We start from the raw sequence: 72,089 nt of genomic DNA, 5'->3' as shown, positions 1-72,089 counted from the left end.
ACTCTCTGGATGAGAACACCTTTAAGGGAAGCTTTATTTGTGCTCAGAATTCAATTGATTCGGAATCGGAAAATACGAGTTTGGATTCTGTTCCTCTGGAAAGAACATTGAGTTCGAGGAAATTGGGTAGGGAGGTTTCTTCTAAGTACATGGCAGCGTGTGGCAGAAGAGGAGAAGCTTCCGATTCAGACCCTCTGTCTTTTGATGATTCATGGATGATGAAGAAGAATATCACCCAGAAAGCGGTGAAGAAGGCTAATTCGCTTATTGGGTACATGAGTTCCAAGTCTCAGTGGGCATTGTCTCCAGGGAGATCAGGATCACCGCCTTTGTCTTTGGAAAGCAAGGATAAGCCATTGTCGTTTTCGAGCTTGAAGCCTCCACACAAGCGAGTGGAGAAGATTCTGAGCATGGGTTTTGATCTCTTCAGGACTAAGAAATCTTTTTCTACGAGTGAGGTGATTCATCAGTTGCGCCTGCTTCATAACCGGTTGATCCAATGGCGGTTCACAAATGCTAGAGCTCACACTGTCAATCACTCCATGTCTCTTCAGGCTCAGGTATTGCTCACACTATTCAATTTTGTATAGTTTGCCACTCATATATAGAACATAGATCTGTCAGAGATGGTTGATTCAGTTCACTTTGGAGAAACTGACTTTATTTACCACTTCATTAAACAACTTTCGAAAAAATAAAATGGAGTTTCATAGTCACAGTGAGTTTTAAAAGTTTTAACAGATCAATCAAAATCATCCTTACAATAATGTAAACTGATTTAAGATAGCTATTATGAATGTAAATTTACACTTTGCTATATATGGCTATATCTGATTAAACAACATTATTTGTTCTATATTTAGCTTAAACAATTATCATTCTTTGGATAATGATTTAAAATTTTGTGTGTTATGGAATGGTTTTATATTGAATATCTAACGAGGTTAATGTTTTCGTGAATTGTTATCCATACATTTAGAGCAATTTGATAAACGTTTGGGATGGTTTGACCAAGTTGCGGCATTCGGTGATGCAAAAGAAGATACAGGTTGAGAGAGAAAAACTCAAGATGAAGCTAAATTTTGTATTGCATTCTCAGGTGAGTGTAGTGATTTATATCAAAGATGAATATTGAATTGATTAAAAGATATTGTAATTGAGATATTAGTATTATTTTTAGTCATTTGTGTATTATGGGTTGGTAGATGAAGTTGTTGGAAACGTGGGGATGCATGGAGAGACAACATTTAGCTGCAATTACCACAATGAGAGAGTGTTTGCATTATGTTGTATGCAAAGTTCCTCTCTTGGAAGGGGCAAAGGTAAGTTCAAATGTTATTTTTTACTATGAAAAGATATGATACTATTTATTGTATTTTTTCTTTTACTTCACTGTATTTAAATTCATACATAATCAATACAGATCATATTATTCAATACTTTTTTTTCTATCCTTATTTACAGGTGGATATACCATTAGTATCCATTGCTCAGCGTTATGCATCTGATCTAACAGATTCCATTGTGTCAGTGTTATCTAGTTTTTCACCTTTGGTATGTTTGGTAACGTTAAACTACGATTGATATTATCTAGTGAAAACTTAGAATTGAAATTGAAGTTGAGATTTCTTCATAATCAGGCTTATAAAACATCGGAGTTGATATCAAAGTTAGCAAGAATTGTTGCGGAAGAGAAATTGCTCTTACAAGAATTTAATGATGTGTTCCATGACATATGTGTTCTTGAGGTAACTAAATTTCTAATTTTTTCATGAAATTTATCTTTTTGATGGAACAAATAAGAAGAAAAAGAAGTTCTATTTCATTGGGATTCTATCATATCATAGAAGATATGTGTTTTAGTTAATTTTGTAGCAAACTAGAAAACTTGTGTTTATTTATTACTTAGGCATAAGATATTTTACTGACTTATTTATTGATTGATCTTGACCATGTGTTGACAGCTTAAAGAAAGGAGCCTAGTCTGCAGTCTCATTCAACTTGAATGTTAAAAAAGAAATATATGAAAGCTGCAATTAGTGTCAAAAGATGACTTGGTAGGTATTGAAGTACATAGTTGATCAGGAAAATTAACAAATGTAAAAACTACAAATAAAATTCAATGGTAACAAACTAAGGAGTATTGTATATAGAGGCTGTTAACATAGAATTAGCATTTGTTCGTACAATGATTCTACCTCCATAATTAGATTATTTTTTGGCTGAGCATGCAGGATTAGTTTCTATTTAGCTATAATAAATTTGTCAGTGAAAGTTTGAACTTCGTTATGCAATTTACTGGTATTTTTTTTTTCTCAATCAGATTAGAGGAAAAATATAATCATTTGTGTACAATGCTTGCATAGGAAATTGCTCATTTTACTTGAAATGTAGGCTACACTAGTCTTCAGTTAGAACTGAATACTACTACGAAATCTTATGCTAAAGTTTTATGAAAATAATAATGTTTAACTAATTCAATTCTTTACCCTTTGAAAATATTTTATTTAATATTTAATATTTTTAATATTCATTTTTATTTACTATGTAATATTACTAGTAATTACGATAATTATTCATTAGTATATAGATGTTACTTTTAGTATGTATTTATTTACACCATTTTTATATTTGAATACATATATAATTAACGTAAATCACACGATTTAATATATATTTTAATCCTCCAATCTTAAAAATTAAATTTAAGTATATTTTTTGATCCATGAAAATATTACGATTTAGTCATTTTTTAATCTTCATGGAAGCTCTATTAGTTTATACTGAAAAGAAAAACCTTAAAATATAATGCGTAATAAAATCTTGGAAGAAAGAAAAACCTTAAAATAGTTTCGGAATAGATTTTTAATTAACGTTGATTTAATCATAATTTAATCATAATTATATTTTATCTTTAAATGGATCAATATTAAAATTAATATATTAATTAATAACCAATCGATTTGTTTTGATGGCAGTTGAGATTCACCATTAATATGCTTAATTTTTATTTTATACGGATGTCCGTTGTTACTTCGTTCAACAACTATTTCTCAAGCTAATCACGTCAAGCAAATAATTTGATGTGACTACCTGATAAATACAAGGTTGAACAGACAATAATTTACGAAAAAAAAACAACTCAAACCATACAAGTCTTTAATAAAAAAGTATTTTGGAATACCAAAGATTATAGATTCAATCTAATATTTTATAAGTAATATCGATGAAAAAACTACTTCATAGTTTATTTCCACTTCATCTGAGTTAGAATGAATAGCAATTAACTTTGTTCTTTTAAATAGGTATATATCCCTCCATTTTTTTAAATTTTCTTCTTTTAGTTTTCTAAATTAAAAAATACATTTTTAGGTCTTTAATTTCAAGAAAATAATCAATTTGAAAGATTAAAAAAAAGTAGTTTTAAATTAGAGAGACTAAAATGATTTTAAATGGGATGGTTTAAGATAAAACCGACCTAAATTAAAAAGACACTTTTACTAAAAAAATATAAAATATAAATAAATTTTCATGTCATTATTTTAGATAGATATTTAATTGATGATGCGGAAGTTGTTAATGGTTTCAATAAAAGTATAACAAAAAGGAACATTTTCTATAATTTAGAAATTAAACAGATAATTTTTAATTTGGGAACTAAATAAAAAAGTTACATGTTTATGATATGGAATTATATATTTTAGTCTTCCAAACAGTAAATTAGTACAAGTAACACAATTACATGTTTTATAAAATGAAATTAATAATAAATGGTATATAATTTATAGGTTTATATAATTCTTAAGTGTATATTTTATTTAGCTTAAAAACATCTTAGATTAAATTTAAAAAAAAAGTGTAGAAGATCGATTTTTTAAAAAAAGTATTAATCCAACTAAGCTTTTTGCAATAGTTTGTTTTCTGTATTATATCATTTTCCTATGTTTCAATTGGTTTCTTTATGTTTTTTTAGTTTTAACAAGCTTTGAGATAATTTGAAATAACAGATTATGAAAGATCAAGAAGAACTCTTGAGAGGACCACTCAATTATCGCAAGAGAACCTAAGAAGGGAAGAATTGAAACAATTGATTTTCTCTAATGACATATTTTAGTTGCAACCTTCAATAACACTAATAAAATATAATACGACTATCCTAATAATAATTTAATAACTATGTACAAAAGAATAATAAACAACTTTTAAATTCATTTGATATAAAATATAATAAGGATTAAATGATAATAAAAATGTAAATTTTTATATATTTTTTTTAAAAAAATAATAAGTAAAAAAGATAGTATAATGGAAAAAATTTAAGTGTGAGAAAACATCAATATTTTTTACAAGATGGTATAAAAAATATAAAAAAGAACTATAATGAATGATGGTGAGAGTTAAAGGTGAGATTTTTTTAAAATTAAGAATTTCCGTCACTCTTGGGCGATCACAAAGATAACGAAAGGCTGAGAAAGAGTGAACAAACCATCCATCATCAGAATCAGAACATGCTTTTGTTTTCTCTATTCGCATGAAACATAGGAGTTGCAGGGAGTTAAGAAGCAACGTCAATGGCTTCGAAGAAGACGATGAAATGAAGAAACTTGATTCTGATACTGCTCCTAAAAGACTCACCTTGAACGAAAATAAAACACCCATCAAAGAAACTTTCGTTATTCTAAGAATTGAATTGACACAGAATCAGATACCACATTCTCTGGCAAGAACATGGATTTCGAGAGAAGAGGGTACGAAGGTTTTTTCTAAATACATGGGAACAAAAGGGGAAGATTCTCACGATTCATGGGTGTCGAAGACGCACAAAGCGGTGAAGAAAGCTAACAATTCTGTCATTGGGTACGTGAGTTCCAAGTCTCACTGGGCATTGTCTCATGGCCACATTAGCCTGAGATCACCTCAACCCAAAAGTGTGGAGAAGATTGTGAGCAAGGGCATTGATCTCTTCAGACACAAGAAACCTTTAAATATTGAGTTGGTTCATCAACTACGTTTGCTTGATAATCGTTTCATCCAATGGCGGTTTGCAAATGCAAGAGCTTGTGCTGTGAATCACACCATTTTCCTTCAAGTTTGGGTAATGATCATACTTTCGAAAAAAGATAAGCTATTATTCCTTCAGATTTGAGCCTAACCAAAATCCGCTACTGATATGAAATCATATGACATGTAAGATCGTTGTGAGTGGTTTTATATTTCATTTCCAATGAGATTAACAATTTTTTTTGAATTGTTTTGTGTTCAGGGAAATTTCATATGTGCTTTGAATACTCAAGCCAAACTGCGATATTCAATGGTACTAACGAGGATAGAAATTGAGAGAGAGAAGCTTGAGATGAAACTGGATGGTATAATGCAATCTCAAGTGAGTTTATAGTGTATGTGTATCTCATTTAGTTATGATTGAATTGGCATTATGCCATTGTTGTTGTTTTAGAGATTCAATTCTCTCATCGTTGGTGTGTGATATGTGTTGGTAGATGAAGCTATTGAAAACATGGAGAAGTATGAAAAGGCAATATGTAGCTGCAATCACCTTATTGCAAGAATGTTTGTATTCTGTTGCATGCAGAGTTCATCTTTTGGAAGGTGCTCAGGTGAGTCCAGTTAAAGACATTCAAGTCCTACCTTAGTATAAAAAAATTTGCATTTATAGAATTTGTATTATGCTGTTGTTTACAGGTGGATTTGAAATTAGCATCAGTTTCTCAGAAGCGTGCATTGAAGCTAACAGATTCCATGAACTCTTCATTATCAGCTTTTTTACCCTTGGTATGTTTGATAACAGTGTATTAATATTAGTCTTGTTATTATCTGGTGAGGACTTAAAATTAAAAATAGAGTTAAAATTTGTTGATGATCAGGCTGACGAGATTGCTGGATTGCTATCAGAATTAGCAGAAGTTGTTGTACAGGAGAAGTTTCTCTTACAGGAATTCAATGATATGTTCCATACCATGTGTCTCCTTCAGGTAACTAAATGTTCTTTTAGCTATTCCTTTAATGATGTTTTTATTACCTTATCAATTTATTTTGACATAATATATATTTTTACATTTTTTTTATTGATTTTCATTATGGGTTGACAGCTTGAAGAAAGCAGCCTGAGGTGCAGTCTTATTCAACTTAATTCTTGAAAAGGAAAATGTTAAAGCTGCAAATATTATGAGAGAAGAATTGAAAGGTATTGACGTAAATACTCGATAGCAAAATTAAGAAATACCTAATTTCTACATGTAAACTATAAACTGCAAACAAAATTGAATGGGAAAGAAGCCCTTGTATATAAAGTATGCTAAAACAGCATCATCTGTTCATAGAATCTCTTATGTTATACATCATGTCATAATATTTTATTAGATTATTTTTTTTTTCTAAATTTTAATGTAAAATTCAAATTTGTCTTTATTTTAAATTTTGATATAATTTAATTTTTAAATTAAAAAATGAATAAATATAGTTTTTTAAAATTAATTGTGTTAAATTTTTTTATGTTATAGCATTTGACACTTTTAACTCAAATATTAATTTAAAATACAGTTTAACAAATAAAAAATAATAATATTTGTATTTGTAAAGAAAAATAGAAACTAAAAAATATGTAAAAGTGTATATAAAAATTTGTTGAATGTGAAAATAATAGTACCGCATCTATACCCTCCCAAGAATTAAACATTTCAACCATCATATTCATATGCACAGAGCTACTTTTCACTTGTATAAAGGCTCGTGAAATTTAAAAACATCGTTGGTTTGATACTTACGTTGTTTTGTATCCTGCTTTTATTATGTAACATCATGTGTATCGATTTTTAATATTCTAACAAAAGGGAAAGACAGATAAACTCTTGACACACCTATTTGATATGATTTTTATATTAAAACAATAAAAAATAATACGTCAAATAAGTATAGAAATATGTCAAAGTTTATTTTATTTTTTAAAATACAATTACTTTAAATTGAACTGTTATTAAAAGTAGCTTGTTTCAGTTTAATTCTTTATTAGGAGTGTGATGAAATAAATAATTAAACAACTAAACCACCTTATAAAATCAGTTCACGAATCGTGAATTTAAACTTCTTTTTTTTTCAAAAAAAAAACAATTTTAAGTAATCATTCAAAAAAAATTTCTATATAAATAAATTTTTTATAAGAATTATCATTAGTTTGATAGGTTATTTAAAGAAAGATACTAGAAAAATTTGAGATCAATAAGTTATAAAAACATATTTATGTATTTATGTGATATGTTAATAAACAACGTTCAATATAAATTGTTAAGGGAATAAATTTTTGAATTTTTTATTTATATATTACTTTATCTTTACCTGATTTGTTATCTAATATGTAACTTTCAGTTCATCGTGATTTCCTTACATAATTTTAATACTAAAACTTGATAGGAACTCATTATTAAGTTTTAAAATCCCAAGAACAACTTTTATATGGAAAATATTTTTGAATAATTAAAACAAGATAATTTTTGTAACGTTATGTATATGCTAAAATATATTCTTAATTGTCTCAATTTTTACGTTATGATAATTATAAAATTTTATTCACTTTTTAATTTGACAAAACTATATTATCTTCGGAATTAAAAGCTAATAAATAAAGGATAATTTTTTTTTAAAGAGTAAAAGCAATGGTGTTTTATCACAAGAAGATTACAAAAAAGAACCCAAAGTCAAATTTCCACAATTTATTGAAGTAAGAAGCATACAATGAGTTGCAGTATTTTTTTTTTTTCATCTCCACCCCATCTTCTTCTTTCACATCTTCAACATTGGTCTTTCTTCCATGGTCCTCATACGTGTGAAATGAAAGAATTAACCCTTAAGTAATGACTAAGTGAATGATAAAATAGTAATTGGAATATAATTATTATTATTAAGGGTGAGATGAAATTAATTTTTTATCTTGTACAAAGGTTATTATATAAACTTATTTATAATCAATTTTATTATGATATAAATCATATAATATTGTTGTAATATATTAATATTTTATAATTTCCTTGATGATTTAGTATTTGAAGAATATATATTAGAGATAAAAAATTATATTGTTAACATTTTCTCTTAAAAAAAATAATTATTTAAATATATAAATATAGCAATTAATTGTATTGGTTGAGTTATAGCATAATTAACTAAATATTTTAGATATAAATAGGTGGAAAATCACTATCATAATTCTAAATATATGAAATATTATTAATGGAAAAATGTTTTTCTAGGATTTGGCTTGATATGTGTTTAATGTGCTCTTTGGTTAACCAAATCAATCTCAACGTGAATTCTTGTAATAGGACTACCAAACAATTTGTTTTTTAATTTAGATCAGAGTGTTTTAATTAAATATTTCATAATTATCACAAAGTTTATATGCAAACCATTTATGTTCTCAATCATACAAATATGTCTAATTCATTTAATTGTCTTTTCACGCGAATGTCATGCATTTTTCTCAATAATTAGATTTGTTTAGAAAGTTTTAAATAATCTTGAAATTTTAATTTCACAAGTCAGAATTTGTTTTCTATGATATGAACGAAAGTGTTGAAGATAAGGTGGATTAAAGCATAAAGTATTTGAGAAACTAAAAACGTAAAAATTCTTGAGGAGCCAAATAAATTAGAAATGTAAGTGCAGTAAATGTAAAGGCAACAATATAGATTATAATGATAAAATAAGAACTCTAAACGAAATCAATAAAAACACTTACCATAATCATTATTATTGGAGTTGTTATCATCCTATTCGTGCTGTTCTTAAAGTATTTGTGTTGTAAATATAATTTGTCACCTCTTTTTTAACATAAATGATAAGGTATCAAAATGAATGAATCCTACTCACCATTAGTTCAAGCTGACTTACTTTTTTGTAATTAAAATTTTTGTAACTCAACTTGATTTACCACAAGTTGGTGGATTGGCTCACTTATGAAGGTTTTATTTTACAATTTATTTTATATATTTATTGTAATACAATAAAAATATATTGACTCGATTCTCTTTTATAGTAGTAGAATAAACTGGTTTACCTATTTCTTCAAATATTATTATAAAAATAGTAGTTGTGTTAGAAGAAAAGAAAGGATGAAAATTGTGTATCTTATTCCATAATAAGGAGAGAGTACACTTGATATATATAACTGTTTAAAACAATATAAAAACGGGATATAAATATAAAAACAAAATATAAATATATGAACATAAATGCACATATATGAAAGGAAAATAAATTAAATCCAATATCCCCCTCAAGCTGCAACATATATATCCTTAATGCTCAGCTTGGACAACAAAGATTGAAATTGTACTGGATGCAAAGCTTTAGTATGAATGTCTGCAAGTTGGGCTGAAGTAGAAATGGACAGGAGCTTAATTAAACCAGCTTGAACTTTATCCCTTATGAGATGACAATCAATTTCAATATGCTTTGTCCTTTCATGCATGGCTGGATTCTGTGCAATTTGTATAGCAGATTGATTGTCACAAAACAGAGGAACTGGTTGTGGTAGAGGTTGTTTCAAATCATGGAGCAAATACAAAAGCCATTGAATTTCACATGTTGTGGAAGCTAAGGCTCTATATTCTGCTTCGGTTGATGATCTAGATATAGTACCTTGCTTCTTGGATTTCCAGCTGATTAAGGATGCACCATAGAACACATTAAAACCAATCACAGACCTTCTAGTGTCAGGGCAAGAAGCCCAATTAGAATCACTAAAAGCTTTGAGAGCATGCTCTGTGTTGGAGGGAAATAATAACCCTTGTCTTGGATTGTTCTTGATATATCTCAGGATTCTTATTGCTGCTGCATAGTGTTCTTCCAAAGGATTGGAAAGAAATTGACTGAGAGTACTAACAACAAAACATAAATCTGGTCTCGTGTTGGTTAGATATAATAATCTGCCAAGAAGTCTTCTATAGGCATGCAAATCTGAATAGAGTTTCCCTTCTGTCTTCGAAAATTTTGTGACTGGTTGTATGGGAGTAGAAACAAGTTGACATCCCAACAATCCTGCATCTTCTAATAACTCTAGAGCATACTTCCTTTGTGACAAATTAATGCCCTGTTGAGATCTTGCAATTTCTAAGCCCAGAAAATACTTGAGTTGGCCTAGGTCTTTAATCTTGAACTTTGCATTCAATAGAGCCTTCACAGTTTGGATTTCCTGGATGTCATCACCTGCCAAGACTATATCATCTACATAAACAAGTAAGATGGTGATATGAGCAGAATCACTTTTGACAAAAAGTGAATAATCTGATTTTGATTGTATGTAACCCAAAGAAAGTAAAGTAGTTGTCAACTTGTAATTCCATTGTCTAGAGGCCTGCTTGAGTCCATATAAAGACTTCAGCAACTTGCAAACTTGCCCTAGTTTTTCTGTTTTGTAGTCAAGAGGAAGAGACATGTATACTTCTTCATCTAGATCCCCATGTAAAAAAGCATTATTTACATCTAGTTGATGTAAATACCAATGTTTAGATGCTGCTAAAGCCAGAACCAATCTTACTGTTGTGAATTTGACAACAGGTGAAAAAGTCTCAAAGTAATCTAAACATTGTTGCTGTGTGTAGCCTTTGGCTACTAACCTTGCCTTGTATCGTTCAATACTTCCATCAGCATGCCTCTTTATTTTGTATACCCATTTACATCTGATAAGTTGCTTTCCATAAGGTAGATCAGTCAAAACCCAAGTTTTGGTATTTTCTAAAGCTGCAATTTTTTGATCCATGGCATTTCTCCAACAATCATGTTTGATGGCTTGGTTATAGGTTTTAGGTTCACTAACTTGGGAAAGATTAAGGACATATGATTTATGAAGAGATGATAATGCATCATATGAGAGATATGAAGAGATAGGATATAAGGTACTTGTGGATGACTAAGTGGCGGAAGAAGTAGATAATATGTTGCAATGATAGTCCTGCAAATAAGATGGTTTATGTTTTGGCCTGGTTGATTTCCTTTGTGGAGTAGCAGTGTCAGGTTCAACAGAAACATGTTGAGAAGGAGGAGATGTAGGTGGTAAAGAGGGTTGATCAGTAATTTCTGAGAAAAGAGGTGATGGGGAGGAAATGATTTTGGTGATAGAATCCAAGGAATTTTGTGTATCAATAGGTGAGTGCTTGTCACTAGTAAGAAAAGGAAATATGTTTTCATAAAATACTACATTCCTTGATAAAAAAATTTCCCTTGAGTTGAAATCTAACAAAAGGTAGCCTTTCACTCCGGTTTTAAAACCAAGTAAAACACATTTTCTTGCACGAGGTTGAAATTTTGTTCTATGAGCTTGAAGAGTTGAAGCATAGCAAAGTGAGCCAAAAACTCGTAAGTAAGTAATGTCAGGTTTAACATTGTGTAACAGTTGAGATGGAGAAAAATATGCCAAAACTTTGGAAGGTAAAAGATTAATGAGTTGCACAGCATAACGAACAACAAAAGACCAGAAAATTATGGGCAAATGGGATTGAAACATTAAAGATCTAGCAACATTGAGAATGTGTTGATGTTTTCTCTCAACAACTCCATTTTGTTGAGGTGTTTCAACACAAGATAATTGATGTTGTATCCCTTTTTGTCTATAAAAATCTGTCATTGCAAACTCATTACCATTATCTGATCTAATAACTTTTACATCAATGCCAAATTGTGTTTTGATATAAGAAATAAAACCAATAAGTTGTGATCTTGTATCTGACTTACTTGCCATCAATTTAATCCATGTGAATCTAGACCTATAATCCATTATAGTTAAAAAATATTTGAAACCATCAACAGAAGAAGTACAATAGGGCCCCCAAATATAAACATGAATTAAATCAAAAGGAGCTTTTGAAACAGTAGTACTTAATTGAAAATGCAATTTTCTTTGCTTAGAATAGTGACAAGTATCACAATGAGTGTATTTTGTATCAGGTAAAGTGGCATACATGGTACGTAGTTTGATATAACAAGAAGAAGAAGGATGCCCTAGTCTAGAGTGCCAAATATCTATAGAGTTAGGTCTTATTGTAGAACAAGCAATAGAATTCTCAAGAGTAATAGTAGTTGGTGAACCAAGGGGTGCGGATGCAGGAACTATCATGACATACAAGTCATCTCTTTCTTCAGCTTTCCCAATCATCTGCAGGGTTGACTTGTCCTGTATTTCACATGAAAATTCAGAAATGGTAATTTTACAAGAGAGAGATTTAGTTAACTTTGTGATCAAAATAAGATTGACTGGAAAATTAGGAACAAACAAGACATTATGTATAGTAAGGTGTGGGCCAAGAGAAACTGTGCCAGAAAAATGAGCAAATGAAGAGTTCTTATTGGGTAGAGATACTGTAATTGGTGAAATTCTATGATAAGAAATAAAATGAGACAAAGAACTGGATATATGATCAGTAGCACCTGTGTCTAGAATCCATTAGGAATAGATATTACCTTGATCCTGAGAAGAAGTGGAAACATTATGAGAACTCACTAGACCAATAGAATGCGTGACTGTGGGATTAGATTGAGGAAGAAGTGCCAATAGACCATGAATTTGCTCTTGAGAAAGTCCCAGAGTTGAGGAATGTGACTACATCTGAGAATTATTAGAAGAAGGAACAACTGTAGAAGCCATTGATTTTTACAACTTCAAATTGGACAAAAATGGCAGAACCCGAATCTCCGAAAACTCCTTCAGATTCCTCAAAAATCAACCCAGGGTTACGAGTGATGAAAGCACCCAATTGTTTCTCATTGTAAACCCTAGAAAGCAAAGTCAAAACATAAAACATAATGATGCGAGAGTACTAGAAGGAGTAGCCATAGAAGAAGAAGAAATTGTAGGAAAGCCAAGAACAAAAGGTAGAAGATGAAGATTTTGGTAGTAACAGAATTGGTTGCGGAAGAACGTGATCAAGAATAAATTTTCTTCTGATACCATGTTAGAAGAAAAGAAAGGATGAAAATTGTGTATCTTATTCCATAATAAGGAGAGAGTACAATTGATATATATAGCTGTTTAAAACAATATAAAAACAGAATATAAATATAAAAACAGAATATAAATATATGAATATAAATGCACATATATGAAAGGAAAATAAATTAAATCCAATAAGTTGAAAATTAAAGTATCAATGTATATAACTTGACAAACAAATAAATTAAACATCTAAATTATTCAAATATTATCGAATAATACTCTAGTTTAAAAAGATCAAATTGAACCTATGTAAGTGAATAATTTTAATAAAAAATTATATAAAAATGGTAAAAATACTAATAAAGTGTTTTTGGTTGTGGATCAACCCACCCTCAACCTGACTCAAACTTGTTTAACCCATGGGTTAAGTGAGTTAATTAGACTCGCTTCAACCCACATTAAAAAAATTGAAATTTTCTCAATCCAACCGGCTTGAACCCGTGACAAGTTAGGTTGACTCAGATGTTAGAACCCATTTTAAAATCTCTAATAAGTAACCTATTATATTTTCTAATTCTTTTTTTGGAAGTTAAGCCAACATAAAATAAAAATAAATTATATAATAATTAGAATAACCGTCTAAACTGCTTATGTTGCTTATGCATGTAAGGCCCACATTTGTTGTAGGTTTTGTAACTCAACATCCACTAGTACAAAAACAGCATATAACGTCACACGTTCAATGTGCAACCACTGAATAACCAACATTAAAAATGAGCGATGACATTTTTGTAAATAAATGCAATTATTAAACGTTGTTTAGAATTGTAATTCGACGTAAAAGATATAAAACGTCGAATGACTTTTAAATTCGACGTCAACAGGTTAGTGAATTCAATAAAAATTTGAGCGAGAGATTGAAAATTCATTCACTTTAACTTAGCGCGTGATACCCTCTTCTCTTCTCAAACTTCTCTCGAACGAAGTTTGACGAGCATCAGATGTAATCTTTCTTTCATTTGATACAAATGCATGTTAATTAATTACTTTATATATGACTTTTGTTTGTTTTAACCAATTATTTTCGTGCTCTTGTCCTTCATAGGTGCATTCTGCTTTCTCTCTCACTGTGACGAAACTTCATTCCGACGAACCCACCTTTTGAAAGTTACTTTTCGTTTTCATTTTGAAGAACTTATTTGTTGAACTTGTTTGTTGTTTTTTTGTTGAACTTGTTTGTTGTTGTTGTTTAGTTGAACTTGTTTGTTGTTGTTGTTTGATTGAACTTGTTTGTTGTTGGTTATTATGGTTTGTTGTTGATACTAGACTACACATTCATAGTTCATGTTTTATAAAATACCAAACACTGAAATGTGTTGTTTTTTGCTTTTCAGGTCTCATAGAGTTGTAAAAAAGGATCAGAATTAATTAAAAAAAAACAAAAAAAATTGATTAACGTCAAATATTGACAAAATTCGACGTTAATTTAACGTCTCCTGATATGACGTCGTTCGCGAATTCGTCGTTAAAAGCCCAAAATATTCGACGTTGTACGCGATTTTTGTATTAATGATCTCTTTTGATTCTTGTGATTTATCTTTCGATTTATGTGATGGAAAAATGGGACAAACATTATAACAACTTAACAAAGAGTTATAACCAAGCAAAAATTCAATCTCCCTTTTTACAACAATCTGTGAGGAGCACCAAACAAATAGAGTAAAAACGGAATCCAAAACACAAAGCTACACCAACAAATTTTAATGTGAAAACCACTTAATGCAAGGGTAAAAACCACGAGAGTCATCTAGACCAAAGAAAAATTTATTATGATCAATAATATGATACACAAAAGTCTCCAATAAAACACCAATAACTGTTTTCAATTAACCAAACTAACTAAGCATAAATGCTTACAAATGGGAACAAATAAGATGAAAATTCTCCAAGACAAAGCTGCTGATGCGAAGCTATTTTCTCTCAAACTAGATCTTCAATTAACGATTCGAATGGTAGAATTAAGAACTATAAGTCTGAAACCCACGGTCAAAAAATCACTCCGATTCAACGATAAACGACTTCACAATGATGAAAATACACTAGTGTAGACTTTGTGTTATGCGGGAAGGACTTTGTCTCTTCCTTTCTCTCTTTAAATGACTCTTCTCCTCTTTACTAATCTGATCTCTTTCCACTAAAATAATGTGAGACATAATGATCTATATTATTTGGACTTATTATTCATATGGTGGGAAGAAATGAGTTACCAAGAGTATGTATGATTATCCATCTTATATTTTTTCATTCTTTTCAATTTATTTACCTTAACATTCCTTTCAATACTTTTCCATTTCGATATCCTCATCAAAAATAGCTTTACAATAGAAAAATCTTCTTAACTAAATTTTAATTATTAATCTACCCTATTATGATATTCTAATTATGTCATATTGTCGTACATTTTGTTTTGTTCAAAAAAGGCTTAATTACCTACTTAGTCCCCATGTTCGGAGGTAATTTGCTGTTTAGTACCCGATTTTAAAAATGTAGGCATTTGATACCTATGTTTTGAAATTTGTATCAATTGAATCCTACCCACTTAACGCCGTTATAAATCTAACATTTTTCTGACTGTGTATGTGATTTGTGGACGAGCGGTTATGGACGAGCGGTTATGGACGAGCGTTCGCTTCGTTGGACGAGCGTCCTCTTCTGCCTGACTGGGCGTACGCTTCGCTGGACGAGCGTCCTCTTCTGCATGACTGGGCGTTCGTTTCGCTGGACGAGCGTCCTCTTCTGCATGACTGGGCGTTCGCTTCGCTGGACGAGCGTCCTCTTCTGCATGACTGGGCGTTCGCTTCGCTGGACGAGCCTCCTCTTCTGCCTCACTGGGCGTTCGCTTCGCTGGACGAGCGTCCTCTTCTGCCTGACTGGGCGTTCGCTTCGCTGGACGAGCGTCCTCTTCTGCCTGACTGGGCGTTTGCTTCACTGGACGAGCGTCCACTGAACGTACTTGCGTCCACAGGGCGAGCGTTATCAATTGCTCGTCCAGCGAAGCGAACGCCCAGTCAGGCAGAAGAGGACGCTCGTCCAACGAAGCGAACGCTCGTCCATAACCGCTCGTCCACAAATCACATACACAGTCAGAAAAACGTTAGATTTATAACTGCGTTAAGTGGGTAGGATTCAATTGATACAAATTTCAAAACATAGGTATCAAATGCCTACATTTTTAAAACCGGGTACTAAACAACAAATTACCTCCGAACATGAGGACTAAGTAGGTAATTAAGCCTTCAAAAAACTATTAAAGACTTCATAAGAAAATATAAACTTAACATCACTTACACCAATAACATATCAATAAACTTATAATAACACGTTGATAAATATGAATTTTAGATAATCATTTTAAAAAGAAAGAAGCTTTCTACACAATTGTTTTATTGTTCATTTTATTTGTTAAAGTATATATTATTTAATCTTATTTGAAAATAATTATTTCTAAATACTTATCAAATGAAAGAAAAAAAGGAATTCAATCTGTTAGTCGTACCTTCATATATGTTCTTTCTATGAGAAGTTTGGGGCCTTGGTAGAGTCAAAAAGTAAAACTGGAAATGAGAAAAATACGCTGCCGTTTTAATAACACCCTTTTGGGCATTCCCGACCTATAATTGCTTCAACAGCACCACAACACTGTGCCCTCTCTCTGTCTCTCTCGCCACCAACCTCAAACCATGGCCTCGTTTGCTCGTGGAGCCGCATCCCTAACCCGCGTCGGTCTTTCCGCTTCCAAGACACCCATTCAACTCATCCACCGCCGTGGTCTCGCCGGAGCAGCTGGTAATTTTCCCCATCCAATTCTCTCCCTCAATTCACCCCTTCCCATTATTCTCTTTTCATTTTTTTTTCAAATTCCCAAGATTCAGTTTATTCTCACTTTATCCATTGTCGATGATCGAATTCGAAATTTCTGGGCTGTTCCTTTTGCTTTCTCTTGTTCCTCCGCTACCTTTTTCGAAAACCTAGGACTCGGATGTGCTGTGAAAAACACTGTTTGGGAAAGGTTATATGATGGGAATACGTTGCATCGGATTTCAAAAGTACGGTTTTGATTCATTTTTAAATGGGGTTTGTACAAGGGGTATTCACGATGAGGAATGGCATGGAAAGTATTTAAATAAATCAAACTTTGTTAAAACTAATCTAGGTCTTCCATCTGGGTATGTCATGATGGTGGAATAAAACAATGAGTTTTTTTTCTTCCGGTTTGTCTGTGGTATGAGTGGTACTGAGCTGGATCCTTAACTGAGATCTTAGGGGTAGACATTGTGCATTGAAAAAACTGACAAATCTGCATTAAGGATGTTTCGTGTCGAAGTTTAGTCGCCAATAAAAGTGATAAATACTTCATACTAATAACATGATAATCCAAAAAACGAGGAGCATTTAGTTTTGATAGTGTAATGTGACTTAGTGAACCCAAGTTGATATTGTTCAATCAACTGACATTTGCTGTTTCTTTTATTTTTTGTATTCTGCCATTGGGATCAGTTTTGTGTGTTGTAGGACTGTGTATATAGTGCCATATTTGGAATGGATTTAATCATTTAATGTTTGATTGTTATAGATCACCATGGACCTCCCAAAGTTAACTTCTGGAAAGACCCAATGAGCCCGTCTAAATGGAAGGAAGAGCACGTGAGTCTCTTGTTTTGTGTTTTGAATTTCCACTGCGCTCAGTGGATTTGAATTGTTAATTTTCGCCATGTGATGATTGGTTTGTTGTTTTGGAATTTGAAAATAATGTGTGAACATTCTCTGGGATGGTTGTTTTATGTCTGCAGTTTGTGATTATCTCTTTATCTGGCTGGGGACTACTCGTCTATGGAGGATACAAGCTCTTCACAGGAGGCAAGGGCAAGAAAGAAGAGGTACTTTCCTGTTTATTTGTTACTGCTTAGAAACAGTTTATTGGGTGCAATGCTACACAAACATGCGTTATGGGAAATTGTAAAATTTATAGGACATTACAGCTATTGTTAATATAAATACAGAAATAACATTTCACGTAAAACAAAAATATTTGCATTGTTTAGTTCAGTGCATTTGTTCTGCTCAATATATTCATAGTTTGGGAAAATACTTCCTACACACAGAAAGTTGGAATGGAGAAATTTTAATTTCGATGATAAAACTTCAGCTTTGGTCAGGATTCCTATTCAATCCGAATAAACTCTAGCCTTTTTCATTTGAAAGTTTGGTATTTGTACTTTGTTGTCACTGAAGGCTTTTTGTTTTTCGTAAGCAATATTGTAAGGCTAGATAATAATCAGATAAGTTCAGATGGTGTAATACTTCAATGGATCAGATGAAGTGTTGTTTATATTTCTCAATGGCTTTTGTATGGTATAATATTTAATTTATAGCTATAAAAATTGTTTTAGCATGGTTCTGGATCTGGTGGTGAGGTTTGTCATACTAACCAAAAAAATATACCGTTATACAAGAGTTTTGTTTAAAGCACTTCAAGTGAAATTTAATCATAACTATAGTAGGTGGCCAGTTTGGTATTCAGCGGATTTGTGTACTTTCATTTTAATCTCATCTGTATTTTGTATATACTGTGTTAAAATTTTAGTTCTCGTTCACTGAATGCTCTCAATATTTGCAGAATTTGGTAAAAGAAGCATCTCAATGAGCTTTGGAGAATATTTACAATGCAAAATGTTCTTGGTAATAATCTAGCGCCCTGACTTTCCCGAGTTTTTCTGACTCGGTCTTGTTTGATGGCAAACAAATATTTTGGCCTGTTATCCATTAATCTATGGCTACATTGAATATCTGTAGATGATCTTTTTCCAGAACAAGGTGTTACATTTAAGTTTTATTTACCCGTTTATGCAAATTTCTGCTTTCCTTTACATTTGCAAACATGCACTTTTACTGACATTGCGTTAACTACTGATGAAGCTATGTCATGTTCCTGCCTCACAAATTTTGAATACTTGAATGATCTTAATGAGCCTAACACTTTTATTGACATTGAAAGTTAGTTCTCACATCGTGTAAGCGCCTTGGATCATCATTCACGACAAGAGTAATAATGGATATCTTTCTGCCAATGTACTTTCAACTAATGTTCACCTATCCGAATCAGTTAACGAGTTGAAATACTTATGCTTTGGCTAAAATTATGTCGCACAATGTGTTTCTTCCATTGCAACTCGAAAGCAACGCCTAGTTCATTTAGTTCGAACAAAATAGTAATCTTTTCTAAATTAATTAGCTGCGCACATCTTATAGGTCATTCAATTTCAGTAAACGATGGGATTCTGTTTTCAATCTCGTTGTCCTTGTTAAATGAAGAGATATCATAGGTCATATAAATTCAGAAAAAAATGGCATTCTACTTGTGTTTTCTTCCCACTGTCCTTGCAGATGAAATTATGCAGAGGTAGGCGTGATTATGAGCTGTTGATGATATGTTAAAAGACCATTTTTATTTGAACAAACGTTAACTGCACTACTTGGCCTAATTTTATTTAGTTAAAGAGATTAGTTGTCTGATTGTAAAACAAAATATTTGATATATTACCACTAAGAAAAATAAAAGTTCTGATATTATGATATATTACTTGACTTCGATACAAACTTTCATGAGTTGGAATTTTTCTCAGGACATCTGAACACTAGATGGATGGAGAAAATATAGAATATAGCTTAATTACAAACCAGACTGATATTCTGACTCGTGTAGCTCTTCCTTGTAATCATTGTTTTCATCTTTAAATTCAGAATGCGATTTCTTAAAAATATCTTCATCACCGTCCTCGTCATCGTCATGGCTAGTGTCAATACTATCTTTATGTTGCTTTTGTACACGCAAAATCTCCTCTAATTCTTCTGGCCGTTCAATTAACACTTTAGTTTTTGTTTGTCCTGCATTCTTGTCAGCTTTGTTGATATGTCTCTTGCTCCAGTTTTGTTGGGCAAAACTCTGTTCATGCACTTCTGACCGTCTCATCTCGTCCAGTTTCTGATTCTCTGGGTATATGCTAGTTCCACTGCTTGTGACATTGGCCTCTCCTCGGTCAGGCTTTAAGAAATTGGCCTGTGACTTGTCTTTTCTTTGGCTATTTTTGTTCCCTCTTTCATCCTTCCTTAGAAAACTTTCCTCATCATATACTTTCCCAACTCTTCTACCTTTAGCCTCATCTTTATAAACCTTTCTATTGCCAATGTTATCAGAAACCACATTGTTCTCCATTAAACTACTATTGACAATGGTTCTCCAGCGCTTTCCCTTTGTTCTTCTTGCATGGCCATGTTTCCTCTTCATCCCAGCCAATTGCTTCACCTGACCTCCACTATCTGTAATGTCCTCTACTTGTCCTGAATGTTCTTCACTCATTGTTTTCTTCTCTCTCCCATACACCACTTCGGCGTCATCATTATATTTTACCACACCATCACCATCGCTTTGTGAGTTTTTGTTTGCCTTTCCAATCTCCCCATCAGTCCAAATTTCATCTTTCATCTCAGTTGCAACACCCCTATCTTTGGACTCGGTTAATTCACTTTTACTTGCATCTTCGTTGTCACCACCCCCGTGTTTGACAGATTCACTGGTATCTTCCTCCTTCTCAGATTCATCTTGGGCTTGATTTGTTCCATTTGCTGTCACAGTCTCAGGAAAGGTTGTTGGGTGATCATTAACTGGGCTTTCAAGACGGCGCTTCAAGTCTTCTATCTCTGCTTCCTTATGCTTAAGATTCTCTCTTAATGCTACTATCTCAGAGCCTCCCTGTCCCACTTTGCCCACCTTTTCTTGCATCAATCTCAGTTCATTCTGCTGCTCCTCAAATGCTGTTTCCATCAGTTTCTGCTCATCTTTCAGTGAATCCAAGGTGGATTGCATCTCCACAACTGTTCTAGACAACTCCATCTTCTGACTTCTCAGAGCGTATATCTTCCCCTTAATCTCTTCGTTTTTCTCTCTCAGCTCCTTGCTGCGATCTCTTTCCTTCTGTATGATTAAGGTAACAGTGTTATTCTAAATTAAAACTTTTTGGATTAACTTCTCCCGAAGTACTTCCAGAAGAAGAAAAAGAATGAGAAAATAAAATATATTTAACTTCTCCACAAACTATAAGCAATCTATACACTTCATTTATTATAGAATTTCTTTTCATTTAACATTTCTCATCACATTAAGGAGAAACTCTTGTTTATCTCCCTTTCTCCTTCTCCTGTATAAAAGTTTATCTCAACAGGACTTTAATCCACTTTACTGACCACCTAACATCTTGAGAATTGAATCGAGAGAATCTTGAAAATCCAAACATCTTTACCATTTTTCATCCTAGACATAACCTTTCGACAATCAACCTAAAATACCCGTAAACATTGACTTCTGATGTTATGTAAGGTAAAGTTTTGATAAAATGATAATCAAACGGTATTGAGAATTGCCAAATTAGAAACCATTTCTTCACTCAACTCCCAATACAACCTCTTGAATTTTAAATGTATTTTTCAGAAATGCATTGAAGCTGTTAAAACTCACAAAGTTACATGATTCACAAGCAATTTCAATGTTAACAAGTGCATTAATAAAAAGAGAGTCTGTGTTCTTAAGGACGCTTTTATATTCTTTATTGCATGTGGCACCTTGCGTGTCGTGACAAGAGAATGACACGCAAAAGTCAGGACGAGAAGCCGAGAGAGAGAAGGTGGAAGGGGTTGATGGAAGAGAGAAACTAAGAGGAGTTGGTGACCTGCAAGAGAAGCTGAAGAGCAAGAATCTGATGATCTTTCTCTTTGACTAGAAGGGTATAGATGCGCCTCTCTCTGAGCTTGTGAAGCACCATAACCCCAAGCAGTGCAGCCCCAAAAATGATCAACAATATCAAAACATAAGGTCTTCCTCTGTGACTCCCTCCACTGCTGCTATGCACCCCTTTGTTGTAATAAGCCATCTCTCTCACAGTGGTGATGATGAAGATGAAGAATGTATATTGAGCAACACCATCAACTATGAAGGACTTGTATGTTCTTCTGTCCTTGGAAAGGAACAAGGAACAATGAAGAATGAAGTGGGGTCTCTCTCTTCTCTCTCTTCTCTCTCTTCCTGAAGAGTTCAGATTTTGGATTGCTTGTCATGCAAAAAGAAAGTGCCACCTACTCATATTGCGGAGTTCACAAAGTTGAGTGTGCATGGAAATTGTGTCAGGCATTTCATCTGTGACATACGCTTTCTCTTTCCCATGCTCTCCTCGTTTTGACTGTTACTTACACCCTCCTACACAAAATACTACATTGGTATTTGTTATCATTTTGTTCATAATTAGAACTATAAGTTGATAAATTTATTCTATCAGTCAGTTACTTAATGTGTTCCAATGCAAAAATTAGCAGAAACAAACTGAGTTACTTCCAGTTAAAGGTACTAAGGTCCATGTGGACATGTGTGCCAAGTGGGATGATGTGTGTCCAGCTATTTTGTTATTTAATTTAAAGGTGTTTTCCGGGTTGTAAGTTACTACTAATTGACTTTCTTAAACCTTTAAGATCCCTTTTTGGTTCATGTGAGAATTTTGATACTAATAATCATATCTATAACTTTTTTTTTTCTTTTTCATAATTGTAACCCAAATTTGCAGGAAATAATTACTAGTTATATTTTTATTTACAAGTATGATTGATTTTTATTTGCAGGAGATGTGATTGATTACTAGTTATATTTTAAATAATTTTATTTAAAATTATTTATAATTGTAGTTGAAAAATTATTTTTTTGAGGATAATAAAATCTTTTTAATAGATCTTGTTTTATTGTATTATTTGTATTTTAAGTTTATCACATCTCAATTATTCAAACGTACGCAAATCATAATAGGCAAGGCAAGACTATAATTACAAAAAAGGAGAAGATGAAAGTTTTTCCAAGACTATATCCAATGTTATTAAAATGGAAAAACAACAATGATGTTTTTGAAATCAATGTTTAATTACTACATAATTTTAATAGCTTAAACAATACTTTAATTTTCTGTTTCCTTATTCATCAAATATTTAACTTTGACATATTTATTTGATATGGTTGTTAATTTTGTGCTCATTAAACTTGTTTTAATTTCATTGTCAATTGTAAAATCATGACATAAATAAAATTGTTAAAAATTAAAACAATGTTATTGATGTGCAACATTTTGTATGTAGTTTGTTTTTTTTAAAACTTTTGCTCACTCAGGCCAAGAATTATGCAGGAAGGGCTCATATGAGTCAATTGACATTATTTCTATTTGATGTAAGTTTTTTAACACATCATCTCATCTCACGTTAACAGTTTTACGATACATCTAATAAATAATAAACATCAATAAAAAGAAATTATAAATAATTTTAATACTTTAAATTTAACTTATTTTTATAAAACTAAAGTTTATACTATGTATAGTGTAAATTGATTTCATCTTTAGGTATTTCAACAAAGTATAAATATTTTAAAATTGATTTTTTCAAATACATTTTATTTTGAAAATATCGCAACGATATTTCTATTTTTTCTCAATTTAACAATGAATGCAAAGATATGAATAAACCTATCTTCATTGATGGTAGTACATGTAGGTTGGAATGGTATTCTGTATTGTGATTAAGTCCTCTCAGTTGTTTGCGTGAATAGCTGTCAGATTAGTTTAGTTGAGTTGTTTGTTGCACACTTGCAACTTGCATTCATAACAAAAATTATGTCAAATTAATATTTACAACATCATTTTTAATATATTTTTCAGATAGTATGCTTTGGAATTTCAAATTTGATTGAATTAGGGTCCTTTCTTATTTACTAATAGTGGGGTATGATATAATTGGAGAAAAAAAAATCTTATAAAATATAACAAATCGACCATAATTTTGCGAGATATTTTATAAAAAAAAAATATATCTCCCCAATTCGACAATACTATATATTATATATGATTTTGAATAAAATTACCAATATTCAAACTTTTAATTCATAGAAACTAATACATTATTTTGAATTGCATATTATTGTATTTATAATAACACAACAATTAGTGACCCAAGTTTTTCTTCGACCAACCTCTTACTAGAATTCAGATCTTAATGTGTGAAGCTATAAGTGGTATTCTTAATGATAATTATATTAGATGATATGTAACTCACACAATTTCTGTAGTTTATATTGATTTATTATTTGATATAATTTCCATCCCTGATTTTTCAATTATATAAGTCTTAAATAAGATTTTTTATTTTATTTTATTGATGAATAAATTTAAAAGCTTAAACTTAACTCACTCTTACTAAAAACAAATAGTATTTTATTGGTGATGCATTTTCATTGTCTATATCTAAATAATCAATTTTGAGTTTTAATTTTTTTAGTTAATATTATTGGCATGCTTTGTTTTCCCACATTTTTAATAGTCAATTTATCTAATTCCTAGATATGATTATTTTAAGTCAATTTATATCATTTTATAAATCTTAAAAAAGGTTGAATCCTTAAACTATAAATTTATAAATAATTTCATGATAGTCTTAACAAATGTTCTTATGCATACAAGTTTGTTTTATGTTATATATTTCGTCTGAAATAATTGACACTTTAATATGTTGAGATAAAAACAATTTTCAAGACTAATATGTTGTCATAAACTTTGTTGATCACTTTCAAATGTATGCTTCCAGGAAAAGTCTAGTGATAATAACTTGGAGATAGCGTTAATAGAGGATTAAGTTTATTACTAAAGTTCAAGCTTTGGTTTTAATAACTAAAAATTATTTATCATCCACTTTTATAAAGCGAAGAGATCACTAAAAAATATAATATATAGTTCTCATTTAAAGTATTTTCTAAATTTATTTTAAATCTTACACAGTTTTTTTTTCTTTAAAGTATCAACTTCACTTAAATGTTAAGAACTTAAACATAAATATAAAGGATTTTACTTGTTGAGTTAGAAAGGATAAAGTTCACCTTAAGTTCACATGGGTATTTTGATTTGAGTTATTCAAATGATATTTAAAGTTACAAGCTCATAACAGTCCCATTTTAAATATATAACTATCTATATTAAAGGAAAATTAGATCTACATCTAAAGATTGCTTATTCAATGTGAAATGTTTTTCATTATAGACAGGGCTTTATGCACACTTCTTGGTACAAGAGTGTACACAAGACCATTTACTACAACACAACTTTAGAAAGTTTGTATTTTTATGTCTTTTATTATTAGTCAAATTAACTTTAGTAAAGAGTGTACATCATTATAAATAATCTCTTTTGAGAACTTATCTCTTTGTTCAACAACACTTACTATAATCATATTGATAATATATTGGAACTTCTTAGGAGTTATTTGAATGAAAATTAATCGTAGTTTAATTGGATTTGAGATAAGTGTTTATACTTTTTAATTTTATGTGTAATTTGTCTCTCTTATTTATATCTTTACTCGTAAAAATATTTTTAAGAATGTTTTCATTAAAACCACTACATTATATTGATAATATATTGGAACTTCTTAGGAGTTATTTGAATGAAAATTAATTGTAGTTTAATTGGATTTGAGATAAGTGTTTATACTTTTTTATTTTATGTGTAATTTGTCTTTTATTTATATCTTTACTCGTAAAAATATTTTTGAAGAATGTTTTCATTAAAACCACTACATTATACTGATAATATATTGGAACTTTTTAAGAGTTATTTGAGTGAAAATTAATCATAGTTCAATTGGATTTGAGATAAAAGTTTACACTTTTTTATTTTATGTGTAATTTGTCTCTCTTATATCTTTACTTGTAAAAATATTTTTGAAGAAATGTTTTCATTAAAACCACTACATCTCCTAGTTCTTTTGTTTTTGTTGAGCTAAGATATACCCAAAAATACACAAATCTTTTGTTTAGGTCGAGACGTATCAAGAAGCTATGTTGTCCACTTTTCTCTCTATGCTTCAAATAACATATCATTTTTCTACTACAGGTGTCATGATGTTCTCTTCTAGAAAGGGTTGGGTGACCTTGGCGAGGGAGCCTACAAAGATACTCTAACGCTCAGGTTAGAAACTAATTATAAAATAGCAAGATCATAATAAATGATTCTATCTATCTACTTACCTCATTAATAATGACTATATATAGTATCTGAATAGACCCTACCAATTGGGTCTAGGGTTGTAGGGTTACCTTGTTTTAGGGTTTCATAATATGATTAGTTATCCTTAATCCTTATGTGATCTGTCCTTCTTGTTTATGTAGATCCATATTGTAGTACTAACGTACGTGTTCCACGTTTGGTACATACTGAAGTGTCCATGTCCCTCTATGGACCGAGATGTCCTCGACCAACACTCTATTTTTTCAACAATGTGTGAAAACTATTATAACTATTAAAACAATGTATTTTTATTATAAAGTATTTCAATTTATATATACAAATATTTTTTGTCTAAAATTTCTCAATCAAACATTTTATAATTGATATCCAGTAATTATTTATAGGTTATAAAATACCTCTATATAAAGAAATCTCACTAAATAAACAAAAAAACAAATTCTAGATATGATGAAGTCTTAAAAAGCAATAGAAAAAAAAATCCTCACGAACCCACCTAATTTTTCTAATAAGTAATTTTTGTTAGGTTACTCATTTTACAAAATATTGAAAGGGAGACTCACATGAAATTATTTTTGTATGAAATAATTAGGCAATATGAAAAATCCACAAATTCATACTTAGTAATTCAATTTGTATGCAAAAACAAATTTAAATCGCTTTGAAGCTATTACAAATTTTGTTGAGAAGAATTTGTTATATTATTTTGTGAATATAATGGTATGTTTGACTGATCATAAATATAATTTAAGACCCTTATCCTTTATTTAAATTTGAATTAAAAAGTTTTTGTTATTTTTGTAATTGAAAAAAAAAACTTGTAATTAATGAGTCAGTGAGTCAATCCATTTAATTTATCAACCCGTGGTGGACCGAGCCGGATTCAAATTTTTTTGGCTTGCTAATAAGTGAGCCAAGTTGAGATGGCCCACTACGTAGCCAACCCATGATGGGTCGAGCCGGATTAGACCGAATGATCTGTTTTGACAACACTAATTAAAAATTTATCATATATGATAAATCTCAGTAATAAAAAAAAGCCTTTTTTTAATATATATTTAGCAAAAGTAATGATATGTTATGGGACAACAAAGAGTCATGAATTAGTTAATGTTGTAGATTTTTCTTGTGTGTAAGAATTCAATATCAAAGTCCTTTTCAAAAAAATTCTAAATTTTCTCTAAACTTTGTAATACAAAGAAGGTGGAATATCAAGTGATACATATTGATTATATTTCATGTTTAGTTTCTTTCTTATATAAATTAATTTAAAGATACACCGTGGAACTAAAAAATGATTTAAGAAGTAGAAAGGTGAATATAAAGTTTCAAGTTTTAAGATCATCTACAAAGCAACTTGTGTTTTGAAGTTTAACACACAAACGAGACATCGTCTAGTAAATGTAGCTTTTAAAAGAAGTGTTTACTAAAACATTGTTGATAAACGCAAGATGATGTATTTGAAGTTATAAAAGGTGAATGAGACATCGTCTAGTAAATGTAGCCTTTAAAAGAAGTGTTTACTAAAACATTGTTGATAAACGCAAGATGATGTATTTGAAGTTATAAAAGGTAAAATCTATATTTTGATAAAAGACTTGTCTAAGACAAGCAGTGTTAAACATTGTATATATATATTTCATTTAAAAGCAGGCCAAACAATAAGATTTACATAACATGCCTAAACACTCTCTTAAAGTAAAAACATTAAATGCATGGGATGTACTACATCAGTGTCTGTTTTGCTTTTTCTCTCTTGCAGATAATGACAATACCAAGCTTTATTCAGAAGCTCTGCACAAGGATCAAGAAGACGTTAAGAGATAGGAAGACATTCTGGAAATGTTTTCTTAAAGCTTTATGCTCTGTTCAAAGTTGTACACATTATCACTGTAAATGTAATGTTGCTCTTCCCAAGATGTAGAATAGTACATACATAAGGTCACCTACTCTCAAGGAGGTCAACTCTTTTAGTAACGGATCTTTCTAGTAGATGGCTATATAAAGAGAACTTGTTGAAAAGAAGATGGCTAGAATAGTACATATCTTCAAACACTTGTATTGTTTAACTTTGTGGAGTTAAACATTCTAAACAGTTTGTGTAGAGTTGTAACTAGAAGTGGTTGATAATACTTGATGAACCAGAAGTGATTGATAATACTTGTAAACCATGAGTGGTTGATATTCGTTGTAATCTTTGTTAAAGGAGAACTAAACGTAACTCAGGTTAGAGCGAATCAGTATAAAAATACTTGTGTTATTGCTTTGTTTATTAAACGTTTTCCTAAACACTCATTTAAAAACACAAGCGTCTAACAACTACAATATATTATCTAACCCTTGCAATAGTCATTAAATGTTATCTTGCAAAAAGATTTTAAAATACTATTCAAATCCCGCTTTCTATTGTTTTCCTATATTTCATCAAGAGCTAAGCAAATAATCTTATAACATTTTTCTATAGTTAAAATCTAAATTTGAACAATTACTATATTTAATAAATTAATTAATTATTAATCAAATCAAAATATCACTCAATTTAATGTGTATATAATTATGAAATCAAAATTTAACAAGGTTAGTTATCTATCGATGAAAAACATAAATCAAGAATAAAAGAAAAAGAGATGAAGGGTAAAAAAGACAATTCCTAAAACTAAAATCAAAGAAATGATTTTGTATACAAATTTATAGCACATTTAAACTATATATAGGATAAAATATGAACTAAACATTTAACTATATATTAGCTTTAATTACGTCCATAAACTTAATTACAAAATTCTAAGTTAAAACAAACAAAATTGAATTTGTATATGCTCTTTTATAAAAATTTAGAAAATTTGTCTTAATTTGATAAAGTCATAGAAAAGTATAAAGAGCTCTAAATCTAATAAACAACATATTCATTTTGAAATCTTAAAAATTTATTATTTAATGTAACTAGAACCAATAAAAATAACATGTACGGAAAAATTATAGTCAAAACAGTAAAAATAGTTAGATAAACTAAAAATATAAAAATTAACAAATATATACATCAAATCCAATTTATTATTTCTCAACAAAAATTTACTAAAAAGTTAAAAGTAAAGAAAATATATATATAAAATATTTTCGCTGCACAATAAAACTATAAATAAATGTATCTACAAAAATATATCACCATAGTAAGTTATTAACAAATCTAGTAAATTCAACAACTTCGGAAACTTAATCAATAGATTAGAAGCTCTTATTAAACATTGAGTGTATATTAACTGAATCTACTTATGTAACCCAAGTTATTCATTCCACCCTTTTTTTTTCTTTATCATTATTGCCACTCTCTTTTACTTGGTAACTTGTTACATAATTATTATCTGTAAAGATTAAGTATATGAGATTAACTTTTACATTATAAAAGTTTTATACTGTAAATTAAGCTTGTCATAAATAGGATATTCAAAATAATTAATAGTTAAACATCATATATAACAATTTGTGATTGAAGGAGTAGAAAACTCTCAGTATGCCATTTTTCAATTTTTACTCTTTGGATTCCAATTGAATTCATAATATATTTCTATTTTATACGTTGAAAGTTAATTGATGATTGGAGACAAGGATGAATGGGTTTGGAGATCCTCTGCAAACCCAAGAAAAACACTGCTGTAAAATACATTATTAGCCAACATAACTCTGTGAATATCCGCCTTTTGATCAAACAGTATCTTCTCTGCTGTGTTTTTCTTTTACACTGCAAATATATATGCCCCAGTTGGGTTTGTGGTCCAAAATTACCAAGTTGAAGACGTGGCCTATTATAGATTTGATTACAAGTATCCTTGTATAAAGGGAAAATGTTCTTTCTACAAATGGTTTTCTATCCATTTTATACATTTTTCATACTAATGATCATTGTATTCCCTTAAGGTTCTACTTTTTTTATATGGAACATATCAGCAGAATATTTGGTTATTTCAAATCAAATTCAGGTGAAGACAAGCACATTGAGGGTAAACACAGATAGTGGTCCAGCTCAAGTGACTCAGCAAAAGGTGCAGTGTTGCGGTTATTGGAGTGACCACTTCCTGTTGATAATAACTATACTATATCTCATTTGATATTGATGTTATTCATAAAATTGTAAAGCATGAAAATGGGAGGTTGTGACTCCCTTTTTGCAAGTGATATCACTTGTACATCAAGGTGTCAAAGAGGTGGCTTGTAATTTGTTCAGTCCAACAATTATTACATGATTGAGAGAGCAGTGGCCTTATTGAATTTCATATTTAGTATTGCACCTAATATGATAGTAATATGATGCTAACAGGAGTTTCATCAAATTTGTTATCAGTTCAGTGTGACTCTTAACAAATGTAAAAAGAAACTGAATGTTTTGCCATGAAAAGGAAGAAGGTTCTGCTAAGAGGATCCTTCATTGGATGAAATAGTTCCAAGTTACTTGAAGCTAAATCATATTTCTTAAGGAGAGAATTTGATCCCACTGAACTGTTGTTTCCTGTATGGAAAATTTGCAAAGAAGATTACTTTTTCATGCTTAGGAAAGTTTCATCCACCTAGTGAATTTTTATTTCCTTCCTCATCATATATTTTTCTCCTGTACTATAAGAGCATTAAGCTTCGTTTGTTTCCAACAAAGAATAATGTTAATCATGTTTTCTTGTACATGGACCATTTTCATTCACACACTTTTCACCATCTGATTTCAGTAGGACCCACAAAACTATTTTGGTACCTGAATTTTATTTTGTTACCTGTACTGATACTGATACCATGTGAAGAGATGCCAATGGTGGGTGTTTCTGTATGAAGCATTGTTTTTCCCGAAAAATTACTGCATAACTTTTCTAGGTACTGTTTTTCTATTGTTTAGGTTCAAATTGAATCATGACATTTTTCTTCACTTTTTCAAAATCATGGAAGTAATATACTTTTTAAGACATCTTAATATGTTTATTTAGGGGGTAAAACAACAGTTTTAAGTTTAACGCACATGCATTAAAGTTGACAGCAGCAAAAAATTCAAAAAGAAAAAAAGTACTTTATAGTCTACGTGTATCCAATAGAGAACCATGCTTGATGACTAATTGGCAAAGTATCCACACGAAGGAACTGTTGTGCTTGAGTTTGAACTAAAGGCAAGTCCCTTTAGATGCGCTCTTATAACATACTGATCATGTTCCCTGATGAACAGCAGCACAAGGATTAGTGCTTGCAAATGTTAAAAATTCAACTAAAATAATGTGTATGTTGTTGACTTGTTGGAGCCACACCAGATTGGAGTATACAATTTGTCTCCAGAAACTAATAACACTAGTCATAATAACAGATCATTATCACCATTTGTAAAGTTTGAATTATCTTCTACTTAAAGATTCCACATTACCAAGTATATTACAGTCAAAATAGTGGATACAAGTGGAACATAACGCAACCTCATGATTTAGCTTTTATAGTTGAATTTTATTTAAACTCATTTTAAAAGGTCATCATAACATATCTTAATAACCATAGTATAGAATATATTAGATCATTTATTAGGAAGCTATCGTTGTACCACTCACGTCTTTCAATGCTGCAATGTCACACTCAGGAGCCTTTGTTTACCTGCTTGAGTTGCCAGCTCCAAACCCAAATCTAAAGAATATGAAGTGGGTTTCTAATTTATATAAAGATCTCAACACACGCTTACAGTAAATTGTACAAAGTGTAAGCAATGCTGCCTGAATATTTATCCATAACAAAATAGATAACTATTCGAAAGTCCAATGTGAATTTAAATGCCTTTTTGTAACTCGACAAAGTGTTGTAATTGCATAAATGGTTGGTTGGAACTGCAACCAAAAGCGTTTTAGGCCGAAACAAGCATCAAAACTGGTAGTGAGTGCTTGTTGATTGTGAGTATGAACCTATATTGAGCACAAAATTCTGACCTTTTACATCAGATATATATGATCTATAGCAACACTTATGTACACTTGACATCATTCATCCTAATTGAGTTGGGGTACCCCTTTGTCACAAACACTGCTTGCTTAGAGATTCTTTAGATAACAGCACATGAAGCAGCTCACTCAGCCTATCAGCACCTGGGCCTGGCCTAAACATTGTACCATTGCCACGAACGGAACAAGGGTCAGCCCCACCTTCTGAGGTTCCAACACACCAAGCCCCAGGTGAAAATCTGTGGGTGCGCCCCAGAAGTTCCTTGTCAATCTTGTCTAGAACTGGATCATCCTTAGCAAATTTGCGCGCAAAAAGTGCCTTGCTTTTAACCATTTTGTCAAAGTCCTTCATGGTTAAGGAGATGGGATGCTGCTTTGGGGGAGTGTCCCAAGCAATGTAGTGAAGATCATGGCTTATGGCAGTGTGACGGAATTCCTCAGTGTTACAAATGACAGTGTGAAAGTATCCCTCTGGAGAGGACACAAAATTTGTATAGTACATTAGCATAGTCCGTGGAAAGTTATCCCATCCCCATATACAGTACTCCACAAAGGACCGAGTCAGTACAACCCAAGCTGAACCTGTTCACAGGGCATAGAAGTATAGGGATCTACCATGTTCATTGTCCATCTAATGGAAAAAAGTCAAGTAATCATGTCATGCTAGCTAGCTAGTTATTTTGCAATCTTAGAACTGCTAAACCTTAAAAGGGCATCTTAATTTAAATTTGCAGTAGAAAATAGGTTTTTAAAATGTTATAGATAATGGATAGGGACATACCAGTAAACAGTTTAAAAGACGTGGGAAGGGTTCTTCGTTGAGTGGTCAATGCTAAATCAGATTTCTTTGATAAGTAAAGGGCGGGATCAATAATGATGGGCCTTGCTCTTTGATTCCTGCATAGAATAAGTAATATAAGTAATATAAGTAAGTCAGGGGAGAAAAACAAGCAGAATATAGTCTACAGAAATTTTCAGATCCATAATAATCAAATTCACTTACAATTTCCAACCAGCAATGTGTGTATGCTCGATGAAATTGAGATTTCTTGACAGATTCGAGAAAACATAAAGCAAATCTGGAAAAGCCAAAAACAAATATCAAATGGGTTCAGGAAGTAAACTTTTTGCATGTTTGACTTGATAGATGCTTAAGCTAAAACTATAAACAGCATGGAATGATCTATACGAATCTGGATTTATGCCAAATGATAGAATATCAGACAAAGAAGATGCTGAAACCAGAAGACTCAAATCATTGAGTACAAAATACCATGAAGCAAATTGTTACGCAGTTATGCAGGTACTATAAACTTTTTTGCATCTGACAACCACCCAAATCAATTTCAGACTTCTGAATTTATCTCGAATGTTTTACAATTATGTCCAGTTCATACTTCAATTCCGGCAGCATGCGTAGTTCTGGTCATGCAGAGAAAGAATAAACTATTTGTAATATAATCCATGTCCCAAATATATTCTGAATTGCAGTTAAGAATTCTTCAGCAACTAACGACTAAGATTGGGAAAAGTAAAACTCCTCTGAAGTTTGTCTAATGTGAGCAGAGGTAATTAGTAATCCATCTTAATTTAAAGGAGACTAAGACCACAATGCAATTCAAAATTAATTAAACAGAGGATATACGTTTGTTCACTTTAGAGAGAAACTCATGAGACAAACACTTGGGTATGAGTGCCCAAAAGTTCTGTAGTAAAGAATCAGATATTTTAAAAAACAATGGATATTTATTGAAAAGAAGAACTAACATCTGCTGTGGTAATGAAGATATTGAAAGACCTTGTTTAGCACCTCTGTGCTGTAAGTTATAGATTATGAATGTAATCTGGCAGATATCAACGATCATAAGTATACAAACAAATCTCCCAAATATATGCATAAAATGCATATTGGGGTTGACTGGAGAAATTCAAGGATGCAATGGTATTGGTGGCAAGGCATATGTCATATCTTCAATAATAGGACCTCAAACTCTGACATCAAGTGGGATAAACTTAGGTTGCTGTTTTCTTAGAGAGCAAGGCAAAGCTAATTTATGGAGATTCAATTTGGCATCCCTCACATTTGTTAGGGAATAGAGCAACCACCAACCCATATTAGCAATGATTTGAATATCAAAACGGTCTGAATGGTACAAGTAGAAATATATAAAATTTACACTACTTGTAGACTGTATTATAAGAGGCACATGAACTAACTAATTTCTGTCTTGCTTCACGAGGATGACTGTCCTTGAATTACTAAAAACAACTACGCTTTAGGCTAGAATGACTGTGGTGGAAGATTATAAATAGAATTTCATGGAATAGCAACATAAAACAATAGAAATACAGAGGGAGAGAAAAACACGAGACAGTGAAAATAGCAAATGATTTTATTTCATAGTTCAGGCCATAAATTACTTGCTAGTCTTTTACTACTTAAACACGTGTAACAAGAAAATGGAAGTGATAATTGTGTTTGATAGTATGTAATGTAACCCACTTATTTCAGTCAGTAGTTGTTAAACAAACCTAATGATGTTACATAGAGATCCATCCTGCATAATTGGCAATGATCGCAAGATTGAAAAAGATGAACAAAAGTCGTTCCTGTTGCTAAAACATCACTGCATACTTTAATAATATTTTCTGCCCACAAAACAATAGTGTAGTGATCAAGGGAAATAAAGTAACAACGTGTCAAAAACGAAAGGCAAACTACACATTATGTAGCAGCCTAACTATTACTATCCATTTGCCATACATCATCACTGTACACTGTGAAACCACTGTGAAACAGAATCATGTAATCTAGACGACAGTTTGTAAGGGTCAGACGAAAAGGCCATAATTTATTTATGCATTATGAGAGAAATTTTATGATAGAACATGAAGTTGCTAATAAAGGGTCAGTTACTAACCATCCTGTGTCATAAGAGGATAATCTGAAGCACTGAGGTTAATAAACCAGTCCCATTCTGAACTTTCCTTCAATAGTATTGCAATAGCTTGGAGGGTGCAAGCAATCATCGTAGGACCCTTATAAGTTACCAAATTGGATTGAGACATAACACGAACATTCTCCACCTCACGAAAAACTGGATCAGCTTTCACTGCATTTGCCAATTCCAACCTTTCCCTGGGCGGTGCCTCGAGATCTAAATGCAAGATGTATTGATTCCTTGGGTGGTACACTGCCTCTAATGTCCTCATCATCCTATGACTATCACCCTTGGTGCCTGATATAAGGTAGGCAAACCTTGGTGCCTCCCTTTTCACCACACTAACATTAGAAGACCTTTCTATATCTGATTCCACAAAATATCCATTGGAATTCTCTGATCTCTTGAAGGAAATGATTTCAAACGGTGATTGCTCTCCCCCACTATCAGAACTAAGTGCCCCAAGAATAGCTGTCAGAACCAGACTCATAGATATAATCAAACTTGCAAAAAAAGGGAGAATCCACTTCCTGTCACTAAACATCCTTCCTGAATGAGAACCTGCATTTTTCCTCATACTCTTGTGATACCGCCAAACCAGAATCAAACTTTTAAACCCCTTCACTTCAAGGGCAAACCAAGATCTCTTCCTGCGCTCAGTTCCTGCAGATGAGTTTAAACACAAATCTCCAAGAACCCCACAAATCTTAGCTAGATAAGAAGAGAACGCACAGAAGCGTCCATGTTTTCTGCAGGATAAAACTTGGTTTTCAAACAAAGATGCTTATCTTAATCGGCACCAATCCACACCCAATGCCAAAGATTTTGATTTGGGAGCTATATAAGTAACATACATGACAAATTGACAATGGTTCGGTTAGGGGAATTGGGACCCACCTCTAGATAACAGGCTCAGATCTGATTACACCCTCTTCAGAAAGGAACAATGTTTTAAGGTGCAAAAGGTGGAGGAAACTTCACAATAAGTCAATGTTAAGTCTCTTTACAAGTAACCTACCTATATTGTAATTATAACTCAGAATCAAAACCTACACCTCAGATTTCACCTGCAAGGACTTAAATGCAAACCTGTTCTTTCTGCTTTCTTTTACTCCTCTTTTGCAAACAGTTCCCGAACCAGGATCTCTGTCACCCCAAAATTAATACCCCAACATAGGACCAATATTGGGAACTGAACACACTTGAAAGGCAAGCATTGGGTAACTTCAGATTGAAGAGATGTTTAGTTTAAAGAAAGTGGTTCAAACTGATAACTCCAGAGGAAGGAGAATCAATGAAGATTCAAAGCGATGTGTTTGAGTTGAGGGTTATGAGGACGATGCTGTCAAGAACAGGGTTTTCTAGAAAGAGGGGTGAGATTGTATTGCTGTACTCTTGTTCTTTAGGCCATTTCTTAGTCTCAGAGGCAAAAGAGATTCAGGAGTGGTGACCTTTGCTTTCAATGCTTTGTTGGGTGGCAAAAATTTCATTTTTTTTACGTTATGTTGTGGATTTTAATATTCATGTTTGGTCTTTTGATAATATTAATAATAAGAATAACGCGCTTCTGTTTTATCTTTCTGTGCTTTACACGTCAGTTTTCTGAAGCAGCTTGAGTTTCTTGTTGAGTTTTAACTCCAACATTCAATTTGGTGAACTCCATCTTCAAACCGCATTGTTTCTCTTCTATCCTATTAAATTTTTATTTTTCTTTCCATAGTAATTGCAAACACAAAATCCTTTTCCCTGATAAACCCAAATTTAAAAAGAAAATCGCACAATAAATCTTAGAAACAAATATTTACTCAAATAAACTCTTTTAAGAGAAAACAGCAATTAATTAATAAATAGATACCTTTATTGTTAATAAAATTGTGAATTAACAAAATTAACTAGTAACTAGTACTGGCAAATAAATTTATTTGAATATAAATTATTAAGTTTAATACTTTAATATTAAATCATTTCAATATAATTTAATATTACTCTTGTTTTTAAATTTCATTTGGAAAAAAATGTTAGTATTAATAATGATTCCTATATAAAATTAATTTAATATAAAATTAATTTAAGTAATAATTATAATGTTCTTATTAAATAGTTACATTACAGCATACCCAATAAATTTAATAAAAATCACCGACAAAAATTAGAAAGACAGAGTGAAACTAGTATTGAAAGTTTTGGAATGTTTTTGCTTTAGATTTTTTTTTTTATCTTTTAAGTATAAAATTACTATCTTTTTTTCTGCCATTTTCAAAAATTCATAAAAAATTTGGAGATAAAACTAGTTTAATTTTATAATACAAATACTTAAAAACATTAAAAAGATTTAAAATAAATGACAATTTTCAAACAACAAAATAGCAAAAATACAGAAATCAAAAGTACTCAAAAAATAAAAACAACTGACATTGTTGACTAAATTAGTTTTTTTTTTCATTTGTTCTTTGTACAAATTTTCAATGAGTCCAAATTCTAAAAGAATTAAAAATACTAACATATTTATTGAAGTATATCTTTTTTTATTTATTTTTCTTGTTGAGAAATCGGTTCCATTTATGTTATTCAATCTGAACTCTGGATTAAAAAATAAGTCCGGAAAATCGATTTTGTAGGAGCCCATTTCTCACTTGGTTTTTATTTTTATTTTTGAAAACCATTTAAAAAACTTTCAATATTTTTGAAATATTTATTTAAAAATGTATACAAACGATTAAACTAAATTCATCAATATTAATTAAATAATTAACAGATATTTTATTGTTAAAAAATTATGAATTAAAAAAGGCTAACCACAGTTAAAAATTATATTAGAAAAATATAAATATTTTTTAAAAGATGGAAAATAAATTCAAAAAATATATAGTTTGATTATTAATAAATATATTAAGATAATTTTAAAATTTAATATATAAATTTTATCGTTCATATAAACTACTTTTAATAAAAATACTTCTGTATGAATAATGATTATTTATATTTAGTTTAAATTTATGAGTAATATTAAAAAAGATATAAAATTTAATTATGTATAATGATAATAATGATTATTAAATATTTTAATTAAACGTTATTATTAATAGAATTTTCATAAACATTTGTATAATAAAAAATTATATTTTAAATAAATAACTAATTAATATTAATCATCATTTTAAAGATATAGAAAATAATCTATTTAGTTGAAATAATTTTTATAACCGTACTTGATTATTTTGTTAACAAAAGTTTGAACTATAGAAAATTTAGTAATCAAGTTTTATTTTATAAAAGTTATTATTTTTTTACAAAATATTCTTTATTTTTTATGGACTCATGTTTGAAGATATAGTAAAACACTATATGACAAAGAATACTATCATCTTGGTCCATCAGAAACACCAATAAAATAATTCATCTTTTATCCTGTTTTTGGGTCATTTTATAATTTTTCTTACATCAAATGGTGTTAAGTACTTAAATGTGGTTCTCTTGCATTAAAAATGAATATTTTTCTTATTATATGATCATTGAAATATATTCAAATAATTGATTTGAGTTTTCTTTGTATAGGCAGAGTTGATGAGGTAAACTTAAGTTAAGATTTTATATTTATAGGACTTAAGTTTCATAAGTCCTAACATCACATAGTATCAAGTTTTAAAAGAGAAAATATTCAGTTGTGTGATCGATTGACAAGTACACCAAGTCTGATAATTGGTTTGAGTTTTTTTTTGTACAAACAGAGCTGATGGGGTAAACTTAAGTTGAGATTTTATATCCATAGGGCTTAAGCCCCAAAAGTCCCAGCAACACACAATGTCAAGTTTTAAAAAAGAAAGTATTCAGTTGTGTGACCGATTGGCAAGTGCACTAAGTCAGTTATAGTCTAAATAGCGGTTATCGTATTTAGGGATTTAACAAGTATATTGGTAGTTTGTTTTTTAGGATTTTGGTATGAAAATATTAATAGTAGTATATATTATATAGATTGAGTGAAGTGAATGGTATGATTGGATTTCATCTCATCCTCTTCCATTGAACCAATATTGATCTTGTCTATTCACTTATGCAAATCATTCAATGTTCTAGGAGTACTCTTTAAATGTAACTCTTAGTCCATTCCTAGCATCTAGAGCCTAAGATCATCGAACTTCAGCATGATCTCTTAATGACTGCTTGAATGAATCACTTGCATTAAGATCACAACTCTAGAACTAGTTAGCACCTTAGATATATTCTTAGCATCTAAAAGTAGGAGGAAAATTAGTTAGACCACAACTTGAAACCAGTGTACACTCAATCTCAAGCCAGTGAAATAAAATAAGTGGTAAGTTCATCCAACAACAAGCACAAACTAATTTACAAACAGATTGAATGAAAACATAGATAAATATCAAACAAGTAGAAGTACAAAGAATTAGAATTGATTACATTCAACCTCAACACAGAGAGTTCAACTACTCATAGAATATTGCAATGAAATCCTAACAACATCTAGACATAAGATTTACAATGAAAGCACCTCTCTCGAGCCTCCAACATATTTTTCCTACTCCACTATTACATATTTAATTCTTCATTCAATGCCTAAAATAAGGACATGAGGTCTGTATTTATAAATTGTCTAGGAAGTGCTCAACTTTAGCTGTAACGCTCAGTCATAGAGGTTTCCCTCTATGTAGGGCATTCTCTTAAATGCCTTAAGTGCTTAGTGTCATCTTATGACTCGGCTGCCAAATTTACATTCCAGATATTTCCAAATTGTCTTTCTTAGTCCTCAATGACACATTTTGTGGTTCGACATTTATCCCTGACAACAACACCAAAAGTTGTCCTCAATGACACATCTTAGACATTTATCCCTAACAACAACACCAAAAATTGTTGTTGCCCAGAGATAATCAATTTTCCAACAAGTATATATTAGGTAGTTGTAGTATAACAAGTGTCGTATTCACAGAGATTTGATGAAATGCATAATGTTTAAATTGATTTGATTTGGATAATATAACATCCCATTTAATAGTGTATAACTACTGAACAAAACATTATAGATGTGTGATATAACAAGCAGAAAAAACTATACAACTACTATATTACAATCATTCATAAGAGTATGTACTGAGTATAGAAAGTCATATGTACATACTAATAAAGACTAGAATTTTTCAAAAGAAAAAGAGAAAGGATTATACAAAACATAACCAATCCTAACTAAGCTACAACATCTCCCTCACTCAACACCTGATCCACTAGAATATCTTCATATGTTCACTCCATTAAGGTGATCATTGCAACAAGAAGAATAACAAACAAATAAGCATAAAAGAAAGGGTAAGGTATATACCAAACATGCAATCATATAACATTTATAGAGATATTAACACAGATAATATTCACATCAACAATTCCTAAGGAATACAATCATTTATACTAGACTTGATCACCCAGATACATATATTGATATCAGACTTTGAGAGTTATACACTTGTAGTGATGGAACACCTCGTCCATCCAAGTTACCATACACAAGGTTAGTTTGTCAACCATCTTTGGCTAAGGTAAAGCCCCTAAACTAGGATCTCCTACTCCTTTTACCATCTACCCTTCTCTTCTCTATTTGAGAATGAATGGTTATTAGAGCATTATGATAACTCCGAATACAGAATCCATACATTAATACATACAATATTGACACCATTACAAGAAACTTCTTCTTGAAATTTCTTTGACAACATACACCATACATACTCATAATCATGTTATAAATTCATGAAGCATCACAATTCCATAATAAACATACATAGAACTCATGGTAACCCACTTCAAACAACTCAAAGAATAAGAAATTCACAAAAACATACATTGGCGTTCATAGTGAAGCACAACGTAAAACCTCTTGCAAAAAAGAGTGCACAACACCAAACCTCACCCAAAATGCCTCGTCCAGCGATGCCAACATGTCACCCAACGACACCAATATGTCGCCCAATGACTTAGACTTTAAAATGGTTCCAGACCTATAATGAAAAGTGATGCTCAACAATACCCTGTCACCACTCAATGCCAGACCATTTGCAAAAATGATCACTCAACGGTGGAAATAGGCACTCAACAGTCTAGAGAAAAATGGCTTCCAAACTTTCACATGCAAGCTTGTGCTCAACACCACACCAGCACCACTTTGTGCCATATTAGAAAGCAACACACTTAATTATGTGATTTAGGGAGCCAAAGACCTGCTCAGATGACCAAATTGGTATTCCTGACTTTAGTGTTTGGTTCAAAAATAAGTTTCAAGGTTATAGTGCATATCAACTTGCTCAAATGGCTTGATCCTTAGTCCCTCAATTCAACACCAATTCAAACAAGATCAAGAAACATACAACCATCAAACACAACATAATTTCAACATGCTCAACCACTAATTTAACCATTCTAACCAATTCCGTCAAACTTAAACATACAAGCTCAGATTATCAAAGTACCAAAACTTTAAAACAAGGTAATTAGCTTCTCTTACCTGATAGATGCCAAACAACTCTAAAGATCCTAAGACAGATCCAAAAGCTCAAGAAACTTTATCTGCTCCTACGAATAATAAAAACATGATCAAGACACATTGTTGGGACCATTGATCAATAGATAGTCTTATAATCACATGCAAACTAAAGTACCAGGCATACATGGAAAAAGCACACATACTAAGGAGAAAAACAGAAACCAACTTACTCTTTTGTTTGAATAAAGTTGAAGATCTTACTTCAAGGATCACTCAGGTAGTCTCTGATATTTAGAAAAATGAATGGGTGGTCAGAAAGCTTAGAGAAAGGGTAGATCTCTAAAGAAGAGAAGTTTAGAGAGATGGTGTGATTTTAGATAATGAAACTCATTTATAGAAATTATATTTATACCACTAGTGCATAAAAGGTTTTTAAAGTCCATTATTTTGGGCTTTTTACGTTTGATCCCGACCTGACGTCTATTCGGGTGACGTTGATGGGACGTCGGACCCTAGACCACGTTTATATAGATGTCTGACCTGTACAAGTCAGACGTTTATATAGACGTTCGATCTGTACAGGTCAGACGTCTATATAGACGTCTGATAGGGGTGGCAGCAGACATCTAAGACCCTGGCGCGAGCTCAGCCTCTGCAATCCATTGGACGTCTGTCTGTGCACTGACAAACGTATATAGACGTCCGACATGACATTAACAGACGTCTGCTGAGTGTTTTTTTTTAAATTATTTATTTTTACAATAAAATCACACCTAAAAAATAGAAAATTGTCGCAGAACAGTATACTATAATATATATATATATATATATATATATATATGCGTTTCAACTAAACAAAGTTCTAAATAATCTAAAAAACAATCCAAAACCTAAACTATCAAAAGTTAAACTTAAACTAAATGTAATTAATGTTCAATAACAAATAGAAGTCTTCATATGTCCATCTTTGCAGAAGATAAGTTGTCCATTTCTGTCTTACTAGTGTTTTCTTCACAAATGGGACATGAAAAATGACCTTTAACATTGTAACCGCTCAACTTTCCATATGCTGGAAAATCATTTATAATGCAAAACAACATTGCACGCAAACGAAAACTTTCTTGAACATCTGAATTGAACACTTCGACCCCTTCTTCCCACAATATTTTCAAATCATCAATTAAAGGTTTCAAGTAAACATCAATGTCATTTCCAGATTGTCTAGGACCCGATATCATCATGGACAACATCACATATTTTCTCTTCATACACAACAAAGGAGAAAGATTGTATATCATCAACATAATTGGCCATGAATTGTGTTTGCTACTTAAGTTCCCATAAGGATTCATACCATCAGTTGCAAGTGCAAGTCTTAAGTTTCTTGGATCTGCACCAAATTCTGGAAATGTTTCATCGATCTTCTTCCATTGTGGTGAATCAGCTGGGTGTCGAAGAAGATTATCGCACTTTCTTCCGACAACGTGCCATTTAAGGTTCTTTGCATCTTCTTTAATAGAGAACATACGTTTCAACCTAGGTATTATAGGCAAATATCACATCACCTTAACAGGTGCACCATCATTACCTTCATCACCAGTGTTTCTGTCATTTTTCTTTTTAAAATGGGATAAACCACATGTTGGACAATACTTTAGCGAAGCAAACTCCTTTATGTACAAAACACAATCATTAGGACAAACATGTATCTTTTGATATTCGAGACCCATTAGACATGAAATTTTCTTTGCCTTGTAATGACGAATAGGTAGAGTATTATTTCTTGGAAGCATCTCCTTCAACAACTCCAACAACTTTGTGAGACTTTTATCGGTCCATCCATTCCTTGCTTTTAAACTAAACAACTTAAAAGGTCAGACAGACGTGTAAAGTTAGAGCATCCTGGGAACAATGGTTGCTCTGAATCATGTATAAGAGAATCATACAAATTAGCTCTTCTAAAATTATTTTCACCAACATCACGTATCATATCCTCTAAATGATCACTCAATCATTCTTCCACATAATTTGTTCCTCGTAACGTGGTAGGCTAGTCCAATACTTCTCCATGCCAAGTCCAAATGGTATAAGTTTTCATTATGTCGAACATGAATAGACGGTCACGCATATTGCCTAAGTCTTGGAGTGTTTGATTAAGACAACGAACACAAGGACAAAAATATGTCTCATTCATAGACTTTGCATTTTGTTCAACATATTGCAAGAACTCCGAAACACCCTTCTCATATTCTTCACTGATGCGACGTTCATTCATTTAGCTTCGATCCATACTAAGTTCGTAACATACTTCATCAGTTTCAATTTTTTAACTCTCACAAGGTTTGGCCCTACCCATTCAGAAAAATTATTTTTCATAATTTGCTAAGACACGTGCAAAGAAGTCTAACATGATAAATTTGATAAGATTTCGGCAACATTTTGCATTGGTTTTCGAAATACACGAAATGAGAGTAGTCAGGGATGACCACAATCAAATATGCATCCAGAGAACAACACAAATAATCTGAACCGAAATTTTATCAATCTTATCCGTAAACTCCAATGTACATGTTATAGCAAATTATGAAAAATAATTTTCCCAAACTGTCCAATCGGACAATTCAAAATTTAATACAAACGATTAAAAAATTAATCGTTTATGTTAAATGTCAAACGGGAACTAAGTTTCACTCAATTTGATAATAATAATCTAACATACCAATCATAATAACACAACAAAACTTTATCACATGCATATTCAAAAGCCAATAACATGCATACGTAAAAGCCAATAACATGCATACACAAAAGTCAATAACATGTATATATCCAAAAGTCAACAACATGCAAATCCAAAAGCCAACAAGATGCATATCCAAATGCCAAAAACATGCATACCGAAAAGTCAATAACATGCATAGACAAAACTTTTAAACAACAATGCTAACCTTCTTAACAGATTAAAAACTTAGTGGAGGGCAATGGAGGAGAGGAAAACGCAAGAAATCGCTGCCCAAGGACATGAGCAAAACTACACCAAAACACAACAAAAATACATTTTAATCGGTTCAAATGAAAGATAATTCATCAAAGACTAATTTAATCGGAGCAAAGCAAAGTTTAAACGGTCCAAAAGAAAGAAAATGCACTTGAAAATGCAAACTGGGAGAGAAAACGAGAGGAGGAAGATGATGAACAATGCGCTTAACTACCCACGAGTTCGCGTTGCGGTAATAAAATGCATTTAGACGTCGGGGCCCCTACCAAGCAAACGTCTATATGCATTGAAACATCGGGACCCCTCCCAAGCCGACGTTTAAAGCATTTAAAAATTTAAATTTCGCGGAGCCTTTAAGCGTCCGACATAAGGGGCCTTGACGTCTAAGGTCCATTTAAAAGTCGGGGTTGTCTAGCCGACGTTTAAGGGCAATGGAACAGTCAATTTTTACCTACTTCTACAGGCCATTTGGCGTACGACATAGGGGCTCAAACGTCTAATTCGTATTTAGACGTCCGGGTGACGGGGTCGGACGTCTAAATGATGAAAAAAAATGAGTTTTGAGATTCTGGCACGACCATTTTGGCATCCAATGGAACTGTCTGACGTCTAAATAGGCTATAGACGTAGACCCCCCCAACTCGGACATCTAATAGAAATAAAAAATTCATTTTTTTACTTTTACGTATCTTTTTGGCGTCCAATAGACTATAGACGTCAGACCCCCCCATATCGGACGTCTAAATACTCTTTTTACGTTGGATATTTGGGGGTCGGACGTCTAAACGATGACGTCAAAGGCCTTTTTTGCACTTGTGTACGTTAAAATTTTAATATTAAAATAACCGAATCTCATTATTTAAAGCACACTATTAATTCTATGACATGATTTTCTAGGCTCTTATAGATAAAATGGTGTTTGGTTGTAAGACAAGCATGCAGAAACATATTTGCTATAGTAAAAAGTCAAATAAAAACGTGTTTAAACATATTCAATGAAAAAAGTTGATTGCAATATGATGAAGACGTGTTAGGGTTAGATTTCACCACATTGTCTGTCTCTTGTACCAATCCAATTATTATCTATAAAGATGAAATTGTTAATTGTTCATGTCTTGGTGTAATCTTAAATGTAACTTTGGGTTCATTCCTGGAACCTAGAGTTACATCAAAGAGTACTCTCAAGACATGAACAATTGCATTTAAGAGTATCACCAACCCACACTTATCACCACCCTAAATTGCTCTTTAAATGTAACTTCAGGTCCATTCTTAGCACCTAGAGCCTAAGGTCATCAAACTTTAGTATGATCCCTCAGTGACTATTTGAATGAATCACTTGTATTAAGATTAAGACTCTATAACCAGATAGAGTCTTAGATATATTCCTAACATCTAAAAACAGGAAGAAAATTAGTTGAACCATAAATCAAAACTTGTTCCTGCTCAATCCAAAGCTAATGACATAAGATGAATGATTAGTTCACCCAATAACAAGCACAAACTAATTTATAAACATATTAAATGAAAGCATAGATAAATATTCAAGAAGTAGAATTATAGAGAATTAGAATTGATTACATTCAACCTCAACACGAAATAGTTCCACTACTCATAGAATATTGTAATGCAATCTCAACAATATCTAAACTTAAGATTTACTATGAAAATGTCTCTCTCGAGCCTCCAAAATTGTATTCCTACCCTACTACTACATATTTAATTCCTCACTCAATGCCTAAAATGAGGACATGAGGTTTGAGTTTATAAATTGTCCAGGACAATGCTCAACTCCAACTTTGGTACTTAGTCATAGAGGCTTCTCTTTATGTATGGTTTTCTGTTAACTACCTTAAGTGTTCAATGCCATCTTATGGCTTAGCTACAAAACGAGACATTTGGGGCTCGAGCTGTAACCGCCTTTCCTGAAGTAGGTGCTTAAGGTTTCCTCCTTATGAGGGTTTCCTTAGTCACCTTTGTAGCAATCAACACCATTTTTAGGGCTTAAGCTACACATACTTAAAATCTTTGAAAATATTTGCAAAAGCATCACAAACACATAAATTTCCTTATTTTCTTACTTCTATACACCTTATTCTATAATCTAAAGTAAAAAGGGTTGTCTACTTACAAAATATGATCAATTAAAGAATGATAAATGTCACTTTTTTTTGTGAAAAATTAACATGTTCTAGACACTTATCAAGAGCCTCTTGTGGGAGTTAGATTTCTTGGAGCTTAGTGAGTTAAAGTTTCAAATCCAAATAAGGAAATGTAACTATTTGGTTACATAATTTTTTTTATGCTTAGTTAGTTTGATGATGTGAAATATATTTGTGATTATACATGTTGTGTAATAATGTTGGTTGTTTTGTTAAACATTAATGGTGTTGAGAATTGTTGTTGAATTTCTAATTGATAGGGTGTTTAGACCTTTTTGTGACCATGAAACCTTTAAGGTATATATTAGTTGAGACAGGTGGTTCTATTTAAGGTCAATTTTGAATTGAACGTATTTTTTTTTGTATGGTAAAAATACCCAAATAGACAAAGGCCATAACTGGATATATAGTGGGATATATACAATTATGTAGACTCGTTGGGTGAGTTAGTCACTTGCTAAGTGAGGATAACATTTAAAAAATTCAAGGAGTTTAAGTTGTTTTACTTGTTGGGTAAGCTTTTAAGAAAAGTTTCCAGAGGTCTTGCTCATTGAACGATTCGTTGAACAAAAATATTTTAATGAAATTCCATAAAGCTCATGGTGGTTAAGTCATTAGGCAAGTTTGATCTTATTAAGTAAATATAATTATTTTTCTTATAGTACTTACTTATTGGACGAACTAATCTCCCCACTAAAAATTATCCTTTTCTAACATAATTAATTTATTCATTATTATTATATAATACTCAAAAAATTTATAAAACATAGATGTAGCCTTAAGAACATATACCAAATAATTTACAATAACTTTATATATTTGACAATACTTTCCACATCCTATATTTTAAATCATATATTTTACATTCTACATTTTTTTTAGTACTAGAAGGATAAGGAACATTTGTTTACTTTTCCTTCTTACTAGGAGACATATTACTTTAGTCGGCAGGAGGAAACAAGTTGATCACAAGAGTTAACATCAACCATGAGTGGCATAAAGAAAGTAACTACTATAGGTCCTTGTATGAAGATGTGTATGTCTAGAATTGTGACAAAAGTGAGGAATGAATTTCTTGTTCCCGGAAAGGTCATTGAGTTATTAACCACAATTGTTTAGGAAATATTCCCTAGAAAAGTGAGTACAATATGCATAGTGAAAGAATTTGGAACGTTTAGGATATTCAACTAATTAAAGTGAGATTTTTTGAATTTTGTTTTTCATATACAACAATAAAACATAAGAGTGAGGCAAATATCATGTAGAATCATAACATATCAAAATAATATAAATTATTTGAATTCACTCATAAGTGTCTAGTTTATTTAAAATTACATATCATTTTAGACACTTATCTTATTCAATTTTGATATAAATCCTAGTAAAAAAGCCCTTCTAACTTAAAATACAGAATAAGAAATAGAGAATTTATAAAATATGGAAACTAATATGTTTGTGCTATTTCTGCAGGTAAAGTGAAGGAAATTAAGATGACATTGAACCCAAAGTTAACATTAAGTCCCGTAAAATTCAAATAATGTTGGAACAAGCGATGATTTTGTGCAGCGAAAATATTAAAACACAGAGTATGATATGAATTGTTAAAAGCAAAGAGCTTGTTCGTCAAATTAAAAAATGGTTTCTTTAATTTTCTCTTAAGCGTTTTATCAAACAGTTGATGTGCAGAAAATGTAAAGAGTGTAGGGAGTAGAAAAAATCACACAGAGGATTTTTATCCTGGTTCGAATCAAAAGATTCTACGTCCAGTTGTTAATCACTATAAAGAGTTATTAACGATTTCACTTAAAATAGTTTTACAGATTACAAAATAGTGAGTGAAATAAGAATGATAAAACCTTCCTTCGACGAACGAACTGGAAGGAAACTTCCTTCAACAAACGAACAGGAAGCAAGCAAGCGAACACTTTCCTTCGACAGACGAACCATAACAGTGCAACAAAAAATGTTCCTTCGATAAACGAACCGGAAGAAAAACAGCTTTGCCAACTTGAAGAGAGCCGCTCCGACCTTTGACACACAAAGCGCGAGCTTCTCCTATTCAAAAGACTTGACAAGAGCAATGAACTAACACTTTGAGAACTTCCTCAGATCACACTGTGTTCTCAAATGACTTAGATGAACCCTCTAAGGGTTTTAGACAACTATATATAGCCCACTGGTCAGAATTTAAAAAGACACAATACAACTACCCGTGATAATCAATTATTGTAAGTAATAATCGATTATTCAAGTCCGTTACAGGGTTTTCAAAAGAGTGATAATCGATTATTCTGAGGAATAATCGATTATCTGCGAGACTTGGACAATTCTCACTTAGACCAGGATAATCGATTATTTCAAGCAATAATCAATTATATGCGAGAGCAATGGTTTTTCAAAAAGGCTCGTGATAATCGATTATTACATCAAATAATCGATTATATGCGCAGATATCCTAAAGACAGGAAATTTCTAAGTGTTTACATGTTCAAAGTTATTCCTAATACATTTTCAGTCTACAAAAGTGCTTTTAAATAAATTACAACTTCATTCTTCGAGTTTTTCTCTTGCAGCATCATCAAAATCATTATCTCTTAAAAATACTAATGCACCTCATTGGTAACAAATACAATTCATGCAACTAAGTAGTGAAATTGGTGTTGAGCCACACATAAAGAAACCTTCATTGCAAGTAAACCTCAAGCTCTAGATTAGTAGCTAAGCCTCAAAAGAAAACCTCCTTAAAAGGAAAGTTCCATTGTTGAAACACCAAGCATGAAGGAAATTCGCTTAAGGAGGAAAGCTCATGGTTGACCAACAGCATGGGAGTTGAAGCAACACTTGAATTTTCTATAAAAACATAGCATGCCTCTATTATATGTATGCTAGTTTTGAGTGTTGATTTTGTAGTTCAGTCCTAGAGTTCTCAAAGACATTGTAATATCCTAAAGAGAACCATAGGAGAAGGAAGGCAACTTCTTGTGCTTATTTTAAACATCATTATGAGCAACTAAACTCTTTTTTGTTAGGATTAGATGTAACTTCTCTAACTTTTTGTACTTGATTCAATATTCTTGCTTTATGTGTTGATTATTTGATTTGTTTTTATTGCTTTGATGACTTGATCAATCATCACACTTCATCAGCCTAAATGTAGTGGGAACTAGTTTAGAGCTTAGATCAAATCAAAATTTCTAATGTTTGGTAGATATTATGGCTTTAGTTGGTTTAAAACGTCTTGTTCATTAATTCAAGAGTCATTCTACTAGGAATAAGGAATTACACATGGTTTGATAACCTTAAGTTCTAATACTTCAAGAATGAATTTAGAATTACATTAAAAAATACTTCTAAAAACATTAAAGTAAAGTACATAACTTAGAGAGAATCAAAGGTAGTGCAGTTGAGTGAAAAAGCCTAGTTCAATCCCAACATCTTAATAACATCACTTATCTTTATTTTTTATTCAAAATTATTTTCAAAATTATTAAACCTTTATCATTGTTTATTGCAGTTCATATAGATCATAGATTATTATTTTATCAACCAAATCTTTATTGATATAACCTTATTGTACTACAAAATAACTATTGCACTTGTTGGATAAATTAAGGTCAACATTCACCAACTTTATCTTTATAAAAATTTGAATTAATTTTGAAGTGACTAATCTATATAAGTAAGTAAAACTTATCGTATGTTGATGCTATAGACCAATAAAATAATAAATATTTAAAAACAAAACATATAATTAATTAAATAAATAATAGGATCGATGCATAAGTAAAAATAAATATAGATAAATAAATATTCTCCTGACAACTTTTATAATTAGACCAACCTTATAACTCCAATGTGTTATTAGAGATAAATATAAATTAAATAAATGAAATTAATATGTAACTTGAGATAAAAATAAATTAAAATGAAAGTTATAAACACCTCACTTAATATAAATATACAAATAAAAAGAATTTTAAACAAATAATAAATAATAAAATAATAAATTTCTCCTTCCTGCTTACTCAAGTTGGATAAAAAGTTGCAAAATATCCTTACATATGAAAAATATCCTTATATATGCAAAACATCCTTATATATAACTCTGTTTCACTCTTCCGTGTTTTCTTTGTTCTCCTATCTTTTTATTGTAGTTTGTTTTTTAGTGTCTATATTTCTCTCGTTTCACTTTCCCCGAAACCACTATTTATAAGGCTCAATGTAATAGCCAGCCGTGATCAAATTTTATTTTGGTTGTTTGATTTTCAAGTTCTGCTAGTTTGCTAGTTTGTTGTACATTTACATTCCATTGTTTTTTTTATTTGCTAAATAGAAGAGATAAGACCTTCCACATATAAATTTATCCAACTTTTTCTAATCAATAATAATAATAATAATATCTTATCACTATTATTTCATATATGTTTATTATATATATATATATTATCATTATTTTAATACACTATTATTTAATATTACTATTATTATCATTTTAACTATTATAAATTTCTTCTTTTATCTCTTACTATTATTATTACTTTTGATAATAATAATAATAATAATTTCTAATAATATATATAATAACAACTCAAAAATATCAATATTAAAATCCTTTTATATATATATATATATATATATTATTGTTTAAAGTCTATCATACTTAAAGATAAAGTCAATTTAGAGTATACATATGAGTGTACCTTATAAGTTAATTTTGTAAGGATTGAATTATAGACTTAAAACTCACTTCTTGACATAGTATTAAAGTTTATGAGTTAGAGTTTATCCTAACAAAATTTGTGTTTGTTAGACATATCATTTCACTCACTATCAGTCCACCCATTTAAACGAATTTTAATACTGATATTTCTGAATTATTATTATAATATTATTATTTTTTATTATTATTAATGTTATTATATTTAATAGTAAGACTATTATTATTTTTAATTAATTGATTCCAAAATCATTTAAAACCTTATATTTGTAAATAATAGTTATTATAGTTATTTTATTAATTCATAATCATAATATATTATAACAAGTAACTATTATTCTATCATTCTATTTCTATTATTATTTTATTATGTAATTATTGTAACTATTTTTTAAAATTTATATTATTATTTTATAATTATTTGTAATAATAAAAAATATTTAATTATCTAATGGATTTATTTTTAATTCTCTATATATATTAAACAATAAAATATTTATAAATAATATGACTCTAATTCATTGTATATCAAAAATTATATTGTAATATTTTTGGATGTTACATTGGTCATTAAGCGAGTCAAGCATTCATTTGACGAATAGTTCTTTAAGGGTGACTTGTTAGGTAAGAGATGATGGTTGTTGAACAAATGTTAGTAATTAAAAACTCTCAAGATTGTCTTGCTAAACGAGTTTATATGCTTGCTCAGCAAGAGAGAGGAAATATATATCTTGTAAAATATTATATGTTTTTAATAGTGAAATAAAAATGCATGAGGTATGTGAGGTCGAGTAGAGCCAAGACTTATGTCACAATCTATTGAGAGACATGTGAAGTTAAATAGAGTTGGAGCTTATGCCATAATCTATTAAAAGACATGTGGAGTCAAGTAAAACGAGGGTTTATGTCACAATTTAGTAAGAGTTGCTAATCTTATAATGGTTTTGTAATATGAATATAGTTATTTTTAAAGAGAAAATACTGTGTTGTATGATTATAGACTGTGTATTAAATAAAGACTCTGAAAGATATTATCTTGACTCTACTAATTATTTGACTTATATAAAGAAAGATATTTAGATGATGAGAGCTGATGAAAGTGTTTATAATCTGGAGGGATGATATAAAAAATGTTGTGTCTCGTAGATAGAAGGAATTTTCCTTATCATATAGAAAAATTTAGATTTTAAGATGTGATGTCAATTAAAATTAAGACTTATAATATAATCTGTTAAAAGATTATATGAGAGGTATAAAATCATCACGTCTAATTTAACATATAAATATTTCAAAAGTATAATATATATTATCAACCATAACTATTTTATTGAATGATTAGTGTGTGAATTTTGGATGTGATGTGAGAAGATACAAGATTGTACAAGATGTTTTTGTATAGAAATTGATTGTATTTTATAAAAGTACGTTAGCTTTTTGAACTTATACGTTATAGTTTTCATATGGTAACATAGTGTATTATATGTGATCATGAATGATGCGAAAGTGTTGAAAAATAAAGTTAATTAAAAGTTATCATATTATATATATATATATATATATAATTCTGCCTAGTATGAATGATTAGTACGTAGATTTTGGATGTCATGTAAGAAGATACGAGATGATATAAGATGTTTTTGTTTAAAAATTGATTGTATTTTTATAAAAGTACGTTAGTTTTTCGAACTTATACGGTATGGTTTTCATATGTTAACATAGTGTATTATATGTGATCATAAATTATGCGAAAGTGTTGAAAAGTAAAATTAATTAAAAGTTATCACATTGTATTTATATATTGTATAATAAGATATTTATTAGATAAAATATCTTAGATATTTTAAGTGGTTAAGATATTTATGAGTAACTAACCAAGTTTTCAGAATAACAGAGAAAAAATCCAGGTACGTTCCCTCTAGGTTCAATAGACTCTAGATAATATTCTAGGGTGATATTATAATCACTTTCTTGAGAGCTGAGGCTCCATAACTCACATCTGACTTGAGCGTCGGAGTATCTTCGTAGGTACCTCCCCCTCCGTTGATAAAAGTAGACGAGCGATACGAGCTGAAGGAGCGCGAACGACAACAATTGAGGAGAAGAGAGCGCCCCAGACATTTAGAAGCAACAAAGACACACCGGAAAACATCTACACCGAAACATTTTGGCGCCCACCGTGGGGCCGAGTGTCATCCCATTGATACTGCAAGGAGCCAAGACGGCGCTCGGTCTCGACATCGCTACTTCGGATTAACACCATCAACATCAACCAATTTCTGCGGCTTTACATGAAACATTAGAGCAGGCTTCATTCAACCATCAGGTTGAAAAAGAATTACTTGCACCCCAGAAGAAACAATATAATGTAAGGCAAAAGCATTGCTTCATTCATAATCCACTGCCATAGAAAATTTTGAAGTCTTTACTTTATTTTGCTTTAAGAATCCAACGCCATCCACCGCGGCTTGACCAATCACCACTTCAAGGCCATCTCTCATCTTCCTCTAAGCGTGATGCCACCAAAGCTCTTTCCAACTTAATTTTGCCATTCAATCTAGGGGCATCCTTTCTTTATCATTCCGCGGAAAGAAGAAAGAAGAAGAAACAACCCTTTGACACATCGTGATTTGGAATTATTCTGAGAAAAATAAAAGTGATCTCGGTGCCTTAACGGTTCCAAGTGCAACGCCAAATTCCAATCACCACTACTCACTCTCTAGCATCATCAACAACTAAGCGTCAGCGAGTGGATGAATCTCCGGACAGACGACACCCTTCTCTGTTACGGAGGATTTCACGTCCTCCTCCAATCTCTCCTCTATAATCTGTCGCACCGTCCGCTACAGCCTCCGCACCATCCGCAGCGCCTTCAAGCCAGGACTAGGTTTGCGTGTCCGCTACTATACACAGTTTCCACATTTATAGTTGCAACCCCTTTGACGAGCGAGTCCGTCGCGAGTTTTACGGCGAAGGAATCGGTCAAGCCACGATGCTTTCCGCTGTGACATCGTCGCCCTCGTCGGCAGCAATACTACCTCCAAGCTTCATCAAAATTGGGGAAATAGCAAAAAATCTTTAACCCAGGGACAACATTATTTGCATTATTTTCCATCATTATTATATAATTTATCTTTCTCAGAAATTTATTCTTTTCTTTGGCATTCTCTTTATCCAGACTGTAGCGTCCGGTCCTCCCGACACATAGACCGAGCGAGCGGTTAACCCTATGCCGCCCACCCAGGTCACAATCATGACCGAGCGTCCGAACTAACATTGTCCGAGCTTACATAGACCGAACGGTCTTCCAAGGTCGTCCATCCAGGTCGACCATCAAGAACGAGCGTCCAAGCTAGGACTGACCTTTGGCCAACCGTACATAGAACGAGCGGTCTTCCAAGGTCGCCTTCATCCGGTCGCCTAGTAATAATATGCAGGCCCTATATTAACGAGTACATAACAAAGCGATCGCCAATAAGCGATCGTCAACCTCCAAGAAAGGACGATCCTGTCACCGTGAAAGATAATGCCAATGAGGCATTCGTTGGGCACACGTCAATCGCCCTCACTAGCGATCGTCTTAACAGCGATTGTCGACTTACAAAGATAAGCAATCGACCAACACCAAGACAAGCGAGGGGCCTTATGTACCGACCGGTCCTCCCAACACATAGACCGAACAGTCCTCCAAGGTCGTCCATCCTGGTCGACCATCAAGAACGAGCGGCCCTCCAAGGTCGTCCATCCAGGCTGACCGACAAGACCGAGTGTCCATCGTGACCGATCGGTATAATTGAGTGGCTTCCCACCCAGGTTGACATCCTGGGCCGGTCACCCTGCTGACCGGCCATCACGATCATCCCTCACTATGTCGGCTACGCAGTTAAATACTAATGACTCATTAAAGCCCTTAATGAAGATTAAGGTATGATTGGGCCGTTTTCAAGCCCACGAAAGGTAAAAGCCCATTACAATCAGTATAAGTAAAGGTCCCAGGTGTCCGACTGCCCGGCTAGGAGTAGGAGGACGACCACCTGGAGAGCATAGGGAGAAACCCGCCCGCCCTTCAACCTAGAGCGTGGAGCAGTGTCCGTCCGTCACCAAGCGTCTTGAAGAGGAGAGAGCCCGTTCAACCCTTCCCAGCGCGTCCAACCCTCGGCCAAAAGGTAAACGTCCGCCCGGTCTTCGGCCCGGTCTTCTTCAGTTCGTGGAATTCAGCAACGTCCGTCCGGTCTTCGGCAAACTCTTGTGTGTTTTAACAGGGTCAGATCAGATCCGACCGAAACACAGACCTTTCAACAAGATAATGTAAGGTCTTTCACCCACCATTTTCACTTGGCAAGATGGAACTACTTCCATAAATATTATTTGATCCAGGAAGTTACCGAACCCAAACTTAAAAGGAAAATTCGCGGATTAACCCTCCCACTTGGATGACGGTTAGGCGCATCTGCAAGAGTGATACATTGACGCACTCTTTCGGCACCGTCGGAGTCAATTCCAGTTTCAACTAGCAGTACAATATCCACTTTACGTGCTCCACAAAAAGGCATTTACCCTCTTATCGGTGGAGGACAGTAAAACACCTACAACTCACGCGGGACATATCTTAATTCCAGTCTGAGTGGTCTTGCTTGGCGATAGGATCCGGTGTACAAGTCATTTGATCAAACGAAAGCTTTCCGCTCGATGAGAAACATCCTCAACTGCTCGGCCTTCCATGGCCTCAGTTTATGCAAAAAATTACTACTTACAGGGTGATAAGAAAGTCACAAGACTCTAAAGCAGCTACATCTCGACCGAACGATCTCGCCTATATTTTTGATATTATCTTGTCACAAGAGACAATCAATCGAAGACCGAGCGATCTTACTCTCTCGGCCGATCGGCCTTATAACAATCTATTTTTGATATTAATTTTCTAAATCTTTTAAATGCATTGGTTTGTTTGGCTACTCCTTTTCTCATTCTACAGTGCAGATAAGCACATCTTGCATACAAAGGCGGACACCAGAGAGTTGTTCATGCTGAAGCACTCAAAACCGGGGAAACACTCCCAGACCTGGTAGATGTTCGCCCTAGAACACCCAACTTATTGCGTATAGGGATACATTCCCTCTGGTAGATGTTCGCCCTAGAACACCCAGGCGCATCGAATAAAGGTATACACTCCCTCTGGTAGATGTTCGCCCCAGAACACCCAGAACATCAAACCTAGGGGACCATCCCTTAGTTTAGGTTACGTTCGCCCAAGAACACCTAGAGCACGCCAGCATAAAGTCAATCTACCTATTATGGAACCTGGCAGGTATTCGGTCCTTCGACCTCAACCGCTCGGTCATCCATGGTCTCAAGTGTTCAAGCATTCGGTCGTTCGGCCTTAAAGGTATTCACACTTCGGTCTCAATCGTTCGGCTTTCCGTGGCCTCAAACGTCCAGCATTCGGCCTCACTAACATTCGGCCACTCGGCCTCTACTGCTCGGCCATCTGTGGCCTCAAGCGTTCCAGCATTTCGGCCTCACTGACGTTCAGCCACTCAGCCTCTACCGCTCGGCCATGCATGGCCTCACATGTTCAAACATTCAACCGTTCGCCCTTTTGCGGCCTCAAGCTTTCCAGCTTTTGGCTGTTCGGCCTCACATGTTTTTGGTCCTTCGACCTCAACCGCTCGGTCATCCATGACCTCAAGTGTTCAAGCATTCGGTCGTTCGGCCTTAAAGGTATTCGCACTTCGGTCTCAATCGTTCGGCTTTCCGTGGCCTCAAACGTTCAGCATCCGGCCTCATTGACATTCGGCCACTCGGCCTCTACCGCTCGGCTTTTCGTGGCCTCAAACGTCCAACATTCAGCCTCACTAACATTCGGCCACTCGGCCTCTACCGCTCGGCCATCCGTGGCCTCAAGCGTTCCAGCATTCGGTCTCACTGACGTTCGGCCACTCAGCCTCTACCGCTCGGCCATGCATGGCCTCACGTGTTCAAACATTCAACCGTTCGGCCTTTTGCGGCCTCAAACTTTCCAGCTTTTGGCCGTTCGGCCTCACATGTTTTTGGTCCTTCGACCTCAACCGCTCGGTCATCCTTGGCCTCAGGTGTTAAAACGTTCAACTGCTCGGCCTATGGCAAAGAGAAAACCCATAAAACTCGTCGTTCAGTCCACAGATGAGCAACGACCGGAAACACGCTCCCTAACACAACGAATGCAGCCTCCCTCAAACTCATAAGTCCTGTAGTTACCCCGTCCATAAAACAGAACGGTTAACTCGGACTTGGGGGGCATTATGTATAATAAGATATTTATTAGATAAAATATCTTAGATATTTTAAGCGGTTAAGATATTTATGAGTAACTAACCAAGTTTCCAGGTAAGGTTGCTTATACACTTATAAATACAATAACAGGGAAAAAATCCAGGTACGTTCCCTCTAGGTTCAATAGACTCTAGATAATATTCTAGGGTGATATTATAATCACTTTCTTGAGAGGTGAGGCTCCATAACTCACATCTGACTTGAGCGTCAGAGTATCTTCGCAGGTACCTCCCCCTCTGTTGGCGAAAGTAGACGAGCGATACGAGCTGAAGGAGCGCGAACGACAACAATTGAGGAGAAGAGAGCGTCCCAGACATTTAAAAACAACAAAGACACACCGAAAAACATCTATACCGAAACATTTATATATATATATATATATATATATATATATATATATATATATTTGTCTAGTATAAAATATTTGTTGCATCCAACTAATGTAATAGATTTGTTTTGTCAATTTTTTTTTAAACTTCTCAGCTTCAATATAATTACCAATGTAAAATAGATATAAGCGAGCGTCATATTACATCGGTTTGTCCAATAACCGGATCTAATATTATGAAAAAGTCATCCCGTTTTTTATTACAGCAGTTATGAAGAAAATAATGTTAAACTTTGAGGTATAAACAACAATTTTCATTAGTGTTGTAGATATCTAAATGTTTTCTCAAAATCTATTATGCATGTTGTGTCTATCAAAATTAATTGTGAAATGTTAATTGAGAGAATAAATTAATTTTCTTTTCGTGATCACAAATACTTTTACACCAAACATTAAGAACTGATGACATGAATTAAACCTGAATAAATTATATGATAGATATGGTCAAAATAATAAGACACCTAATAAGATCTTAACACATAAAAAAGAATGAAAAATAGAATAAAAAATAATGAAATTAAAAAAAAAAAAGTCTTAAATTCATATACTTTCTCCTCCTTAAATCTATTTTCACAGTTAAATACATCCTTAATCTAACCAAATAAAAAAATATAATTGTTACAATACATTTTTTTAGGCTGAAGTAGGTGTAGAAAAGCAGCCAGAAAACATAATCATTTGAAACATCAGCATAAGATTACATTATCATTTAATTTGTCAAAGGGGAAGACAAGGTCATGGAATTTTGATCCTCATTTTGGCTTTATATACTACCTTCTGTGTGCATGACCATCATATCAAGGCACAATCACACCCCACTACAATCACTTGATCAAGTGAAAATGTTTAATTGCTATAAAAAATATTGATTTTTTCACACAAATAGTACACTTAAATTTAAAATTTACTTAATATAACATATTACGTGAAATATGCATATAGTACGATACTTTTTCCACACAAGAACTCAGTTTTCAAAAAATCGAAATCTGAATTAAGCTTTTTCTTTTGCAATTTTTCTTTTAAAAATGTCTTCCTCCTTTTTTTAAGTAGTGAAATAAAAATTAAAAATCTAGTTCGGAATTTAAAAACCAAATTCTAACTTGTTTTTTAATTAAATTTTTACATACTCTTCAATCAGTTTCTTCTGAAAGACATATTTTTTGAAATTAAATTCAGACAAAAAATTCTATCTGAATAAATGTTTAAATACATATATAATTATAATAAATATTGAATCTATATATAGTATTTATGGTGAAAAAATCTGGAAAATATCTGAGTGAGTAGAGAGAAGCCTAGGAAGTTGATGGTGATGAGATTTTAGGACCAGCTATTTAGGGTGTCCTTTCGGCAGGAGGTAGTTGCCATAGGTCACGGCCCTTAGGTAGGTACCAACCATACGTGCCGTCTAACAACACTAATCGTCACATCATACTATTTCGTTTCAACTCGTTTTTTCTAATAAAATCTTTATATGTACAATCTTGGGTTTAAAAATAAAATAAAATTATATTTTAAAAAAAGAATTTATAACATTATAAAAAAAAAGCATTGATGAATGATCTTTCACTGTCAATGCCTAACGCCGTTGGTAGCAGTAGCTGCATCCATCAGATTAAGTTGTTTCAGATGCAGAAATTTTCATTGGATTCCGTGGGAAGGTTTTAAAAAGTGTCAACTCAATATACTAGATTGGTTAATGGTGGCGACCTAACAGTTCAAAAATCTTTTCTTTAATTTCAACAATCATCTCCATTTCGCACTTTTTCTTTTTCTTATTCTATTATCTCATTTTTCATATTTTTATTTCTTTTTTTCTATTTTCTTTCCTTTTTCGAGATGTTAAGTATTCTATGCATTGTTACTCATTGCCATATTCAATTCACTACTAAGGGAAATTTTACATGTTAAGATTCTTTTGAAGGAAAAAGTTTAATGTTCCCCTTAATCATGGGTAGATACAATAGAAAAATTGAATTTAAAATATGAGATGAATGATATGATAAAAAAATATATTTATAAGATTTCCTCATTTAATATATATATATTAATATTTCCATAAGATGCGTTGAAGATCAAATTAAATCAATCAAATGACTAAAATTAGGTATATATTCATGAAAAGTAAATTCGAGAGAGATTGAATGTTCGAGAAAGTCTTCGTATAAGAAAAATGTGAAGAAAATAGATGGAGTAGTTATGAGTAAAAGGGATGGAGAAACACTTGTATATCTATGATTGGAAATCAATTTTTTCACGTTAAGATAATATAACAATAATTTGGTCAAAATATGGACACTATTTTAAAAATATTTGTTTGATAATTGAAAGTGTTAAAACTCCCAATCATTGTCAAAAATCCATTTTTAAAAATTAATTGTAATTATTTTTTCCATATATGAAATATACGTAACTGTTTTATTCCATTTATATTTTTTTAAGATCAATCAAATAAAAAAAATCTTTATGTAACTTTTTAATTATACTATTTATTAATAATTTATATTGGTTTTTAAAATTTTCAAGTTTTTGAAGCATGTGTTTTTGTTAATAAAAAATAGAAATAACACTTTGACATATATATATATATATATATATATATATATATATATTTACATGACATTATTTATTATTATTATTATTTTATAAAACAATAAATTTTATTATTTTATAATAATTGTGAAATAAACATAAATATATACGTTACTCTATCGTTATTAAAAAATAGCCTAAAGTCGTAATGTAACCGTAGTTTATGTGAGATGTACTTTACACTATTTGGTACAAACAAAATGCTCTACATCATAAAGAGAGGGAATCAAAGTGCATGGGTTGAGTAAAATGTGAGTTGTTTGCAACGTCAGATATGTGTAGAATTTTTTTCACATATATAATACTGTCGTATTTGTATTACAGTATGAGCAGAGATCAGGTTAAATCATTTTTTTTTTTCTTTTGTAATCAAATAGGACTAAGCTTTTATTATTTTATTTCTTTTTAATCAATCTATTTATATTTTTACTTTTTTTTAAAATTTTGTAATCAGCTCCCTATTTCTCTTCTCTCATGCTAAGCCCAGTTAATCTTTTAAACTTGCTAAAGAATTAATAGTAATACATTACTATTCATGGAGAGATTAGTGATAACCACGGAAATTGGACCACCTGATAATTTTAAAGACACTTCTTGCTAATCACAAAATTAGATGAGTCTCATTTTTTTTAAAGATTAATGATGGGTGGAATTAGTAAATTGTGACATGAGGGATTGTGAGTTCTTATCTCTGGAGTGAAAGTAATATATTTAAATAAAATCTAATTAATGACTATTAAAGTTCATTATATATGAATTACAGGTAAATATGGGTAAATTTGTCTTATAAAAAGAAAAAGTTGCGAAACAAAGATGAAATATTTGGAATGTGTATGAGTTTTTATGAAAAATAAAATTAATTTATAACATTTAATTAAAAGAAATTTTAGTTTAAGAATGAATCTCGTAGACATAAATATTTTTGAAAAGGAGTGTAGAAAGTAGTATAGATTTAAACTGGATTGGCACGGGCAGTGTGGCGAATGGAATCTCTCATGTGAAGTTGCAAAAGCAGTCTTGACGGAGCCACTCTCATACACAGTCCTAAGACTGTGTGATCATTAAAGTGGGAAAGTCTACCATCATTATAATCAGTACTTTGTCGTTGAAAAATACACACCACACATAATAACAATAATAATACTTTTTCCACTCTCATAACTTGTAAAACTCATCTCATCTACCACATTATCTACTGCACTTCTTCCAACACTAGTTAATTGGACTCAACACTTTCAACAAAAAAACACAACAGTTTGGTGCCTTCCCTTCACAAATACCTTCGCCACGATTGCATGCCACAGTGAAGGATACCTATTTTACCTTTTCTTTCCCAATATGGTCCATTTTACAACCCTCATGAAATTTTTTTCTCACGGTAAAAAATATACCTTTTCCATTTTCTTTCCTATTATGGGATATTCCACATCCCATGATAAAATATCAGACCATGGAATCAATACATATCTTGTGCACTTTGGTAAAATCATGATGCTATTATAGCAGCTTCGACCACCAACACAGCTTCATGCGCCCCCCCTGCCCTATCTGAGGGCCCCAATCAACTGGCTAAGTTGTGTAATTCAAAGTAAAAACCAAGTTCCTTTCCAAGATAAAGATGTCCCTTTGTAATCTCAACTTGATCAATCACTTTATGGATGGGGACACAAAAACAAACACAGTAAAAATTTGGAGATTTTCCTCTACAACTCAAGAAAACTACACACAAATAGTCTGTTAAGGTAAGAACTTTTTAGATCAGTCACAAAATTACTACTTCTGATTAATCTGTAATTAATATATTACCCAGTAATTGTGGCGACCTGTTGGGACTTTTAAGACTTTAACTCAGACAGTGCAAAATGTGATGATTTTAGTGAAGTTGGAAGTACATATAGATAACCATACAGTAGGAGGAGCAAAAAATTGTGAGGCTGAGTTGAGACAAAATATGAAGAGTGAAATAATAACTGATGGACCAGACATAGATTTCTTAATCAACGGCTTCTCTAATTGCTAAATATTCTCCAGAATCAAATCTATTGAATGGCACACTTTGCCTGCACTTTTAGTTGCAGAACAGACATGTATTGGATTAGCTAGTAGAGTGATAGGAGACCAGATCAGCCACCTAGTATTTGCAATTTGTCTGCCTAAGTTGCGGCGTCAAAGTTGTGGTGGTTGTTGTTGCTTCTCTTAGGACGTTAAACGGACAATATTAGGATGTCGTGGATGAATATGAATTTGTTTTAGCTCGGGGTAACTACTGGACAATGGTGTGCATTTTAGGAAATTAAAAATGGTAACATCCTTAGTCCTTGCAAATGCAACCTAGAGTTTAGGACCACCTGTGTTATTTAACAGGTTTTAAATCACAGTTTTGTTGCTCTTTTTTATGATACTGAAATGGTGTAGATTGTAATAGTATTATTGTGTCATGGAAACTCTAAACCTCTTTATGTTGGGGCTAAAATGGCAGACATTTTTTAAAACCTTTCTATCTACTACAATGGTGTAGATTTTCAAGGTATAATACAACAAAAACTAGTTATTGGACTCCTACAAGAGCGTTTAGGCACATGAAAGCTGCCACACCATTAGCAATAGCAACTAAAACAAATTCAGAGCTTTAAAAGCATTAGTCCTGACAGTTTGCAGCAACTGAGATGTATATATATATATATATTTATATATACATGTGTATATATGTCTATATATATATATATGTATATAATTCTGTAATACTGTAGTGAATAATCAACAAAATATTTGTTTTTTTTTTCTGAGGGAGATTTTTCATGTCGTACCTGATTAAGGGAAAAGTATATTCGTTTGATAAACTATGACGGCATTTTGATCGAGTCCCGGTAAAGAGTTGAGAACTTTATTCAGTGTGTCTGTATCAAGTTCTCAAATAAAGACTTTACCAATTTTGCTGAATGAATTTTTCACACATTAACTGTTGTGTTGGAATTCAGAAAGTCTTCTGCCATATATGAGAGAGATAGATATAGAATCAATTCTCCTCTCATCACCTTATGTTGTTACAAGTTTTAACGTGTGTATATATATATATATACCATATATTATCACCATGGTGGTTGCGGCTGGAGTAACGTCTGATGTAATTGTAGTAATCAAAACAAAATCGAAAGAAGTTACCATATTTCTTTCGTGTTCAATGCATATGAGTTAATGTAGTCACTGTCTTTGGTATATACGATCACTAAGTAATGTTATTGATTATATAGAATATGACAAAACAACATATAGAGGATTTAAATTCTGAATAAGGCATGTAATATATAATGTGTTGGAACGTAAAATCTCCTTGTCACTATAAACATATAGGATCAAATTAGTCCAAGTAATATTATCAGCAGTTTAACATTAGTTCTTTACTTCTGTATTGCATTACCTTAAAAGTAAAAACTTTGAACCGAACCGTTTGACTCAGATCCATGATGTGGTAAAATGGCTTGCAGTTATGCAGAAGAGAATCAAATTCTCATTCCATATCGGCTTTATGTTTTTTATTTATTTATTTTTTTTAAAAGGGCCTTTCTCTCTAAATTCGTTTCATTATTTAATGCAAAAAAATGGTTTGAGTTAAAATAAAAAGATAATAAAAACAGAAACACATAGTATCACACGAATATCAAAAACCTAGTCTGGTTTCATGAGAGGATTTCCTATAAACTTTTGTTTTCTCTCTCTCTATCTCTCTTTATATATCAATATCCTCCCTCATCTCATGACATATCATATCATGCATAGCAAGTAGCACCCTAAGCCTTTTAACCCCTTCACCTCACTCAACATTTGTTTGGCTACGCCAGCTCATTCATTTATTCATTCAACCCCATCACCAACCCCTCACTATCTCTCTCTATTCCTCTCTTTCTCTCTCTCTTCTCAAACGTTTCAACGTTTCAGTGTCAGATCTCAAGGCTTAACGTGGTGTTGGGTCGTCTTCAGCTTTGCGTTGCCCTTGGTATTCGATTCTACACCCACATCGTTTTCTGGTAAAAAACAGAGTCTTTTGAGGGGAAAATGGCTAACGGGTTAGAGAGAGAAAGTGGGTCGACGATATTCAGCGAGGAGGAGCTGAGAGAGGTGAGTGGGGTGAAGCGTGTTGGGGACTATGTCGAAGTCACGTGTGGGTGCACGAGCCATAGATATGGTGACGCTGTTGGAAGACTTAGGGTTTTCGTTAATGGGTACCTTGAAATCACTTGTGAATGCACCCCTGGTTGTCAAGAAGGTCTCTTTCTCTCTCCAAAGAGGAGGGTTTTGGTTTTTGTTTAGTTTTGTTTTGTGAGTGTTTTTGTGTTGTGCATGTCTGAAGTTTGTGTTGAGGTGAGTTTTTTTGACGTTGATGGGTGTCATTATGGGGTTGTTTTGATCTGCTTCGGTTTGTGAGTTTGTGATGGTTCGTTCATACAGTTGAACTGTATGTTGATTTGTCTCACTGAACTTATTGGTTTGGTATACTACACGATCGGGCTTGGAGGGTGTTTGTTTTTGTTGTGTGCAATTGTTGAAGATTTTTAAACAACACCTGTCTTTTTGTGTGTTTAAACGTGTCTTGTTTTCTTTATGAAGGAGACCTTTTTGTTGTTTGTATATAATAATAACGTGGCGTAACCATTATGTTATACCGTTACTCCATGTTTGTTGAAAGTGATCGAAGTCTGTTTGACAGAGTAGACTGTTTGTGTGATCCTATGGTATTATTATTAATCAATATGTAACGAGTTTTGCTCATGAGTTTGGTTCTTGTCCCTGATGGCATATTCTCTTATGTTAGGAATGAATGTGATTGATTGATATTTGTATTTGGCATGAACCATCCGTTCCACTTGAGTAGTTTTTAATTGTTGGGTACTGAGTTGAACGAGTACCTTCGGCAGAGACTGAAAATAGAATCTAATTCTTTCAATCACTATGCATATGCTTTGTCTAGTTGTATTTGTTCCATGTATCAGATGTCTGCGTTATTTTTGCTTCCACAAGAATGTATAGAAGGATTAATATCTTGATGCATGTGCATTAAATAAAAACAAAGATAATGACTGTTACTTTGTGAATCTTGTTCGCCTCGCAGCATGGGATGTATTTAAGTAATCGTTTCTACAAAATATACATGAAATACCGGCTTAAGAAAATGATTTTCATAGAGTAATGTAAAGCCATGCCAATATGATTTGAACTTGAAAGCACCTACAGATCTACAATTAGTGAAGTGATCACATGATTAAGTGTGGATAAGAGTCCTGGAAATTCACTCATAAATAAATAGAAAAAAGGATTTTATGGGCCCTCTGGTGAAGTTGAGAGGGGAAAGTAAGCTCTAATAGCCTAGCTCTTGAAAAAGAAAAAACCTTTTTTGTGATTTTTGATTCTAGACTTTGCTTGCTATTTAGTGTTGCTTCTGATTATTATTATTTCTTTTGTGAGTGTTTGTCTCCCAAATGACCTTTTTTATTTGCATTAACGTTGCTTTATTGATAGCCAAGTTGACTCCTTCTGCATTTGAGAAACACTCTGGAAGAGAGACTGCCAGGAAATGGAAGAATAATGTCTGGGTGATTGTTAATGGTGAGAAGGTTCCACTGTGTAAAACAGTACTGCTCAAATACTACAATCAGGTGTCAAAAGCAGCAAATGGATCCCATAGATCCCAAAATGGCCGTGCTTGTCACCGTGATGAGTTTGTTCGCTGCTCTAGGTGCAACAAAGAGCGTAGGTTTCGTCTGAGAACAAAAGAGGAATGCCGCATTCACCATGATGCTTTGGCAGATGCAAATTGGAAATGTTCTGATCTTCCATATGACAAGTATGTTCTTTTTTCTCTTCTATATGGTGCATTTTTAGAGAATTAAATGTAAATGAGCAAGTCATGTTTTGATTGTTGATGGCTTGTTGCTGTAGTGTATATTTTTTTTATTGATGTTAATAAATTCACCATGCTTTGAACGCTTTTATTTACGCCAATAACACTGCCTATTTAAAATGTTATATTATCGGTAGTGATATGGCCACGTTCCAGTTCATTGATCTTTTCTTACTTATGAGTAAGATTTGAATCTGCAGTAGCCAATAGTTGCTAATTTGCAGAGTGCTATGCAAGCTATAGTGTACAGTCTTAAATTATGGCATCTGTTGTTCTTACAACATAAGTACCAATATTTCAATTTGGCAAGAAGCTGTGCATTCTGGATTTAATGATTTAAACAGGGATTCAAAAATGGAAGAGGGGCAAAAATATGCTGAAGCTGGCATTTGGCAAGGGGAATGATGAGTGCAATTCCAGTGTACGACAAAAGAGCTTGAAATATAATGCCTGATGATTAAGTTTTCAAAATTGTGAAGTGATTTGTTTGCAGTAGATTGAATATCTTTGTTTAGCAAAAATTCCCATTCGTCAATAATTTAATGACTATTTCCTGAGACAATTTGGGCGCAATTTTGTTATAGGAATGTAGTAGAAAAATAGGTCTTAGTCTCCTTAATGACAGTTAGGTTGTATGGGTCGTACTGTTCCCATGATTTTCTTTTCTCCTGAATTTAGAATGAAAACTATTCATTAGCACAGGAACCTTTGGTTTGAGATAACATTTTTTATTTACATTTTTAATTACAAAAATGGTGCCTTGTTTCTACTTTGTTTTCTGTTTTCAGATGTTTGTACAAGAAGCAGTGATACAAGCAAAAATAAAACCTTTTTCATTATTTCCCATTTGAATTTCTGAAAACAGAAGACAAAGTACAAAGAAGGTGACACTTTTGTAATTAAAAGTAAAAACAGAAAAGGAAAACAAAAATATGTTTTCTATCTAGCCCAAAAGTTATAATATAGTTTTTTAAAAGTGTTTTGCCTACATGTTCATCTTCCATCCACCACTGCTAATGCCTCTTACTGCTTAGACTATTTTGGCCTCTGCAGTTATATATACTGCTGTTTATGCTATTATTATATTTGAAACTAGATAGCTTCTAGAACTTCATTATTGTTGACTTAAATGTATACCATCGCTTTGATCAGCCATTGCACGTTATTTCTAGTTATCAGTCCACTATGTCCATTTTCTCCTTTCACCCCATGTCAGACTGATCACCACCCTTTTGTTTAATAATAAAAGATTCTTTGCAACCAATGACAATGGATAGATTGTTACCCCCCACTTTGGAGACGAAGGACAAGCTCCTGATGGGTATCTTATATTCTTATCCATTACAAACAGTTATCTGAAAGTATTTTGGTAAAGTACAGTAGATAAATGGTTTTATTTTATATCCAGCATTATCATTTATCCTATTGGTCTTGTTATGTTATTTGCATATTTGTGATTACTGAAATTTTTGGAGCAACTAATAATGGTAATTATTTTTCAGAATTACATGTGATGATGAAGAGGAAAGAGCAAGTCGTAGAGTTTACAGGGGATGCACTCGTTCTCCAACATGCAAAGGTTGCACTTCTTGTGTCTGTTTTGGCTGTGATATCTGCCGCTTTTCAGAGTGCAGTTGCCAGACTTGTGCTGACTTTACAAACAATGCCAAAGCTTGACTCCTTCATATTATATGCTATTTTCTATTTTCTCACTTGTTAATGTGACCTATTTATGCCTCCCTATAAGAACAATACGTTTAATTTAATTTCCTAATTGCTCATTACCAGTCTGACTGAGTTCACCATTCCTTGTTCTCACTGTGACTGGATCATAAATTTCAATCTCAGCAATTTATTTTCACTCTCTCTTTCTCCTTATGTTTGTTTATATATATTATCATGAAGGAAAAAAGATGTTAATAAAAGAGGTGGCAGGTTTGAAATGGATAGTGACCTAGCCATAATAATGCAGTACCCGACCAGCTCCGTGTTTTCGACAATTATTGCCTCCTAGTCGATGCATTCTTATTTAGTCCTCTATAGTGCCTTTGGAGGGTTGGACATTAGTGTGCTTTCTTTATATATGAGCCACATGTTTTTGTTCCAGTATAAATGATTCCAAAGGAAAGTAAGTGGTTGCTTATTCTGTTTTCTCTTTTTAAAGAATACTTTTATCGTCTTTTTGTTATCTCAGCAACAAAGGGCACGTTTATATCTTTCAGCCTGTCAATGGTCTATGCAAAACATTAAGCATTTATGTATGTTGGTTTTCATTTGTGAGAATGGTTTACTTGGTCTATTAAGAGGTATTAAATTCTTAAATTGGTTCTTAATTATTAAATTTAGAAATTGAAAGTAGCTTTTATCTTACAAAATGAGATAACATAAAGAATGAGAAATCTTTTAATGATAATCTATTATATTTGAAAAAGAAGATAAATGTGAGATAAAAGCTCCTTTCAAGATTTTACTAAAAATAAAGTCTTACAAATTATCGAACAATAAAACTATTACGCCTTTTGATTTCCGTAGGTTTCTAACTTTAACTCGTTCCAGCTCCCCCTCTGAGGTATAAAATGGTTTAGGCCTGAAAAAGCTTCAAGGTTTACTTGCATTTTAGATTACAAAAATAAATGGAGATGGCGTATAAATATTTGTCCTGAGCTTGTAGGTTTCAGAGATTGTTAAGACCATTTTTAGTACAAATATTTCCAATTATTCTTCTGATCATTGGCTAGTGCAACATTTTATTTGGCCGTTTTGGTATATTATGTAATTATTTTTGCACAGAAAGATTCTATAAGAGATATATATTATTAACTTGATTGTTTCTAGTAAGACACATTCTACTTAGTTTAAGAAGTACATTAGTGACGCTAACGTTCATTTTTCTCTTCACATACTGGAATTGTTTCTAGTTATTACGATAGATTCTTAAAAAGGGAGTTTCCATCAGTGGCAGGAATAAATTGGACTTTCTAGGATGTGGTTAGATAAAACATTCATTGGCATATGATTCAGCCATGGAAAGTACACAGACAAAATAAAGAGCACCCATCTAGTCAAAATCCATATAACTTTCAACCACAAATGATGGATGCCTTTAATTTGAGATTAGAAACTCGACTACTTCAAGAACTTGCCTAATTCATTTCAAAATTCAACAGGCTTACAAGAAATTTACATTTGCAATACATTTCTTGGAAAATAGCCCGACTCAATATATCAGTTCACTTGGCTGGTCGCCACCCTTTCCTTCCTGCACCATGGAATGTTTTTCTTCCACGATTACCAGATGGACGTGCATGAAACTGAGGGGGAGCGCCAGAATTGGATGGAAATCCCTGTTGTGCTGGTGGCTGAATCTGTGGGAAGGGTGATCCCATCCCAAATGTCATTTGGTTTTGACCAACAAGCCCTGCTGCATATATGGATTGAGCAAACATATTGGGCTGCATCCCAGGTAGCATAGTTGAGGAAAGAGATCCCTGATTGCCATGTACTTGCTGTTGAAATGGAATTCCTGGCATTGGCAGCTGTGGAGGAATTTGAGTGTTTTGTGGGAACCATGATACCCCATTTGCAGGAAAACCATTAGGAAACATAGCATTCTGTGGCTGCTGTGGAAATGTTCCTTGTGTCCAAATTCCACGAGTACCAAAGTTGGGGGGTGCTGCGTTTGAGTAGGGAAATGATGAAACTGTGGCAGTTCCACCCAACAGAGCTTGTCCAATGCCTTGAAAAGGAAGACAATTTCCATGACTAACCAAAGGTGCGGCAGGTGCATCAGGCATGGATGGTGCTGCATGCTCTTTAGGTGAAAATTTCTTTCTGTTATTTTTTTTCTTGCCATGATTTTGATCATTTACACCTCTTTTTGTAGTTCTATGCATTCTCTTGTATTCAGCCTCTTTCTCGTCATCTGAAAACTCCAATTCATCAGATAACTCTTCATCATTCGCACCAGATGCATCGTATCCTTTCCTATAAAGATCCTTGTTATTAAGCACATGCTCAGCAAATTCTGGAACAAACGAGATCAAGGTTCCCCCATTGACCCCTTCAGGAACTTCACTTTCAGAATTATATCTCACAATATAAAAAGGGTTCTTGACTGGTCCAAAGATTTCATCAATTAAACCTAGTGGCTTTCGACTTTCAGTCAACCAAAGAATAGAACCCTCATTAAGAGGGTCATGCTTCTCCACTCCTTCCACAATGACTTGAGCACCAAGAATCTGAAAAATGAGAAACTTCATTAAGATTATTCCAACAATATTTGGCACCATTCCTATTATATTCCCATTGCAATTTTCACAACACGCACATTTAATAAAGCAGATAAAGAAGCTATATTTGAAATCAATAATAGAATGCCTATTTTTATTTGAGATAGGTCTACTGTTGACTTACAGAAGTAATGATTCCCACTGGCAACGTTTGATGGTGTGGTTCCAAAGCAGCATTGACAGGAGGAACAGCGGGCAGATTCTGCATATGTTGACAACCATTCAAAAGAATGCCCAAAAGCACAATAAAATTGCAAATAACAATGACCCGAGTCATCATCAAGTTACTCAGACTAGTTCCACTTATTGACTTTCTTCAGCCCGCGTGTTTTGCATTGAACATCACGACATCTTCAAATTTCTTGTATTCTAATACAAAATTCCCAATAAAACTCCAGTATAAAGGGTCAGACTTTGTTGTCTTTGGTTTGAAAAAAATGCCTTCTGTTTTCACTCAGTTTCTTAGTTTTAGCAGTTTATACAGCAAATAGAGAAAACAACTTTATCTTATTTCAAATTTTCAATAATTACTGTGTAAACCCCCGGAAAACAGGAAGCATTGCAAAAATAGAAAAAATAAATCTCAAACATAACTATCACTGAGACAAAAACTGGAACAAAAATATTCTCCAAGAAAAAGCAAACTAAAATAAACATCTTACAATGACATGAAAGGATCAACACTTTACATGCTCACAGTAGACAACATTTTCTTTAAATGTTAATTTCAATGCAGCAATCAAATAAGCAATATGACTAAAATAACACCTGAAGCTCGTTCTTTGACCTGATGGGTCCAACTCCAGCATCACCCTCTTCATCATCATGATCGGCATCATCATCAACCATGCTCCAACTAGCTACCTTTTCTTCATCAGAACTAATATCGCCTTCTTCAACTTGTACCTCGTTGTCATCATCGTCGTCGCCATCGTCACTCTCCTCTTCGCTATCACTAGTACTACTGCCGCTACTACTACTGCTTTCACTACCAGAATCAGAACTTTCAGACCCTGAATTTTCACTTCCGCTTTCGCTCTCACTTCCGCTTTCACTATCACTATCACTTCCGCTTTCACTATCACTATCACTTCCGCTGTCATCCTTATCACCGTTCTCCTCAATCGAAAAAGAAAGAGAGGAATCCAACAAATTGATCTTCTCCACTCCTTCCTCAATAGGAGCAACACAACCCAAAGTCGCAAACTTTTCTGTCTGCGCTTCCTGGGTCTCCACCCCAACTGGATTCGGGTCAATA

At 32.5% G+C, this 72,089-nt stretch overlaps 7 protein-coding genes across 12 annotated transcripts in view; 4 read left to right on the top strand and 3 right to left on the bottom strand.

Annotated features, from left to right (window-relative positions):
* LOC108339347 (QWRF motif-containing protein 3-like) overlaps positions 1 to 2,228 on the top strand; it is a 2,886-nt gene extending 658 nt beyond the window's left edge. The window contains exons 1-6 of the mRNA XM_052878538.1: positions 1 to 560; positions 980 to 1,099; positions 1,206 to 1,322; positions 1,465 to 1,554; positions 1,641 to 1,748; positions 1,965 to 2,228. The exon at positions 1 to 560 is cut by the window's left edge and continues 658 nt beyond it. Coding sequence (XP_052734498.1) covers positions 1 to 560; positions 980 to 1,099; positions 1,206 to 1,322; positions 1,465 to 1,554; positions 1,641 to 1,748; positions 1,965 to 2,012 — 1,043 coding nt within the window. The 3' untranslated portion in view covers positions 2,013 to 2,228. The remainder of the gene's footprint in view (positions 561 to 979; positions 1,100 to 1,205; positions 1,323 to 1,464; positions 1,555 to 1,640; positions 1,749 to 1,964) is intronic.
* Positions 2,229 to 4,531: 2,303 nt separating this feature from the next.
* Positions 4,532 to 6,155, top strand: LOC108339346 (QWRF motif-containing protein 3). The gene is made up of 6 exons (XM_017576485.2): positions 4,532 to 5,095; positions 5,264 to 5,383; positions 5,499 to 5,615; positions 5,701 to 5,790; positions 5,883 to 5,990; positions 6,108 to 6,155. The coding sequence occupies exons 1-6, from the start codon at positions 4,532 to 4,534 to the stop codon at positions 6,153 to 6,155; spliced, it is 1,047 nt and encodes a 348-aa protein (XP_017431974.2).
* A 10,375-nt stretch (positions 6,156 to 16,530) lies between these two features.
* Positions 16,531 to 18,867, top strand: LOC108340647 (uncharacterized). The gene is made up of 4 exons (XM_017578150.2): positions 16,531 to 16,786; positions 17,574 to 17,644; positions 17,791 to 17,877; positions 18,618 to 18,867. Exons 1-4 carry the CDS (start codon positions 16,681 to 16,683, stop codon positions 18,642 to 18,644), a joined length of 291 nt encoding a protein of 96 aa, XP_017433639.1. The 5' UTR covers positions 16,531 to 16,680; the 3' UTR covers positions 18,645 to 18,867.
* A 677-nt stretch (positions 18,868 to 19,544) lies between these two features.
* Positions 19,545 to 21,924, bottom strand: LOC108340645 (uncharacterized). Its single transcript, XM_017578149.2, has 2 exons — positions 21,724 to 21,924; positions 19,545 to 20,972 (listed from the first exon to the last, which is right to left on the bottom strand). The coding sequence occupies exons 1-2, from the start codon at positions 21,922 to 21,924 to the stop codon at positions 19,671 to 19,673; spliced, it is 1,503 nt and encodes a 500-aa protein (XP_017433638.1). The 3' UTR covers positions 19,545 to 19,670.
* A 9,909-nt stretch (positions 21,925 to 31,833) lies between these two features.
* LOC108340566 (beta-glucuronosyltransferase GlcAT14A) lies at positions 31,834 to 36,505 on the bottom strand. 5 transcript variants are annotated; one of them, XM_052878535.1, is made up of 6 exons: positions 35,888 to 36,503; positions 34,970 to 35,739; positions 34,581 to 34,697; positions 33,052 to 33,127; positions 32,830 to 32,945; positions 31,834 to 32,630 (listed from the first exon to the last, which is right to left on the bottom strand). In XM_052878535.1, exons 2-6 carry the CDS (start codon positions 35,565 to 35,567, stop codon positions 32,122 to 32,124), a joined length of 1,416 nt encoding a protein of 471 aa, XP_052734495.1. In that variant the 5' UTR covers positions 35,568 to 35,739; positions 35,888 to 36,503; the 3' UTR covers positions 31,834 to 32,121. The 5 variants fall into 5 exon arrangements, with proteins under 5 accessions (XP_052734495.1, XP_052734496.1, XP_052734497.1 ...); XM_052878536.1 differs by having other exon boundaries at positions 36,080 to 36,503; XM_052878537.1 differs by having other exon boundaries at positions 31,834 to 32,519; positions 34,970 to 36,505.
* Positions 36,506 to 64,390: 27,885 nt separating this feature from the next.
* Positions 64,391 to 68,403, top strand: LOC108340704 (protein ULTRAPETALA 1-like). 2 transcript variants are annotated; one of them, XM_052878618.1, is made up of 4 exons: positions 64,391 to 64,910; positions 66,161 to 66,485; positions 66,887 to 66,963; positions 68,045 to 68,254. In XM_052878618.1, the coding sequence occupies exons 1-3, from the start codon at positions 64,700 to 64,702 to the stop codon at positions 66,945 to 66,947; spliced, it is 597 nt and encodes a 198-aa protein (XP_052734578.1). In that variant the 5' UTR covers positions 64,391 to 64,699; the 3' UTR covers positions 66,948 to 66,963; positions 68,045 to 68,254. The 2 variants fall into 2 exon arrangements, with proteins under 2 accessions (XP_052734578.1, XP_017433722.2); XM_017578233.2 differs by lacking the exon at positions 66,887 to 66,963 and having other exon boundaries at positions 64,398 to 64,910; positions 68,045 to 68,403.
* A 1,117-nt stretch (positions 68,404 to 69,520) lies between these two features.
* The window catches only part of LOC108340795 (H/ACA ribonucleoprotein complex non-core subunit NAF1), a 2,803-nt gene continuing 234 nt past the window's right edge, over positions 69,521 to 72,089 (bottom strand). The window contains exons 1-3 of the mRNA XM_017578378.2: positions 71,600 to 72,089; positions 70,956 to 71,033; positions 69,521 to 70,780 (exon numbers count right to left, since the gene is read on the bottom strand). The exon at positions 71,600 to 72,089 is cut by the window's right edge and continues 234 nt beyond it. Of these exons, the coding sequence (XP_017433867.1) occupies positions 69,773 to 70,780; positions 70,956 to 71,033; positions 71,600 to 72,089 (1,576 nt within the window). The 3' untranslated portion in view covers positions 69,521 to 69,772. The remainder of the gene's footprint in view (positions 70,781 to 70,955; positions 71,034 to 71,599) is intronic.

Source organism: Vigna angularis, chromosome 5 (genome assembly GCF_016808095.1).
Source record: "Vigna angularis cultivar LongXiaoDou No.4 chromosome 5, ASM1680809v1, whole genome shotgun sequence".
NCBI lineage: Eukaryota > Viridiplantae > Streptophyta > Magnoliopsida > Fabales > Fabaceae > Vigna > Vigna angularis.
This window is presented reverse-complemented; position numbering and strand designations above follow the sequence as displayed.

Coding starts and splice junctions, on each gene's coding strand:
- LOC108340645 (XM_017578149.2), bottom strand. CDS start 21,924: ATGGCTTATTACAACAAAGGGGTGCATAGCAGCAGTGGAGGGAGTCAC. Junction 20,973..21,723: donor CTCTTCAGCTTCTCTTGCAG/GTCACCAACTCC, acceptor TTAATCATACAG/AAGGAAAGAGATCGCAGCAA.
- LOC108339346 (XM_017576485.2), top strand. CDS start 4,532: ATGAAACATAGGAGTTGCAGGGAGTTAAGAAGCAACGTCAATGGCTTC. Junction 5,096..5,263: donor CCATTTTCCTTCAAGTTTGG/GTAATGATCATA, acceptor TTTTGTGTTCAG/GGAAATTTCATATGTGCTTT. Junction 5,791..5,882: donor TATCAGCTTTTTTACCCTTG/GTATGTTTGATA, acceptor GTTGATGATCAG/GCTGACGAGATTGCTGGATT.
- LOC108340566 (XM_052878534.1), bottom strand. CDS start 35,567: ATGAGGAAAAATGCAGGTTCTCATTCAGGAAGGATGTTTAGTGACAGG. Junction 34,698..34,969: donor TCCTCTTATGACACAGGATG/GTTAGTAACTGA, acceptor TTTTGTGGGCAG/AAAATATTATTAAAGTATGC. Junction 33,128..34,580: donor TCTCTATGTAACATCATTAG/GTTTGTTTAACA, acceptor TGGCTTTTCCAG/ATTTGCTTTATGTTTTCTCG.
- LOC108340647 (XM_017578150.2), top strand. CDS start 16,681: ATGGCCTCGTTTGCTCGTGGAGCCGCATCCCTAACCCGCGTCGGTCTT. Junction 16,787..17,573: donor TGGTCTCGCCGGAGCAGCTG/GTAATTTTCCCC, acceptor TGATTGTTATAG/ATCACCATGGACCTCCCAAA. Junction 17,645..17,790: donor CTAAATGGAAGGAAGAGCAC/GTGAGTCTCTTG, acceptor TTATGTCTGCAG/TTTGTGATTATCTCTTTATC.
- LOC108340704 (XM_017578233.2), top strand. CDS start 64,700: ATGGCTAACGGGTTAGAGAGAGAAAGTGGGTCGACGATATTCAGCGAG. Junction 64,911..66,160: donor CACCCCTGGTTGTCAAGAAG/GTCTCTTTCTCT, acceptor CTTTATTGATAG/CCAAGTTGACTCCTTCTGCA. Junction 66,486..68,044: donor TCTGATCTTCCATATGACAA/GTATGTTCTTTT, acceptor ATTATTTTTCAG/AATTACATGTGATGATGAAG.